We start from the raw sequence: 72,089 nt of genomic DNA, 5'->3' as shown, positions 1-72,089 counted from the left end.
GTTTCACCTTCACTGGCACCATGGCAAGTATGCTGTCGTTACCAGCCCCGATTCCTTCACCTTCTCCTACTGAAACAAGAGCACTGCTGATGGATGTCTCTTCAGGCCTTGCTCGTCCACTCTTCTGCTCTGCCTTATGATGTTTAAAGTTCTCAGTTTCAGGCTTTAAAGATCTTTTAATGTGCAGAATAGTTGGATGTTTAGCATGACAGATTTGACAAGTCATTCTACTGTTACAGTTCCTAATCAAGTGCCCCACCTTCAGGCAGCCAAAGCATAGTCCCTTCTCTTTCAGAAACTCAATTTTAGCTTCATGAGATATTGAATGTATTTTATGGCATTCAGCTAAAGGATGTTTACTTGTACAAAAAGTACATGAGGTGTCATTGTTAGTGGAGGAAATGTAGCTTTTAACAGGATATTTGTCTTCTTTGGGTTTCTCTGCACGGCTGTCTGACACTATAGCCACTGTGGTTGCAAAACTGCTCCCTTTGCTCTTATTTCGATATGAATCAACAAGAGTCTTGGTCTTGAAAGCCGCCTTTGTACTGTTAAGTAGATCCGGAATGTCACCAAAGAGAGGGTCTTGAAGTATTCTAGCTTGTCTTTCAATAAATACAACAAGGTCATGTAATCTTGCTCTTTGATGGCTCCGCTCCAGAATTTCACAAGCTGCTGTTCTCCACTTCTCCCTTAGTTTATAAGGTAGCTTTGAAAGAATGAGCTGTAGGTTGGATGGCAGGTCTAGCTCCTTCATGTCCTGCAGATCCCTCATTGCATTACAGCAGCCTTTCAGAAAAAGTGCATAACAGTTCAGTGACTTGCATCCTCCAGCTCCTTATGGTCTACTTTAAGGAGCCTACGGAGAAACTGATGCTCGAAGTTGATGTACGTTTTTTTTAATTTATTTAAAATGCTAAACGAGTGATTACATTAGGGGCGACTGAAGCTCAGTTGGTAGAGCTGGTCTTTCATCGACCACCGGTTGGTGGTTCGAATCCTGGCTCTGACTGTCCGCATGTCGGAAGTATCCTTGAGCAAGACACTTAACCCCCAAGTTGCTCCAAATGGGCCGAGCTGATCTGTGTTGAGCTGTAGTGCGCGGATTAGCTGTTGCCTTAGCATCACTCAGGCGGGGGCTACACATTGGTTTGCGGACGTCCATTTGTAAGCGCTTTGGGTGTCTTGAAAAGCGCTATATAAATGCAAGTAATTATTATTATTAGACCATTTATTATGTTCTGATTTACCTCTGACCAATGAACAATCTTCATCCTTGCATAATGTTAAATCTATGCTATTGTGTGTTACTTTGTTCCAGACCTGTGCCACTGCTGCTGATGTAGTGAATACTGCAGCACTCCCAAGCACCCCCTGCTTGATCATTCAAGGTAATGTAATGTTCAGGGATGGGATTTTTCCTGTTCATACAGGATTTCCTGCTTTTCTGACCTGAATGGCTAGACTTCACTGCTGCTTTTATTCTTGTTATTTAATTTCTCTTAGGACATCCCTGTTCTTCTCCACCATCGATGAGGGATAGGATACTGAATGGTTACTCTAAAGAGCTTAAGTGTTCCTTTGCATCGAGGGGAGAATCTGACTGAAGGCCTTCCATCTCTCCTGCACTCCATTCAAGTCAAGTCTGTGAAACGACACTTACGATACTCTGACGCCACATGTTTCAGCGATTCGCGTTAGTTAAAATCTCTAGCCTGTTTAAATGAGTCAGGGGTCTGACGAGTTGACATTTTCTCGTTCCAGCTGGGCTCGTAACCATCTACCCATAGAGGAATGAGGTTAAACCGTCTAGCCATAAAGGCAGAGGGAGGAGGGCTAGGGAGTTGCTTTGTCGTTCAGCCAGATTCTCCTATCTGCACAGGGACCTTTGATGCTTTTACAGTGACTGTTAAGTAGCCTACCTCACTGATGGTGGAGTAGAAAAGTGCTGTCCACCTGAAGTGGAGGGTTCTGTGTAATGTCCTTGCATGCTCTGTACTGTGTATTTTCCTGCTTTTTGGTCCTTGGCCAATCATGAATGTTACTCGGATCTGGTATTGACATCTCTAGCTCAAGTATTATTTTTGTTTTGATTGATTCTAGGAATGTACCTATCCACAATAACACATGACGGGGTATCTGTTCATTTCAGGTGACACAATGAAGCCTGCTGGGTGGATGCTATCCATCGAGGGACAAGTGGTAATGGGCCCACACCCATTTTTTTTGCATGGGGTAGCTGCTTTATTCAGCAGCTACTATGTCTTCAACCTCGAATATCCCCTTGGATCATGCACACTGGAGTTCATCCAAAGGTATTGTAACACTCAAACACATGATCAATGTCATCAGTAAGACTTATCATGCAAAGTTGTGTTTCACTATCTGGCTATTAAGTCCATGGCTTTCTACAGAGTGCATAAAGTAGATTAAATGCTTTGAGTATGGAGCCGGGAACCAACTATGCGAATTAAGACCACACCATCACTTGATGTTGCTGGGCTATCTTGTTAAAAAATTGACATAATGGTTTAATTCACATTTATAGTATGGCTTCTTAATTCGGATAAGCAAGTAAAGCTTATGTTAGAGGTACCTGAGGCACTCTGCTAGGCTACAAATAATGTTATTGTGAGAGGATGATCCAATAGGTTTGGACTAGTAACAGTCGGTGTGGGAAAAGACACAGGTGAACACCTTGATAACTGCTGCCTGCAATACATGAGTCTAATTAAAACTGAAACTTATCTTTGCTTATTAACAGGTGCTTCTTGGGCATCAACCTGGAGAAAGGCTCCAAGGCAAAGAAGCAAAGCTCCATTAACCCTCACGTGAGCACCCTTCACCGGAAGCTGATAGACTTAAAATGGTCTGCATAGACTGCATGGTGTGCGGGGACAAGTCCAGTGGGAAGCATTACGGTCAGTTCACCTGCGAGGGATTATTTGTTTAAAGGATCCGTTAAGGGTTCATCTGTTTTTTATGGATAGTTGAGGTGAACTAGTTCATGTTCCTGTTTGTTTACTCTGTTTTTTACTCTGTTGTTTATTTTGTCAATAAATATGCCAGTGGGCTTCCATTGATTTGACCTCATTTGTGCGTTTGGTGTTGTTTTTACTTTTACAATAAGATTACGTGCATTTTTGTAGTGCAGCTTCAGTACTTCCAGGAGGAAGCTCACACTTTGGTTTCCTGTTAAACTTGGACAGGGAACCATTGTATGAGCTTCCTCCAGGAAATACTGGAGTTGGGGATTACAGTTATGCACACGTATCATTGTAAATTCACAGTAAATTACTGGCTACTCCTGCATTACTTTCACAGTACACATTGTAAATTCAGAGTAAATTACTGGCTACTCCTGCATTACTTTCACAGTACACATTGTACATTTGCAGTAAATTACTGGCTACTCCTGTATTACTTTCACAATAGAAATGTAAAAGTACAGGCCCTTGTTGTAATGCATGTAGAACAAAATGATGTAATTCCCCATTAGTATACTGTAATATCACAGTAATTGAAGCTGTGAAGTTACAGTATACAGTTGTACCTTTACAACAATGCATTGTAATATCATGGATGTGAAATTACAATACATTGCTGTGAAGACATTCACAGTAAATTGCTGTGAACCTTACCGTGAAAGTCATGCAACAAGTTGCCAGGTAATTATTGTGAATTCACAGTGGATATTTTTACAGTGTAGGGCTATGAAATGAGTAACACTAATGACAGACTTGAAAGACGCACGTAAAATGTGAAAATAAAATTACACCATTAACAAACAAAGTAAGAAGTATCTGACTTTCCTTATGTCTTTGTCCACTGCACTGCCTCAAATGATCTCTTGTTACAGGAGGCACTTCAGACAGACAGTACATTACTTCAAAATAAAAGTGTTTTGTGTAGCAGTAACACCAATGAAGTAATTTTGGGTGACTGACATTTATTGGATATTATTAATAATAATTTGCATTTTTTTTTGTACCATTTCAGTGTTATATTTAATGATTGTAATGGTATGTAAATATGAATGAGATTTATTTATTGAAAAAAAAATATTTTAAATGAAAACTATAGGCTCCTCTTCCATGTATGATCAAAGTGACAAGGTAGTTCCTTGGACTTGGCAATTTATGTATAAAACAATTTTTTTCATTTTTTTATTTAGTACCATTGCAAAGACAATTTCTATTTATTCAACATATATAATGAATGTGAGTATTAGGTCAACGTCATGTATTTTGGTGTCTGCAAAAGTAAGTGACAGTACTTCCACCTTTTCTGTAGAATGACCCATCTAGCAGCATCCCTAGCAACCACCTTGGTAACAATGAAAACGTTGAATGGACACAACATCCTGAAGTAATCTTTGTAATAACTAGCAAACTAAAGATCATGTACATCCACTGCACACATAATCTGAAATAATAACTCATATTTCTCGCATCAAATGACATCAAAACGCATTTTTATTAACTAACCTTAAAATAGGCATTTTCCACAGAGAATAAAACGAATGTCAGCCATGTTTTTTATTTCTGCAGGGAGAAATTTGAAGATCACGTGACATAGATGCCAGCCATTGGAAATAAATGTTGAAAAAAAACGTAGTGATCTTACAATTTCAGAGGCGTTTTTGTAGAAATACTACGTCCCAAGTAGTGGACCAACGTAGTTATTACACATTTTTTTGTGAGACTGGGTTGGCACTACTCATCAACTCAAAAACACCAGATTATCCTTGTTGATTACACAACATTTATTGGTTTAAATCAGGGGTGGGGAACCTCCGGCCTCCGGGGCGTATACGGCCCGCGAGACCATTTGATAAGGCCCTTGAGGTCATTTAGAAATAAATGCAAAAAAAAAAAAAATCAACTGCAAAAAAAAAATTAAAGAAATCTAGACCGGAATATAATTAAACAAGCAACTGCTTGTTTTTCCCTATACATCCATGTTTTTCCTGGTGAAGTTCAGGTTCCTTGAACACAACACGAGCGACGTGGCATGTCACGTCTTCGAGACTTCAGTGTCACTATCATTAATAGCAGCGGACTTAATATGGCGAGTATTAAAAAGAGAAAGGTGGATGCGGAATGTCGGATTTTCCAGGGAAAATGGACGAATGACTATTTCTTCGTCGAAGTAAAAGGTAAGCCAGTGTGCCTCGCTTGCAGGGACGCGCTTGCTGTAATGAAAAAGGCTAATATCGAGCGGCATTACAGCACGAAACATGCACAAATGGATGATCTGAAAGGGCAAGCTCGTTTGGATAAGCTCAACGCTCTTTGGCGGAGTTTGGTGTCCCAACAAGAGGTTTTCGCAAGACCACAGGCTAACCAAGACAACGTCACGCACGTTAGTTTTGTTTTAAGTGAGTTAATCGCCAAAAAGATGAAGCCTCATGCAGATGGTGAATTTGTAAAGGAGTGCCTTTTTGCCCCCGCGGAGGTTCTCGCACCAGACAAATTAAAAGTGTTCCAAAGTATTAGTTTGTCCCGAAGAACTGTGTCGGATCGGATTACTGACATGGCACAAGACATTGAAAAAACTCTGAAGGACACCGCAAGAGATTTCGAGTTTTTCTCAATTGCCTGTGACGAGACAACGGACATATCTAATACCGCCCAATTAGCCATTTTTGTGCGAGGGATTACAACTGCTTTTGATACTCGGGAGGAAATGCTGTCTCCGCAAGCCATGCATGGCACTACCAGAGGTGAAGATTTGTTCAAACAAGTTGTTTTGGCCATGAACAAATTTGACCTGCAGTTTGACAAGTTAAGTGGCCTGGCGACAGACGGCGCTCCCGCCATGGTGGGCGTGCAGAAAGGACTAACTGCATTGGTCAGAAAGGAAATGAGTCGTCTCAGTCTCGATCCAAATGAGTTGGTTGTATGTCACTGTATCATACATCAAGAGAACCTGTGTGCACATTCCCTGAAGCTCAACAATGTTATGCATACCGTTGTTTCCACCATAAACTTCATTAAAAGCAGAGGACTAAACAGTCGCCAGTTTAAGGAGCTACTGAGAGAGCTCGAGTCGGAGTACGGAGATCTGATTTATCATTGTGAGGTGCGCTGGCTACTTGCGCGGTTTTACGAGTTGAGGGAAGAGGTAAAACAGTTCACTGAAATGAAGGGGAAACCAGTCATGGAACTCAGTGATAGCAAGTGGCTCTGTGATTTGGGCTTCATGGTGGACATTACCAAGTACCTCGCAGAGCTGAACGTCAAACTCTAAGGTCCTAACCAGCTTTTCAGCTCTCTGCTTTCAAATGTGAAATCATTTGAAGCTAAACTAAAGCTTCATCTTCATCACTTCCATCTGACATTAGACGCCTCGCAAAAGAGAAGCAGTTCCAGCCTTCGCATTAGGTGAGATAATAATAATTGTAATGGCATTTATGTGCTCTCTCTACCTGAGCCCTTCCCCTTTCCGGTCACCTATGACCCCATTTATACACCCCTGTACAGCTAATCACTGCCACCAAGTGTCCAAAAAGAATATTGACTTATGAATAGGGATGCACCGAATATTCGGCCGCCGAAAATTATCGGCCGAAAATGGATAAAAAGGCTGTTTCGGCTTTCGGCCGAAAGGGTTCTAGCACCGAAAAAATATCACCGAATGTCAGAGAACAGGGTTACGTTGGTAAGCTAACGTGTTGTTGTGATGACGTAATCAAAACGCGGCGACAAGCACGGCGCGCGACCATGCTCGCGGCTGGCTCACAGCCAACATGTCTGCCGCTTGGAGATATTTAAAAGTATCAGAGAAAGAGGCGCAGATTGCGATTTGTAAAACGTGTTCAGCTGACATTTCTCGAGGGGGTGTAACTGCAAAGACTTTCACCACTTCAGGATTACTCCACCACTTGAAATCAAAACACCCGGACAAATATGCGGAGTAAGATCAAATCACAAGCACTGACAGCGAGAGACTGTTCAGCGCTGCCTCTCATGTGCTTGATGAGAAGAGGAACAGACTTATGGCTCATAAAGCAGAGAAGCTAATGTTCATTAAAAAGAACCTCCCACTTTTCCTTAATAAGTAGACAAGGCTGGCTTATCATAAGCTTATCTAGTTCTACATGTCTACTCTATACCCACTTTCCTGAACAATTTTCATTGTGAGTTATAATTCACCATCTCAGGTTATCATTAGGGGGAAATGACAGCAGCACAGTGTTCAATATATTGTACTTTCGGTATCTAAATGATACAATGTTGTTTACATTGCTCATGAGGACAGACCACCTTATTTAGGGATTCTTGAAATTGTAATTTAATTTGTAATTGATTGTGGATTTTGTATCCAGTTTTCACTTTATGTATCTTTATACAATGTTTACTACTTTTCTTATGAGGACAGACATCCTTATTTACAGATTCTTGAAATTCAATTGTAATTTCATTTGTAAATAGTTACATTCATGTGGATGTATCCAGTTTTCACATTTGTATGCATGCACTTATAGGTGCATTTGTTGTTGTTGAAGGCCTGGCTGTTACAGTCTTTATTTACACTAGTTTGTTGTAGGCCTACTGGCCTAGATGTTTATGCAGTTTTAAAGCACCTTGGCTTTGTTCTGAATGCACTTTGTTGTAGTTATCCTACAGAGAAAAATAAAATACACTTGACTTGTAATTAATGTACTGTATGCATTCAAAAGTGCTGAATAAATGTTTTATGGACCCATAATAGTGATTATTATTTAAGTTGAGTTTTGCCATAATCATGTATTTTTCCATAATCAGGCAGCTGAACAACATTGGTAAAAAATGTATACATTATATATATATATTTCTATTAATCATTTTCGGCCTTTCGGCATTCGGTTTTCGGCCAACTGTTTCCTATTTTCGGTATCGGTTTCGGCCAAGAATTTCCCATTCGGTGCACCCCTAATTATGAAGCTAAACATAATAATATAATAAATAAACTTAAACTGGCTCCTACAATAATAATATGTTTATTTATATTGCACCTCTCGTTTTGTGTCAGACTTCAACGTGCTTTATATCAGTGAATCTAAAAACAGCAGGAATATAATTATTTAAAATAGAGAGCATGAAAACAATAACATCATGTAACACAGTTTAATTGGCTAAAATGTTATGATCCTGTTTATTTGTTTATTGGTGTTGTCTTTTCATGTTTCCTGTATTTATTTTGTGTTTTTAACTTTACGTCACTTTATGTCAGATTCGTCTGTGATATTCACCTGGTTTTGCGTTGTTAGTTTCCGTTGTGTTCACTCATTCTGCAGTTTAGTATCCAGTGTTCCTGAATTTGTTGCATTGAAGCGTTCATTACATTCCTGGAATTCAAGGTACTTGCATGTCTCTGCATTTTTGGCCTTACGCCTCTTACACACTCTCTCCAAAGCATAACATAAAAACATTGAAAATAAAAGAGAAAGACATCTGGATTAACAGGTTGCTTTTTCTTTGCACAGCATGAAAGAAAGGCGAAATGATTGCGCTGATTATATTTTTTTTTAAGCAGATGTTGAGTTCAAATGTGTACGGCCCTCGGAGGATTTTGTAAAAATTGAAATGGCCCTTGAGAGGAAAAAGGTTCCCCACCCCTGGTTTAAATTGTGTACAATGCTTTTTGTTGTGTCTCGGCAGATTTGTTAATATTAGTTCCATGTTTAGTTTATATTGTCAAGTCCGCGTCTGCTAACAATTTTTATTGTCTGCCATTTCCTGTTTTACTTTGTCATTTCCTTTCTCTTTTCAGGTAGTTCGACTCCTACCTTGTCAATATTCTCACTGACCTGATTACCTGCCCCACCCTTATTGTTTGCACCTGTAGAGTCCCTTGTTTGTGTATATATTCTGTGTGTTCCCTGTGCTCAGTGCCAGATCGTTTTTGAACCTTGTGAATGGATTACCTTGTTTATCACCGCAGTAAAAAACTTTTTTGAATCGTCTTTTGTCTGGAGTCGTGCATTTGGGTCCTATCAGTTTTTGTGTGCTCCAGTCGTAAAACTTTTTTTTTTTAATCAAATGTTTTTATTCACGCACATTTAGTAAATTACAAAGTACAATCACAACACAAATTACAAAAAATACAGAAAAACAAACAATAACAACAATCTGACTGCTTTGTAATTTTCCCCTTGCACTGAATGAGAGCGTACATTTGGCCTGATAGTTTGATCAACCAATCATATATTGATTTGTAGCCAATGGGCGTATTCTTTCAGAGTTTCCCTCGGTTAGGGTACTCTACAAGGCCTGCTAGTTAACTGGCTCGAGGCAGAGGATCTAGATTCTAGATGAATGCGACGAAGCAATTCATGCCGTTTTATTGTTTTTAATGTTGAAATGACAAGTGCAACAGGTGAAGATGAAGTTGTTGCGGAATTGTTGTGAATACCCTTTTGAAGACGACAATTCAGTGAAAAGACGGACATTATAATGCCGTGGCGGGGGTGTGTGTGTCTACAGAAGATCCAGTTGTGATAGACACGGTTCGCCACTGCATTTTAGTAAGACATTTTCTACAGACAAAGGATTGTGTTTAAGAGAATACATCTTTAATTGTCACTGTTGGAGCTCAGAAGTGTGTGTGTGTTGTTCACACTGCAGACTGTTGGGAGCTTTGGGTGTGGCTGACACACAGAACGGTGCAGAGACACATTGAACAAAATAAAGAGAGGACACAAGTAAAGAGTAGAGAGAGAAAGGGCCAAAGAGGCCACATTGCAGTGGACGCTGTCCTGCCCTACTGTAAACGGGTGTGGTTTGGTTTTAATTATAGACTGGTTTAAAAATGAAAGCATGCTATCATGGGTGCGGGAAGGGGGGTGCTGAGGGCGCTGCAGCACCCCCAGCTCCCGCTGTGCATAATCTGTGTAATATGTAGCCAATAAATTCCACATTGTTGGTAAAATAATATTTTACATGTTTGTAGTGTGTGTGCTCACCAGTGGCGTCGCCTGGCCTGCCCCGATTTTTTTTTATGTAGCTCCGGACAATTGTACCTCAATAATATAATAGGCCTACATTAACCGTGCTTTACGTGAACCTTATCATGACACTAGAGAGGACGGCAGGACTGTAATTTCCCGTGTTCAGTGAATGCAACAGAGGCAAAACACCAGACCAATCAGAGAGTTGCATAGAAAGGGTTTAGATAGTTAACTTTTGTCTAAGTTATTGAGTGGGTCTCAAACGGTTTGGTCACAAATTATTCAAAAGAATATTTCCGCGGCACACCTTCATATGATCATTATAGTTATAAAAAAAATAAGAGAATAAAGGAAAAACAGTTATGAAATACTATATGGCAGTAAAACAAGAATACAGTTTGAAAGGGGAGTGATTTGTAAAATATCCATAAAGAAAAAGAACATCTGATTACAGTTGTGTTTCATATGGATGTTGAGAGATGTATCCATATCTCTTAATGTTACTCTCAAAGTGCACCAGATTGATGCTTTTAACTTCAATATTAAAAAACATCTTCCGGGGGGAGCAATGCATCCCCCCGGACCCCCCTAGAGAAGGTGAGGTCCACTCCCCACTCGTAACAAATAGCACTTTACCCCTGCCTATATGCCGTGAGCTGATTATCGAGCCTTCATTGTAACAGTCACGGGTGTACTGTGTGTTTGCGTGTGGGGAGTGATGCAGTAGAACATTCCATTGTAGCGCCCCTGGTACTCGCGCTTTTGTGCGTGCTCTATAGTGCCCGTAATAGTGTTCACTGGAGTCCAGCACCTCAGCACCCCCACTCAAAATACCTTCCCGCGCCTCTGCATGCTATCATCAACTGCTGCTACTGGGCTGGGCCACCACACAGCAGTCATACACACATACACATGAGGAAACACAGCCACACACACTTCCTGACATATAGGCTACCATTCATCATAGTAATTAAAGAGAACTGGAAGTCTAAGTAAGAGATGAGACAAACTTTCCTCTAGTTACTGTGTGGGGAGAGTAGGAGTCCCACCAGACCATCACATAATACTATCACCTCTTTTTGTCCCCCTCTATATTTATACACACACACACACACACACACACACACACACACACACACACACACACACACACACACACACACACACACACACACACACACACACACACACACTAGACGAGTTGTTCTTTTGAACAGAGTTACTCTGCCCTTTTCAAAATTATGTTCAACGCCTCGGGCTCCGATTAGTATTCAGCTTAACACTGGCTCTCTTTGTTTCAAGGAGAAATTACCATCTTTTTTCCTACATTTTGTTGTAAGACCCTGGCAAATGGAGTACAGCTCAGACACAAATTACCTGATTCACCTGGGTTCCTCTCTCTTTGAATTTTTCATGTCCTGATATTCCTCCACCTGTTGTGGACTGACTGAGTCCGAAAAAGAAAAAAAAAATACCAAACTCAGTTTAGTTTTGGGGTGTGTGTGTGTGTGTGTGTGTGTGTGTGTGTGTGTGTGTGTGTGTGTGTGTGTGTGTGTGTGTGTGTGTGTGTGTGTGTGTGTGTGTGTGTGTGTGTGTGTGTGTGTGTGTGTGTGTGTGTGTGTGTGTGTGTGTGTGTGTGTGTGTGTGTGTGTGTGTGTGTGTGTGTGTGTGTGTGTGTGTGTGTGTGTGTGTGCGTGTGTGTGCGTGTGTGTGTGTGTGTGTGTGTGCGTTTGCTTTTAATTTTTCTTCTCCTTTTCATTTTTCTTTTTCTTTTTCTTTTTCTTCGGTTTTCTTTACTTTTGCTTTTCTTATCTTGGTGAGTGGTATGAGATATATTGTTTCTATAGAGGTTATCTATAATACCATCTTTTAAAGAAAGATATTCTTCATATGTCATGTTATCATAGTCCTCTTTTGTCCCAAAGACCTTACATGGATATGATATAGAGGAGAGCTCTTCTTCGGGAACATCCTCTCCCCTACTTTGTAACATCCATTCATTAAGCCCATATCCGTTATCCTGGTGATAATAAGGGTAGGCTACATCAGACTTGGTTTTTCTCAGATCCATGGCTAGTTTTCAAACTGTCGTCTTAGTGGGGGTCCTTAGTTTTAGGTGATTTGCTGAGTGGGGTGGGACTTATTGCGTTGAGTGGGGGGAGTCATCTGTAGAATTGAGAGTTTTTTTCACCAGTATAATGTCCCTCTCTGTTTGACTCTTTTTAAAAAGTTATTTTTCATCTATTATTTTCAACCAAGCAGCAAGAGGTCAAATTTAAGAATAAGTAATAGTTTGTCACGATTTTACGGGGAATAGTCGGAGCGCGATGTCACATCTTAAAGACAGCTTGAACTTGTTTGTAAAACGGACAGCACGTCAGTTTCAAGAAAAGATGACACCGTGTTTATGCATGACATGCAAAATATCTTGAAGCCCTACAACCACAAAAAAAAAGGTACAAGTATATTGTGTTAAAAATATGGCAAAAAGTTGTAATATTGTATAATGTATTGTTTCATCAAAACAGGGTTAAAATCACAAACTTGCCTTTTAGAGTCTTTTACAAAAATTCTGTTTTGTTAAGAGCTACCAAAACATAGTAAACATCGCAATTATTCCCAAAACAAACGGGGAATCGGGACATCGATAACATATTTGAATGTTTAATTTTCTTCAGGGCTACCGTAGTGCACATTGATGAACACTTTAAAACAAAAATAATGCTTACAAGTGTAAATGAGCCGGATTTTAGCTTTGAGCTAATTTCCATCTGTAGTCCCGTCACTTACAGCATATAAGAACATGACATTTATATATATATATACAGCAAAAATAAATACATGATATGCAGGAAGAGCATGAGCAGCATACAAGCATTTACCACATGGCAGTACAATGTAGCAGCTATGATAAAGTGCAAGATAAGATAAAAGCGCTACATAAAAGTGCAAGAGGAGATACCCCTGTGTTAAAGTGCATTTATTTAGCGGTGATTACACGTCTGTTTGTTGCTCAACCATTCTTTAAGTTGACCTTTAAAACTATTGAGAGTGGGACAATCCCATATCTCAGTTGGGGGGCTATTCCACAATGAGCTGCCTTTAATGGAGAGGACATTTTGTCCAAAGGTGGTCCGTCTGTGGTGGACTTCACAGTCTCCTCTGGTTTCTGACCTAGTGCTGCGTCCAGTGTGTTTTCTGTGGATGAATTCCCCCAAGGGGAGGGGGGCCAGCCCATGTAAATATTATTTTAAAAAAACCACATACTTTTAAAAGACTTAAAATTGTCAAAAACTCAAGAAATTGTGATTTTCAAGGATGGTACAGTGGTGGTATGACTGTGGCTTTCTGTCAAACACCTGGATAGCTCTCTTGAACAGCTGTTCTATGGGTTTCAGGTGTGTGGCAAAAGCAAACGACCAGTTTGTAAAACAGTATTCAATGTGGGATAGAATCATACAGTGGAGGTATGACTTTGCAGCATTGACAGTTAAGAAAAGGTCTAATTTGTTTAAAATGTTGCAAGTTGAATTTAATGGTATTGGATACTTTCTGGATATGTTTCTTAAAAGTCAAGCGTGAGTCCAATATGACACTCCCTGTTCAAGATACTTGAACTGGGAGACTAGTTCTATTTCTGCTCCATTTAAAAATACATTGGATCCTTCTATTTTGATTGATCGTTTACTGAACATCGTCGTTTGCATCAACATGCATACTGTTTTTGTTGTACTCATACTGTCAATATGTAGATTGTGTTATATAGCTTTAGATAGAATGTTTTTTCTTCCTCTTTGCATAATTTTCATCCACAATCCTTTGCCAGTAGGTGTTTCCATAGTCCTTGCGGTGTTCCAATTGTTCAACTAAATGGGAGCTACTGTAAGCTATTTGTATTTGCATTTTAGCACATTACTTCCTGCAGTGATTCAGAAAGTATTGTGTTTGGGCTTTTATTGTGAAAGGGAGAACACTACTCAGAGCCAGACATAATTTCATAGAGAAAGCGAGTCTTATAGGGAGCCAATTTAAATGCTAATGTCGTCTTTATTCTACATCCATTACAAATTTGTGCAATCAACTACTTTATTATGATAAGTTGTCTACAGCCACTTTAAATGCAAAAAACTTAAAAAATCTTTACGTACAAATGACTGTATATTGAATATATTTCTGTACCCAGTGTTGGACAGGATCCAAACCTTTGAGAGATGAAAACGGACAAATCTGCTTTAATCAACTGCCAAGTAGTTAAGTCTGCATTTGTGTCTGTTCATTTGTAAAACGTGGAATTCGGTTTCTTTTTAATGGCCTAGGGGAATTTTGGCTTTTTTTTTTTCTCTTGCCAAGATACTTTTAGACACACTTTGAGGTATGCAAAACCTTAAAACTAGAACACTGATGGCTGGCTTACGCTGCAAACTTCATCATCTTTTTAACAAGAGAGTAAGTATATAAAACGTTATTTTGTATATTTTACACATCAGCAGAAACAGAGAGAGATGGCAGGAAGGGGGAGACAGTCTCCCCCACCTTTACAGACATTGTGTTTTAGAGAGAACAAATACAAGTGTAAGGTAAGTGTTTTTAAATGACATCCCCCCTCTGTCTAGTGATAAGATGGCAGGAAGGGGGGAGGAGGGGGCAGGGCCAGGCTCACACACACACACACACACACACACACACACACACACACACACACACACACACACACACACACACACACACACACACACACACACACACACACACACATTTTTATTACACACCATAAAGCGCAACAGTGGGGGCTTTTCACACCTGTGAATACACATCACCCCCATCCTATCGACGGATCTCACACTTACTTGGGATATCACATCTACTTGAGATCTCACACCTCGATCAAAGGGGAGGCGGGACTTAGCTCATTTGCGTAATGGGGGGAGGTGTGACCTGTCACTTTGTTATGCATACTAATGAGACGAAAGCGGGATGAATATAACTACTCAACTTGTATTTAGAAATACTCTGTTGTAATTATTGATGCATAAATGTGTTCATCCATTCAATGTGGCATATGCTATAATGGGGTTAATGTATGATATTACTTAATAATACAATACATTATAATATATGATATGATAATTATATTTTAGTTTTATTCATTTCATAGTTTCTCTTTATTATTATTTTTATCGCTCATCTTATTTTTGATTTTATTAATCTGTGTGAATCTGTGCTATCCTGTTTTTCACTCTTACCCTGTTGCTGTTTGAACTACTGAATTTCCCCACAGGGATTAATGAAGGTCCATCTTATCTTATCTTAATGTATAAATTGATTTACTTGAATCTACTGTGTAAAAACACCCCAACAATATTACAAAAAATATACTGCATAAAGCAAACTATATACTTTATTTGATCTAAAATATTGATGTTTTTTCATTATAGTAGCCTGTGAAAACCATAACAAATAAGTGATTAAATGCTACAGTATTCAGCAAACACAACTGCAGAGCTGCAAACATTGCAAACAGAATAAGTTCTACAACACCCAGTTGTCTTTGTGTATTTGTGAATGAAGCGCCATCTCATGGTTAAATCCTGTAATTGAACAAATGGGGAAATTTGGCAACGCCCTCTAGCTATTTGGCAATACCCCCGGCCACTGGGATCTGCTGGGCTTTTGACTGGGACACACCCATGTGAGTCCTATCTGGAGTGCTAAATCTGTAGGATAACGTTCTTTAAAAACATTCTTGAAATGTTTGGTGATAACCTTCTTAAGATGTTTTTGATAACATTGTTAGAACATTATGCCCTACTGTTCTTCAAACGTTTTCAGCAGGACATTTTAGTTTGGCTCCCAGAATGTTCTTCTGAAAGGTAGGATAACGTTCTTTAAAAACATTATGGAAATGTTTGGTGATAACCTTCTTAAGATGCTTTTGATAACCTTCTTAAGAAGTTTTTGATAACATTGTTAGAACATTGTGCCCTACTGTTCTTAAAACGTTTTCAGCGGGATGTTTTATTTTGGTTCCCAGAATGTTCTTCTGAAAGGTAGGATAACGTTCTCTAAAAACATTCTTAAAATGTTTTTGATAACATTGAACATTATGCCCTACTGTTCTTTAAATGTTTTCAGCTGCAAGTTTGATTTATTTATGTTGCCAGAATGTTATTATTTTCGAGAACGATAAAATGCTTTATGTTTAAAACATCATGCAAATGTTCTGTGGCAACAATTTACTAAAATATTTTGACACGTTCTCTAAAAACATTCTTAACATTTTTGGTGATGACTTTCTTAAGATGTATGAGCGCATTGAGACAATGAATAGGACGTATGAAAACGAATTTATGCCTGCCAATATTCACTCACATGCACTTATATAATCACACTAAGGTATGTAGGCCCACAGTATTCATAATATCATATGTGTAAAATATCCGAAAATAATCACACTTTTTTCTGACTATAAAGGTTGTGTCTCGTATGAAGGTTCTAACTGTTGGATAAGCAACTGTATCTGGCCGTGTGTGGTTTGTGAGGGCTGCGTATAAACAGTGTCCGCTGTTTATGCATATTGTATACAAATCGTTATTGCACCCTTTAGATTTGAGACCGACAGACATATAGAGGAACGGACCGACTGTCACTGCCCGTCCCTGAAAACCCTGTTAGTGTTTGTATGTGTTGGTTTCTACTGTGTGTCTCTCTCGCTGCCTGCTGGTCTGCTCAACACGGCTGGGAGCAATCTCCAATCAACCACACCTGCGACCTGCTCATCAGCCACACTATGAAAGCCTGCAGCCTGCAGGTTGCACTCATTCTCTGCCGGATTGTTCCCGTGAACGGTTTGTTCCCGTGAACGGTTTGTTGCGTGCCGCTCTAGCTTTTTACCAGCATATTCTTTGACAACTTTGCCTGCTTTTGCCTCACACTCATTTGTATGTCTCTCCCAGGAGGAATCCAAGGCCTTCCACACTCACAAGACCAGCCATGCCTCTCCATCCTGGAACAACTATTTCCCACTGCTGCCATAACCAACCTCCACTTCCAGCTCCCCTTTTCTAATAAACAAATGTTACTTTCACCAGGGGGGTATACTACGAAGCAGGATTTTCGCTTAGCCGGCTAACTTCAGGTAAAACTCTGGGTTTCCGGTCATACGAAGCTGGCTCTCTTTTTAGCAGGCTAGATCCCATGGTAACTTATGCTGTGCGGCTAACCTGCCCCGGAGCAGGTTAGGTTGCAGGCTAAGAGCTCAACTCAGTGAAAGCACTGCCTGCTGACCAATCAGAGCTCAGTGTGCGGAGTTTAAAGCGACCAAGTCATATTACAGGAGAAAGGAAATACAGAAAAGCTGCCGTTGCAGGAAAGACGGCCGGCAAAAATCACCGACTGTGTGAACGTGAACATTAATAGAATATCACCTCCCATCTTCAGAGCAATCTGACTATCATAACATTAGCGTTAAGAAAGCTTACTTAAATATCTGCCACAACATAAGTAACCGGATCAAAGTAACATTAAGTACAGTCCGCGGCATATCACATCATAATGTATCATATTTCCTTATCTGAGTCAGCTGAGCCGTATCTGGCCGTGCAACACTCAGAGTGTCACATATTGTATGCAGAAGTATTATTTTAAGCAACACATTAAGTTGACGAAACACTCGAGAGACATATGTAATTAAAGTCAGATCCACTCGTGTCTTAGACGGGCAGTGATATCATAAACCTGTTAATGTACGCATGCAAACACTTTTTTTTTTACCAGCTGTGTTCACCTTGCAGGTGCAACTATGTGGCTTTGATCCTGGATAAAGTGTTTAAGCAGTGGTGGGCCGTCAGGGCCAGCAAGGCCTTCTCTGCTGGCCTAAACATCATCAGAATATAAATTAAATTTTGATATATTTTTTCCACAAATATGTATTAAATTATTCCCTGTAGTCTATTCTCTTCATTTCATAGCTTTCCTCTTGGTTGCGCTGCTTCCAGCCTCAGAACGAGATTTGGAGGGTTGGCCTTTATGTTAGAGCTTTTATCCAATCATATTTCAGCCATAATGTGTTGCCAGGGTCCAAGAAATCTGCCCTTAGGCCTTCAGAATCAACAGTGCGGGCGCCTGTAGATTAAAGTGAACGGAAGCAAAACTGTGGCGTTAACCAATCAGATTTTGAGTTGGCGACAACGGGCCAGCTAGCAGGCGTACGATGACGTTAGCACGTGCACGTCTTTTGATTGGATACGCACTATTGAGAGGCAGAGCTATGTAGAGCTAGCAAACTGAACTTGAATTTGAACGAGCTAATTTGTGTAGATTTCTACAAGCTGGTTTTTTTCAACCCACAATGGCTGAAGGAGGAGAAGAGATCGATTTGGTCGCAGATATAATTACAACGCCATTTTCAAGACGAACTTTTCAAGAAAAGCTAGACATCGTGAGAAGAGAACGGCCAACCCCGACGCTAGCGAGCCTATCACAGCGAGGGAAAGGGTTTGTCCGCCACTTTCAAATCACTAACTACGAGCGGTACCCCTGGCTCACAGCCTCCGAGAGGCACTGCAAATTGTACTGCTGGGAATGCCTGCTATTTGCAACTGATCGATTTGGTGTTTGGAGCCACACTGGATTTGCAAACTTGAGTTGTCTAACCAAGGCAGCAACGAGACACCAAAGCACGGCTGGGCACTTACAAGCAATGGTGCTTTTGAAAACCTTTGGGGACACCCGAGTGGATCTACAGCTCAACGAACAAGTGCGCCGGGAAACGGAGCTCCACAACGAAAGGGTGAACAAAAATAGGGAAATATTGAAAAGACTGATTGATTGTGTCCTGTTTTTGGGTAAACAGGAACTTTCATTTAGGGGACACGATGAAAGCGCCGAGTCCAGAAACAGAGGAAACTACGTGGAGCTTCTTTCTCTGCTTGCTGAGAACAACACAGACTTGCATTACCACCTATCCACAAACAAAGTGTTTACTGGGACGTCAGGCAAAATACAAAACGACCTGATTTATGCTATTGCTGAAGTGATGGGAGAAGAGATCAAAATGGAGATTAAAAAAGCACCCTTTGTCGCTGTTATGGTGGACGAAACGACAGACGTGGGTAATGTAGCACAACTGGCACTTGTCCTGCGTTATGTGACGGACACAGGTGTCAAGGAGCGGTTTGTCAGATTTGAAGATGTTACAAGCGGCAAGCGAGCTGATGACATTGCCGCTCTTATTTTCCGTTTCATGGAGGAATATGAATGTAGTCTGGATAAAGTTGTGGCACAGTGTTATGATGGCGCAGCGGTCATGGCATCTGGACTAAACGGGGTGCAGGCTAAAGTTAAGGAGAGGGCACCTATGGCCTTATTCATTCACTGCTATGCACATCGACTAAATTTAGTACTGACTCAAGGGGCCTCAAAGCTTAAAGAATGCAAGGTCTTTTTTGCCAGCCTCAATGGCCTTGCAGCATTTTTCTCCAGATCCCCTAAGCGCACGCAACTGCTGGATGACATTTGCAAGCGTCGTCTTCCTAATGTTGCACCAACGCGGTGGCAATATACATCGAGATTGGTCAATGCAGTCTTTGAGAAGAGAGTTTCCCTAAAGGAGGTGTTTGACCACATACTGGAACATCATGAGGAGTATGATGGGGATACTATGCTTAGCGCTGATGGATTTAATGCACGTCTGGATGATTTTGAGTTTTGTTTTTTGCTTGAAACATTCAATGGGATTTTTAAGCATTCAGATGTGCTCTTTGGAATACTACAGAAACAAACATTGGATGTACAATTCTGTCTGACAAGGGTGAACGAGTTTTGTGACACAATTGAGCGAGAGAGGTGCCAGTTTCGTCAGATCTACGAGGACACAGCGCGCATCTCAAGTGGTCCGAGCGCACGCAGAGGCCCACGTACAGCACAAGGAGACCTTCGCGCATACTACCAACAACTCCACAGCAATATTCTGGACAACATTCTTTGCCAGATACGGAGTAGGTTTGAAGACCACGAAAAATTAATGTTTCTCTCCCTCCTGGACCCCCAGCACTTTCAGACCTACCGGAAAAAATTCCCGCATACAGCCTTAGCCAAATTAACACAGAGTCACGGAACACTGTTCGATCTATCCCGGCTAAAAACAGAACTGACTGTAATGTATGCCATGACTGATTTTGAAGGGAAAAGTCCCATTGATCTCCTTGATTTCCTTAAGCAGAAAAATCTGAGTGAGAGCATGGGGCAGCTTTACACATTGGCATGTGTGGCAGTGACTATCCCTGTGTCCACTGCTTCTGTCGAGCGGTCATTCTCGGCCTTAAAGCGAATTAAAACTTATGCCAGAAATTCTACTGGACAGACTAGGCTTTCATCATTAGCCTTCATGTCTATAGAAAATGACTTATTGGTGGAACTGAAACGCACAGATAAACTGTACAACAGAGTCATTGAAGTCTTCTTGAGGAAAGAAAGGAGGATGGATTTTGTATTCAAATAATCAGTTGTTTTGGTGAGTACAAAGCATTTTATTTTTTATTTTATTTTAATATATTTTTGTCATTTTATGTCGTTAATATTAAATCAATATTAACGAATTAATATATATGTAATTAAAATGACAAATATATAAAAAATAAATGTTTGATGCTTCTGCAAGAGATATAGAGATGTGTGTGGCGCACTGGCTCAGCTGTGCAGTAAAAGTACTCAAGGAGACTTGTTGAATTGTTTTGGTTTAACCTTTATCAAAGTGGACATTCAGTGCTAGGAATACACTTTCACCACTGTCGCAAATATATCCTCATGAACAAATGCAAATTATTTGTTTGTTTTCTTTTATTTTCAGTGAATAGTTTGTGTCTTTATCGTCACGTTTCTTAAATGAAACTGCTTTGGGTGCGACAATGCGCTGTTTAGTGAACAAACTTGGTTTGGTGGACTTAATAAAACTTTGTAGACTAATGCCTTAAAAGCCCCTTTTATTTTTAAGTTTTGACCGTATCCAAGCGATCTTAAAGCTGGTAGTTTAACACTCTTAATTGTAAATGCGGATATATTGATTATAAATGCTTCGGAAATATTAATATAACTCTGTTGTACTTGACTATGTTAAGGTGATGCAACGCCCGGTTATACTGCGTTTCTGTCTAAATGTATAGTTTCTAGAGCCGTGGCGTCATAATGATGGTATTAAGAGGTGGAATAATTCAGGTAGGACTGTGTAGGACATCACTGAAGGCCTAGGTGTGAAATGCACGGCCCGCCACTGTGTTTAAGTCATGGATGTTTAAAGTTTAACTTCTTCACATTTGTCTAATATTATAGTTGACTTTTCATTCAGGAAGTATGACGCTGCGCTGTCAGTACGCTTCTCCATGTTTGTGATTGGTCGAATGCTCCAAATATCACCCCTTTCATGTGAACGCGCACCTAACTAGATAGGGCACGGCTGTCTTGAGCGATCCACTTGATAACCCGCGTCGTAGTACCGTTTAGCGAGAGCGCGTATGTTTTGGATTAGGCCAACCGGCTAACTCAAACATATCCAGGTTAGGTTGAACCAGCTTCGTAGTACAGGCCTCAGCTGATTCCGATTCATCCTTTTGCATGTGTTAATAGTGAAATTCGAATAGTTAAGTAAACTATCAAAATCGTCCTAATGACCACAGTGGTCAGTCCACTTACCCAGGAATTTTGAGTTGAACAATTACGTCTTTATGTTCTAATAATGTACAAATATTTTAGTAAATTGTTACCAGAGAACATTTGCATAATGTTTTAAACATAAAGTATGTTATCCTTCTCTAAAATAATAACATTCTGGCAACATAAATAAATCTAACATGCAGCTGAAAACATTGAAAGAACAGTAGGGCATAATGTTCAATGTTATCAAAAACATTTTAAGAATGTTTTTAGAGAACGTTATCATACCTTTCAGAATAACATTCTGGGAACCAAAATAAAAGCTTCTGCTGAAAACGTTTTAAGAATAGTAAGCATAATGTTCTACTAATGTTATCAAAAACATTTTAAGAAGGTTATCACCAAATATTTTAAGAATGTTTTTAGAGAACGTTATCCTACCTTTCAGAAGAACATTCTGGGAACCAAACAAAAACTTCCCGCTGAAAACGTTTTAAGAATAGGAGGGAATAATGTTCTAACAATGTTATCACCAAACATTTTAAGAATGTTTTTAGAGAATGTTATCCTACATTTCAGAAGAACGTTCTGGGAACCAAAATAAAACTTCCCGCTGAAAACATTCCTAGAACAATGAATGTAATATTCTCAGAATGTTTTTAGAACCAAACATTTCTAGTTGGCTCTGCCCTTGAGCAAGCACGTTGCCAACCGCTTGTATTTCTAAACCTAAGTTGATTTATTTTCCTTAACCTAACCAAGGTACTTTAGTAGTTCTGACCAAGTCTCTTTATGGCCCAAGCCTAACCAAGTTGTTCTGTTGCCTAAACCTTAGTAATAACCCCTCCACAACGTTACATAGAACAGTCAAGTGTTTAAAACTGCCACTGTGCACCAGTTTCACAATGGTGAATAGATCAGTCATAAATGTGGTTTTAGGAGTCTTTGCTGTCGTCATGGTAAAAGGGCTTGTTTTGCAGTACACTGTTTACACTGTTTATCTGCTTGTCTAGTAATAGACCAGGGGTCGGCAACTGGCGGACCGTGGTCCGGATCTGGACGCCGACCTATACGGACCCGTAGCTATAATCAATACATTAATAGGGGATTTTTCGGCGCCTCCCGCTTTTTTAGCTGATTTGGGTGACTTGTGTAATTCGTGGAGAACCGGAGAGTTTTCGTTTTGGGGTTGGGGGGGCGGGGACCAGGTGGAAGAGAACTCTCTCCTGAGAGGCTCAAATAACCTCGGCTCAGTGAGGGTCAGGCACACCTTGATATGATCATTATAGTTATTAATGAGACTAAATACAAAACAGGTATAAAATAATATATGACAGTAACAAAAAAGTTATTAAAAATAACAAGAATAGAGTTTAAAAGGCAGTGATTTGTAAAATATCCAAAAAGAAAAATCTGCTTACAGTTCTGTTTCATATGGGTGTTGAAATATAATCCATAAATCTCTTAATTTTGCTCTCAAAGTGCACCAGATTGATGCTTTCAACTTCAATATTTAAAAAATATCTTACCGGGGGAGCATGCCCCCACCCACTTAAATCATGTTCACATGGATAGGATACTAAATGCATTTGCGTATGCAAATCTTGTGTCCATATCTTTTTTTTCTTGGTGGTTATGCCACAACCGTGCACGTGCATGCATACGTGAGTCATGGTGAGATCTCTAGATTAAGAGGTTGCTTTTTCTTTGCACAACATGAAAGAAAGGCGAAATGAATGGGCTCTGATTTTAGTTTTTTTAAACTGAGGTTGAGTTCAATAATTTGTACGACCCTCGGAGGATGTTGTAAAAATTGAAAGGAAAAAGGTTCCCCACCCCTGCTGTAAATAATAATAAAAACCCTTGATTTATAACTTAACATCTCTGTCTCCTATTGATCTGAGTATATTATAAAGAATAGCCAGTTAATTGAAGCATTATAGCACAGGCCTTTGTCATATGGTATATTACGCTGTTTTTTTCTGTTTCTAATAGTTCTCTCTTTTTTCACCATACCTGTGTTTGCATCACTGTAACCAATGAGCACCTGCATGTGTATGAGAATGGCCCTGACACAATTTCAGCCCAGATTTACTTAAATATATATCACACTAATTAATGAAACAAGTAAGACATTTTGATGTTCCGGACCTTTGCATGGGGAGATTTTCTCTAACTGGACCTCGTTGCATTTTAGTTGAACACCCCTGTAATAGACTAATATGATTCTTGAATGAGAGGTCTAGGGAAATGATTAGTGAATGCTACTTATCCACTGAAGTGTGGAACTATTCCTGCAGACTGAGAGGAAGACCTGCTGCCAGGGCTGGAAAATACTGCAAACTGATCTGCCTGTTTTTATTAATCCTGGTCATCTACATGACCATCCGAAGCTGTGTGCACTACTTGCTGGTCGAAACTGTCAGACCTTTTAATCTGTGTTTTAATATGTCTGTTTTTAAAGCACTCACTGGAGCAGTGACTATAAATCTCGTTGTATTCTGTACAATGACAATAAAAGCTTTTGAATTTGAATAAACACAAATGAAATCTTACAGATATATTTGTTTGGATGTTGCACCTATCACTTGGTAGAGCTGTCAGCTGACAGTTGTATCCAGACAACCTGAATGCAATGTACTGCTTGCTTTTACTTTTGTTGCAGTTCATGTGGCATATTACTCTGAATTAATATAAGAAAGCACTATGTAAAGCGAGAGCAGCCTACTACTCTTCATTAATAGATGAGATTAGAATAATGCAAGATTTCTTTTCAGCACTGTAGCCAGGCTGACAGAGAGCCATAGCTTGATTGAGCCTTCTATTCCCATAGCACTCAGTAGTAATGATTGTATGTGCTTTTTTAACAAAAAAATTGTTACTCTAAGAAACAAAATTAATGACCTCTTGCCTTTGAACAGTATAGTCAGGGGTGCACATAACTGGTACGCAGGTACGCATGTGCGGCAACAATCTGAAATACGTACCGTCACTTGTGTCACAAAGCGCATTTGCGTACCGACGTACTTGTGAAGCTTTTCCAGAAGGCGGTTAGATCACCAGACAGACGGGCTGCTGTTAACGTCGGTCTGTACAACGGAATTGTGCCAAAATACGCCAACCGGCTGCGGAGGGAGATTCCCCCCCTTCACTGGAGAGCTATGCTAAAACAGCTGATCACAACGTTCACGCTCTGTGGTCACGAAGTGCTCCACTAGCACCCCCCCCCTCCCCCCGTTGACGTTCGCGATACAGAGGGCTTCATCAAATAACTTTGAGTGGAGCCAGAAGTTGGAGTACCAAACACTGACTCCAGGTACTCATCTGAGTACCTCACTGAGAAAGTTATCTGCAACCCTGAGTATAGTGTTATCAACAGCTCCCGGAAACGCAAGCTCTAATATTACACTAGATAGTAAACTAGAATGCTTTTCAGCCATAAACCTTGAAAAATTAAATTCAATGATTCTCTCTTCCAAACTATCAACATGTATCTTAGACCTAATTCCAACTAAGCCGTTGAAGGAAGTTTTTCCATTAATTAGCACTTCTTTATTAAATATTATGAATATGTCTTTATCAGGCTATGTTCCACAATCATTCAAAGTAACAGTGATAAAACCGCTTCTTAAAAAGCACAACCTCCATCCAGAGGTTCCTCTCAAAAATTCTTGAGAAAGCAGTCGCAAAACAGTTGTGTGATTACTTAAAAAACAATGATTTATTTGAAGATTTTCGGTCTGGCTGTAGAACACATCATAGCACAGAGACAGCTCTGGTTAAAGTCACAAATGACATTCTAATAGCCTCAGACAAGGGACTTGTCTCTATTCTTGTCTTGCTCGATCTCAGTGTTGCATTTGACACTATTGACCATTATATCCTATTGCAAAGACTAGAGCACTTAGTTGGCATACAAGGAACTGCTTTAGGCTGGTTTAGGTCCTATCTATCTGAACGCTCTCAGTTTGTACATGTCAACAATGAATCTTCCACGCAAACCAAAGTTAGCCATGGAGTGCCACAGGGCTCAGTGCTCGGACCTATTTTGTTCACATTATATATGCTTCCGTTAGGCAATATTATAAGGAATCACTCTGTAAATTGTCATTGTTATGCGGATGTACTCAACTATATTTATCAATCAAGCCTGACAAAATTAATCATCTAAATAAAATTCAAGACTGCCTCAAGGACTTAAAAACGTGGATGACCTTAAACACGTCCAAAACTGAAGTTATTGTACTTGGCCCGAAGAACCTACGAAACAAATTATCTAAAGACATACTAACTATGGATGGCATTCATTTAGCCTCCAGTGAGACTGTAAGGAATCTTGGTGTTATATTTGATCAGGATTTATCCTTTAACGCCCACATAAAATCTATTTCAAGGACCGCCTACTTCCATCTACGTAACATTGCAAAAATCTGTCATATCTTGCCTCAAAACAATGCAGAGAAACTAGTCCATGCATTTGTTACTTCAAGGCTGGATTATTGTAACTCCTTATTATCAGGGTGTACCAAGAAGTCAGTTAAATCACTTCAGCTGATTCAAAATGCTGCAGCTCGTGTACTAACCAGAGTTAGGAAAAGGGACCACATTACTCCTGTTTGGCTGCCTTACACTGGCTCCCTATAGAACACAGGATATAATTTTTTTAATTCTTCTTCTCGCCTACAAAGCCCTTAATGGGCAGGCGCCATTTTACCTTAAAGAACTCATTATACCCTACTGTCCTACTAGGGCATTAGTTTGATAATCCGCCCCCCACAGCACTCCAGAACCTAATTGTTTCTGTTAATCTACCAAAGAAGGGAATGTTACTTGCTCTCTTGAATGTGTGTTGTTTGAGGAATAAGGTGCATGAACTCTGCCATTTGGTAGAATCAAATAATATACACATACTGGCTATCTCAGAATCACACCTGGACTCATCTGTTGAAGATTCAGAGGTTGCAATGCATGGTTACAATCTGTTCAGAAAGGATAGAGATAAGAATGGTGGCGGAGTTTTGATCTATGTACAAAATCATATTCCAGCTAAAGTACGATATGACCTAATGAAAAATGAAATAGAAGCTTTATGGTTACAAATACAATTGCCAAATTTAAAACCCATATTAATTGGATGCTGTTATAGGCCACCAAGTGCCAATTCAAACTATCTAGATGGTATTTGTGAAATGGTAGATAATACAGCTGAGTGTAATAGCGAAATATATTTCATGGGAGACCTGAATATCAATGCCTTTAATGAGAAATGCCCCATGTGGAACAAGATTGCATCAGCTGCCAAAATGTGTAATATGACTCAGGTAATAACATCACAAACCAGAAGGACTACAAATAAACATGGGGCTATTACAACGACCTGCATTGACCACATCTATACTAACAGGCCAGAGCACTGCACTAAAGTGTTGTCACTCACAGTTGGCTTTAGTGATCATAATCTAGTTGCTATAGTATGCAAGACCAAAATACCTAAGGCTGGCTCCAAGATAAATTCTAGAAGGTCTTATAAAGGGTTTAATCAGGATTTTTTTTTAGAGGAGGTAAAGAATGTGCAATGGTTTGATGTTTGCCATGAGGAAAACCCAGAAAAAGCACTGGGAGTATTTATGAAGTCTTTCATGGGGATTGCCGATCAGCATGTTCCTATGAGAAAATGGTCTGCCCGGTCAAAGTGTGCACCTTGGTTGAATGACGAGATGAGAAGTTTAATGGTCCAACAAGATGATGCTAAAAAAACTGTAGACAGAACAGGTTCTCTATGTGACAAACAACATTACTGTAAACTAAGAAATACGGTAACCGAATTGAATAAATGTAGAAAGAGGGAATACTACATGGAGGAGATCAGTGATTCTACGAATGATGGAAAGAAATTATGGAAAATATTGAATAACATTATGGGGAGGCACTCAAACATGCATCCTTCCTTTATAGAAACCGAGGGTAAATTCATTACCAAACCAGCAGATATTGCAAATCATTTTAATGATTATTTTACAAATAAAGTAGATAAGCTGAGGAATGCCATGGGTGCAGTCGAGGACACAGTGTCACATCACATCATTAAAGATCGCATCATGAGGGAAAAGCACTGCATGTTTGAATTCCACAATGTTAAAGAAGAATGTGTTGAAAATATGCTTTTATATCTGTCCGATGATAAATCTCCTGGGATTGACAACTTGGATGGTAAACTGCTCAAAATGACGGCCAAATACATATCCAAGCCATTGAGTCACATTTTTAATAAAAGTTTAGAACAAGGCGTGTGCCCCAAGATCTGGAAGGAAGCCAAGGTTATCCCATTACCCAAGGATAAAAGAAAATCCTTTAATGGTTCCAATAGTCGACCTATAAGTCTCCTCCCAGTGTTAAGTAAATTAATAGAAAAAATTAGGGGTGAACCGAATGGGAAATTCTTGGCCGAAACCGATACCGAAAATAGGAAACAGTTGGCCGAAAACCGAATGCCGAAAGGCCGAAAATGATTAATAGAAATATATATATATATATATATATATATATATATATATATATATATATATATATATATATATATATATATAAATATAAATAATGTATACATTTTTTTACCAATGTTGTTCAGCTACCTGATTTTGGAAAAAGACATGATTATGACAAAACTTTACTTAAATAATAATCACTATTATGGGTCCATAAAACATTTATTCAGCACTTTTGAATGCATACAGTACATTAATTCCAATTCAAGTGCATTTTCTTTTCTCTGTAGGATAACTACAACAAAGTGCATTCAGAACAAAGCCAAGGTGCTTTAAAACTGCATAAACATCTAGGCCAGTAGGCCTACAACAAAATAGTGTAAATAAAGACTGTAACAGCCAGGCCTTCAACAACAACAAATACACCTATAAGTGCATGCATACAAATGTGCAAACTGGATAAATCCACATGAATTTAACTATTTACAAATGAAATTACAATTGAATTTCAAGAATCTGTAAATAAGGCTGTCCTCATAAGCAAAGTAGTAAACATTGTATAAAGATACATAAAGTGAAAACTGGATACAAAATCCACAATCAATTACAAATTAAATTACAATTTCAAGAATCTGCAAATAAGGTGGTCTGTCCTCATGAGCAATGTAAACAACATTGTATCATTTAGATACCGAAAGTACAATATATTGAACACTGTGCTGCTGTCATTTCCCCCTAATGATAACCTGAGATGGTGAATTATAACTCACAACGAAAATTGTTCAGGAAAGTGGGTATAGAGTAGACATGTAGAACTAGATAAACTTATGATAAGCCAGCCTTGTCTACTTATTAAGGAAAAGTGGGAGGTTCTTTTGAATGAACAGTAGTTTCTCTGATTTATCAACCATAAATCTGTTCCTCTTCTCATCAAGCACATGAGAGGCAGCGCTGAACAGTCTCCCGCTGTCAGTGCTTGTGATTTGATCTTACTCCGCATATTTGTCCGGGTGTTTAGTGGTGAAAGTCTTTGCAGTTACACCCCCTCGAGAAATGTCAGCTGAACACGTTTTACAAATCGCAATCCGCGCCTCTTCCTCTGATATTTTTAAATATCTCCTAACGGCAGATAAGTTGGCTGTGAGCCAGCCGCGAGCATGGTCGCGCGCCGTGCTTGTCGCCGCGTTTTGATTACGTCATCACAACAACACGTTAGCTTACCAACGTAACCCTGTTCTCTGACATTCGGTGATATTTTTTCGGTGCCCCAACCCTTTCGGCCGAAAGCCGAAACAGCCTTTTTAACCATTTTCGGCCGATAATTTTCGGCGGCCGAATATTCGGTGCATCCCTAGAAAAAATAGTATACACCCAAATTCAATACTTCTTTTCAAGTAATAATCTGACAACGAACTACCAACATGCCTATAGAGATGGTCACTGTACAGCACTTGCACAAATGACCGATGACTGGTTAAAGAGCCTGGATGATAGGAGGCTTGTAGGAGCTGTGATGTTAGACTTTAGCGCAGCTTTCGATGTAATCGATCATAGTCTGCTGCTGAACAAACTCAAATGCCATGGCTTTGGTTCTGTTGCTATGTGTTGGATGGAGAGCTACCTGACTAGGAGAAGGCAGCAAGTATTTTTCAATGGGAGCTTTTCTGAAAGTAAGGTGTTGCAGTGTGGGGTCCCACAGGGGAGTTCGCTTGGGCCTTTGTTGTATTCTATATTCACAAATTACCTTCCTTACATATTAAATAAGTCCAGTGTAATAATATGATGATTCCACAATGTACAGTACAGCATCAACATGCAGTGAGTTAAACTATCTACTTAAAATAGAGATTAAAGCCATAGCAGACTGGGTCAACAATAACAAACTGGTACTTAACATTGCAAAAACAAAAGCAATGGTCTTCGGATCCAGACATATGTTAAGCAGCAATCCTCAATTAAGCCTGACACTGGCTGGTCAGCCAGTGGAAAAGGTAAACGAGACTAAATTGCTTGGCATTGTTCTTGATTCTGGTTTACGGTGGACAAAGCAAATTGACAGTATCAGAACTAAAATGGGAAGGAGCATAGCTGTGGCGAGAAAATGTACAAAGTATGTAACACCAACCACTTTGAAACAAGTCATTCAGTCTCTGGTTTTGTCCCATCTTGAGTACTGTCCGGTCATATGGTCATCAGCAGCAAAAACACATTTACAGAAATTACAAATAGCTCAAAACAAGGCTGCCAGACTAGCTCTCCACTGTTCGAAGCGCACTCATATTGGAGTTATGCATAGAAACCTATCATGGCTTCCAGTTGAGAAATGTCTGCAATCTCGTGTTATCACTTTTCTAAAAAATGTCCAATTTCACAAAAAAACACTATTTTTATGATCAAATAGTTTACACAAGAGACGAGCATGACCATAAGACTAGACAAGCTACATCAGGCCATCTACTGGCACCTAAACCCAGGACAAATCTTCTGAAATCTTCTGTGTCTTATAGAGCTATAAAGGAATGGAACTGATTGCCGAACTACCTTGCTGAAATAGATTCCAGAGCCTCTTTCAAGAAGAGATTGAAGGGCCATCTACTAATGACCAACGACTAGGGTGGCCATCCGTCCGGTTTTAGGTCGGACAGTCCGGTTTTCAATGTCTGTGTCCGTCTGCCGGCGCAGCCTTGAGCCGGACGCTCATTTGTCCTCCTTTTGAGGTGATCCCCATTTTATACTTTTAGGGTATAAAAAAAAAATAGACAATTATACAAAGAAATACAAAAAATAAGTTATGTGTAAGTATATATCCCTAAATGATTGGCTGAATGTGATGTCAAATAAATATCTTGTATTTCATTGGTTAATAAACGTAAACAATTAGCCATGTGCTTCTTGACGTCACGTTCACGGCATGGCACTGTGGCACAGAGTGACGTTAGCGCTAGCAGACTAGCTCATGAGCCAACTCCGCCTAGTTAGCGGTAGGTTAAACCGCAGAAATGCCGAAACGAAAGACTTCATTTAATCCTGAATGGTCGAAAGAGCATGGATTCCTCACAAAAAGCCGAAAGGACGACTTCCATGCTTTTTGCACGTTGTGTCGTTGCAATGTGGAGGTAAGTAGCAAAGGAAAAGGTGCTGTCGACAGACATGCTAACACAGATAAGCACAAAAGCAACGATCAAAGCGCAGGTGCCTCTTCACTTTTATCGTTTTTCCGTGAAGCTTCATCGCCTCAAGATGACAAAATCTCCGCAGCAGAACTTTGTAAAGTTTATCATGCCGTCAAGCATCACCAGTCATACAGGAGTGTAGACTGTGGAATAAAAGTTGATCGCACAATCTACAACGACTCATCAATAGCAAAAGGGATGACCTGTGGAAAAACAAAAGCCAAAGCTTTGTGCGAAAATATCCTAGCACCCTACTCTGTCCAGACGCATGTGGATTACATAAAAGAAAATGAACTGCATTATTCAGTGGCAAGTGATGCATCAAACAAAGGTACGATCAAGTGTTTCCCCATTGTACTGAGATATTTTCACTTTGAGGAGGGCGTGCAACATGCACTGTTGGATTTTTACAGTGATAGCAACGAAAAGTCGGAAGCTATAACAAATCAGCTGCTATCTAAACTGGAGATGTCTGGACTAGATGTGAAAAAAATGTCAGCATATGCAGCAGACAACGCCAGCGTTAACTATGGAAAACACAACAGTGTTTATCAGAAACTGAAACAGGCTCAAAAAGACGTGCTCGCTGCAAACTGTTTAGCCCATATTCTGCACAATGCAACAAGATATGCAGCAAGCAACTTGGATATTGACATTGAAAATGTTGTGCTTAAGGTGTATAGCCATTTTAGCATCTCAGCTAGCAGAACGGCGCAGTTGAAGGAATTCTGCGAGTTTGTGGAAGTTGAGGAATGCAATCTGCTGCGGCACGTTGTCACGCGATGGTTGTCTCTGCTGCCATCTATTGACAGAATCCTGAAGTGTTGGAGACCCCTGACCAGCTACTTTCAGAGTCTAGGTGAGGAGGAATGCTCCAAGATTTTGTGGAAATGCTTTGGAGAGGATGGCAACGAAGTATCTGAGATGTATTTTCTCTTCCTCAGTCACATTCTGAAAGTGTTTTCAGACTGCATTGAAGCACTTGAGGCCAAATCATTCAGCATAACCTCTGTGTTTAAGGTAATGAGTCATTACCTTAAACACAGAGGTTATGCTGAATGATTTGGCCTCAAGTGCTTCAATGCACGGATGTAACGATACCAAAAACTCACGGTACGATAATATCGCGATAACAAGTCCACGGTACGGTATTTATCGCGATATTGAATAATAAAGGGAAAAAAAAAATCATAATTTTTTTTTTTTCAATAACACATTTTTTTATTCGGAAAATGTTTCTTTATTACATAATAAATCTGATTTTTACAGCCTTTTTGTAGGATAGCAGTATTTTAAAGTGTCAAAAACAAAGTGACAGTAACAGACTGGAACAAGAAAACCAGTGTTTTTGTACCTACTGGTACTACCAAACAAAGTAAGCATTTTCTTTATGCCACTGCATCTCACAAATAAACAAGGACATTTAATAATCAGACCCTGCAATAAAATAAATCAAGTTTCACTTTAGTTTTTCAAGTAACTCAACTCAAACTCACTAGTCACTCACTCAGCATCATCAGACAGGTTTTTAGGAATATGAGAATGTCCACATTTCCAGGTATTTATAAGCTGGGGTGTTTGGGCATTTACAATATCCCCTGCTCTGGAAACAACTCTCTCGCTTGGTGCTGATGTTGCTGGGACACCAGTGGTCGCGTTAACCGAATATTTTAATGACGGAAAAATCTGAAAGCAGTCTGTCATTTTGACAGATTAGAACAAATTCGGAACAGCGCCAACGTTTCCCCGCAGCGAGGCTCTGGTGTTATGCCGTGTTATGCATGCCCTCCAAAAGGAAATGATATAGTTCCCAAACCGTACTTTGCCGTACAGATCAATACATGTCTGGGAGGTTTTGCTTCACGCTGTGCGCGTCCCGCGAGGTGCATGCACACACGGCATAACACCGCCCCCCCCCCTCCCCCCCGTTGACAGTTCAACTGTTCATACCCGACGGGTAATAAGGGATTATGACGGATATTTTACGATCCTGTCTGTCAAAATGACGGACAGCGAAAAAGTCTAACGCCAGGCTTATTGACATGGCGAGATATAACTATATGGTTGGTACTTGTCAATGTCTCTAGGTGTGTAAATGTAGCCCTGTAAATACGATGTCCTTTTGTGTTATCTGTTGTTTTATTTTCATGTTGTAACCTACTTGCTGCCATGTTGGACAGGTCTCTCTTGAAAAAGAGATCGAGGATCTCAATGGGACCACCTGGTTGAATAAAGGTTTAAAAAAAAAAAAGTGTTTTAAAAAAAAAAAAATTTTTTTTAAAAATTATTTTTTTTTTTAAATCGCGGTAGATTTTGTCAGTCTCACGACGGTATTAGGAAATTTATTTACCGCGATACCGCGATATTCGGTATATCGTTACATCCCAAGTAATGACTGAACTGAAAGGGAAACTTGAGAGAAGGTTAAAGGACACATTTTTTGGCTTTGCTGTGAACAACAAACTCAAGCAGCTAACCCCTGATCTGGCTAAGAAATGTGAGGCTGATTTTCTTGTTTTCTATGAAAGAGCCAAGAAATACGTGAGTGAAAGGTATGACTTCTCTGAGAACAGCTTTCATAGTAAAGTGTCAAAGCTTGGCCTCACAACTGCTGTGTCCTATGGAGAATACAGTGATGCAGTCCAAGCCTGCAGCCTGAAAGACATTGACATGGATGGACTCTATGAGGAATATGGCATGGTGTAAGCTATTCTCAGCTCTTCAGAAATAGAAGGATGCCACAGTGAGGAGCGGTATCTGAAACTGTTTTCCAAAGCAGAAGTCTCACTTGTGAATCTGAGGAAGATCAGCGCCTACATCTTCTCCATCCCATGTAGCAATGCACATACAGAACGTGTGTTCTCAATGATGACCTCAGCATGGAGAAATGAGAGAAATCGTCTGGATGTGGACAGTGTCAAGGCAGAGCTGCAAATTTGTGTCAACTTCACATTTGAGTGCACAGACATGTACCAGAGACTCCTTACAAACAAAAAACTCTTGGAAGCAGCCAGGAAAGGGCAAAAGTATCGTAAATAGACATTCAACTTGTGGTTAGTACACTAGAGTCTTATTGTGTTTTGAGTGTGAAGGATTCAGTGAAGCCAGGATAAAAACTAAAAGATAATCCCAAAGTGTCCTCCTTTTTGGTGTTATGGAAATGGCCACCCTACCAACGACCCTTGTGAGCTGTGAACCCTAATTTAATTTGATCGCATGTTGTTGATGATATGGTGATGTTTTTAATGTTGTTAATGATGTCAGGACTTATGTCCTAAATGTTGCTGTATTATTGTTGTATTGTTTTAGGTGTCGGACCCCAGGAAGAGTAGCTTTTGTCAAGAGCAAAAGCTAATGGGGATCCTTAATAAACAAATATAAACATAGGGCATTGCGTTCCAAGAATGCAGGGTTGTTGGTTGTTCCTAGAGTCTCTAAAAGTACAATGGGAGCCAGAGCCTTTTCTTATCAAACTCTACATTTGTGGAATCAGCTTCCAGTTTGTGTTCGGGCAGCAGACACCCTATCCATTTTTAAGAGTGCACTTAAGACCTTCCTTTTTGATAAAGATTATAGTTAGGGCTGATTAGATTCAGCTCCTAGTTTTGCTGATATGCTTGGTTTGTCGGGGGACATCTTACTTCTTCCTTCTCTCTGTCTATTCTCATGTTCCGAATAACCCAGCTTCCCCAAATTTCTTTCTTTTTGGTGTCTATATACACCGGGATCCGGAGTCATGGAAGATCCTGTTGCTGTGTCCTGGATCGCGAGCCCTGGATCTTGCTAGTGGAGTACTTTGTGACCACAGAGCGTGAACGTTGTGATCAGCTGTTTTAGCGCAGTTCTCCAGTGAAGTCGGGGAGTCTCCCTCCGCAGCCGGTTGGCATAGTTTTGGCACAATTCCGTTGTACAGACCGACGTTAACAGCAGCCCCGTCTGTGTACACGGAGACCGACTCTGTTGTGCATTCTGGAAAAGCTTCGCAAGTGCGTCGGTACGCAAATGCGCTTCGTGACACAAGTGACAGTACGCATTTCAGATTGTTGCAGCGCATGCCTACCTGCGTACCAGTTACCATGTGCACCCCTGTATATAAATAAACATTGATAAACACTGATTTATATATTAGGGACTGGATTATGTATTATAATTTTAATTTATTTTTAGGATTTCTTTGGCCCAAAGACATTATTTTCAAATGACTTGTTCTGTCTGACAAACATTCCAAGAGCAAAGATATTTGATTGACTGATTCCAATATGAACAAAACAGCAAATTCTCACATTCAAGCTAGCTTTTAGTTTTTAGCCATTTTAGCAGCAGTTCACTACTTTAGTATTGTTTAGTATCGTTTGTGATAAATTATCTTTAGTACCCAATCTATTGCTGTGGTTTTATGAGAAATTACTCAGCTGTACTTTGTTTTAATGCTTATTAGCAAAGGTTAGCAAGCTAACGCTGTAAGCTTAGTTTGTAAACATGGTAAAGATTATACCTGGTGAACACAGACATATTTGTAGTGTCATTGTGAGCAGGCCTGGTTGAGACCAACGTAAGCCGTGCTTGTGAAAATAAACCCCCTTATTCTTTTGAATGGAGCCACCTGAATGTGGGGTGCTAACACGGAGCGCAGGACAACATTTGAACCAGGCTTCCTGCTGATATGCAGCGTGACTTTATCCACGCCCTGGGGGACATGCCCACCCATTCAGGATTTTAGCCCTCCCAGGAGAAATCTGTAATTGTTGATGTGTAGGCCATGGAGGTACTGTATATCAATAGAACATGTAAGGACCAATCTTTAGACTATGAACCCATTTTTCAATAAAGGAAATTATCCAAATGATTGTTGATTAATTTCCACTTGATTGACTTATTGATTAATCTACTTAAAACAACGACTTTTTTCAAAACTACAAGGTCACTAATTAATTTGGGACATTGACATATTGTAATCTGTCTTTTTTGCCATAAATCTGTCAGGGTTTGAGGTTGTTGTGTCTAGTTGTGGGGTTATTTTGCTGTTCTGTTCGTCCTGTCATGTTTTCCTCATTGTTTCTTGTCTGGTCCTTCTCCCTGTGTTTTCCTCCCTGTTGTTAGTTTCCCTGGTGTGTCTAATTATCAGATTGTATTCACCTGTTGCCCTTGTGTTTCTCCTTCCCTGCCCGGCGGTTTCTCGTCTCGTGATTACCCCTCCCTGTATTTAGTCTTGTCTCTTCCTGTGTTCGGTGTCGGTTCATTGTTTGTTTTTTCCTGTCTCCCTCCATGTTGGTCACGACCGTGTTTTTGGTATTGTATTTTCCTCGTGTTACCTCTGTGCTATCCATGCCATGCTATTTTGCTGATCGGCTTTGAAATAAAGCTTGCTTTTGTTTGTAGACCTTAGCCTTTTTTTTTTGTAATCTGCTTTTGGGTCCTACCTTTCCCAAACCGTAACAGAATGAACCGACCAGCTTTGGACTCAGCAGATTCAGCTTTTTTGATGCTAAAGGCGGAACGTCTTGGATACTCTCTGGAGTACATTTTTTATACGTGGTATGACGCCTCATCTATACGGGGTAGAGTGGCTGCTTTGAAGGAGGCACGCCAGGAGGTTGCTTGCAAGCCCTTGCTCAGGAGTTTGTTGCCTGAGTGGCTACAACTTTTTACCAGTAGTCCTGGAAACTTTTCTCAAGCCTCGAACCCTTTCCTGGTATCCGACTACTATCCTGGTAGAGGTCCACGGGTCTCCAAAGGGCCTCTAGGAGACGCAGGGCCAGGATTCTAGCCCGTGCCCCTGCAGCCATGGTTCTGGCCCCAGCAGCCATGGTTTCCGGCCCCAGTTCTGGCCCCAGCAGCCATGGTTCCAGCCTTAGTCCTGGTCCCAGTAGCCATGGTTCCGGCCCCAGCAGCCATGTTTCTGGCTCCATTACTGGCTCCCCGGCCGACGCCAGCTCCCTGTGTTCTGTCAGTGTACAGTGTCTCAAGTCTCCTCTCAAGTCTCCTCTCGAGTCTCCTCTCGAGTCCCCTCTCAAGTTCCTTCTCAGGTCCCCTCTCGAGTCTCTTCTCGTGTCCCCTCTCGAGTCTCTTCTCGAGTCCCCTCTCAAGTTCCTTCTCAGTTCCCCTCTCGAGTTTCTTCTCAAGTCACCTCTCAAGTTCCCTCTCGAGTCCCCTTTCAAGTCATCTCTCGAGTCCCCTCTCAAGTCACCTCTCATGTCTCCTCTCGAGTTCCCTCTCGAGTCTCCTCTCGAGTCCCTACCCAATGTCCTGGTCCGTTGGAGGTTCCGCTGGGGGTCCTGCCAACTCCATGTCCTGTCCTGTTGGGGGTCCCGCCGACTACTGTTCTGCCGGGGGTCCTGCCAACCCTATGTCCTGTTCCGTTGGGGGTCCCGCCGAATACTCTTCTGCCGGGGGTCCTGCCAACCCTATGCCCTGTCACGTTGGAGGCCCCGCCGACTACTCTTCTGCCGGGGGTCCTGCCAACCCTATGTCCTGTGCCGTTGGAGATCCCGCCGACTACTCTTCTATCGGGGGTCCTGCCAGCCCTATGTTCTGTGCCGTTGGAGGCCCCGCCGACTACTGTCTCGCCGGGGGTCCTGCCAACCCAATTTCCTGTGCCGTTGGGGGTCCAGCCGACACCTGTTTCGTCGAGGGTCCTTCCAACTCTACGTCCAGTGTCGTTGGGGGTTCCGCTGAGGGTCCTGCCAACTCCATGTCCTGTTTTGTTGGGGGTTCCACTGGATTTCCTGCCAACACCTGATCCTGTCCTGTTGGGGTTTCCGCCGACACCTGCTCCACCGGATTTCCTGCCAACACCAGATCCTGTCATGTTGGGGATCCCGCCGACACGTGCTACGCCGAGGGTCCTGCCGACACCAGCCCTTGCTCCCTCAGGGGTCCCACTGACGCCGGGCCATGTTCCGTCCAGGGTCCCGTCTACGCCTGACCCACCAGGGGTTCCACCAGCTCCTGCCCGTCCTTGTGCCGGCCCCCTGAGTTCCCCAGCCGCGGCCTTCGCCCATGGGCAGCGGCCCCCTGACTCTTCCAGCCGCTGCCTTCGCCCCCTGAGTTCGCCCGCTGTGGCCTTCGCCCCTTTATGAACTCTGCCTTGCCCTCGGGCCGTCCGCCTGAGACCTCCTCCTCAAACTCTGCCTTGCCCCGGGCCGTCCGCCTGAGACCTCCTCTTCAAACTCTGCCTTGCCCCCGGCCGTCCGCCCGAGAACCCCTAATTGAACTATGCCTTTCCTCGGCTGTCGATCCAGACCCGTCCTCCGGACCCTCTCCACCCACCCAGTTGGAAATGTTTGACTTTGTGTAGGGACGTCTGGAATCCGTCCCATGAGGAGGGGGGGTTATGTCAGGGTTTGAGTTTTGTTGTTTCTAGTTGTGAGGTTATTTTGCTGTTCTGTTCTCCCTGTCATGCTTTTCCTCCTTGTTTCTTGTCTGGTCCTTCTCCCTGTGTTTTACTCCCTGTCAGTTTCCCTGGTGTGTCTAATTGTCTGATTGTGTTCACCTGTTGCCCTTGTGTTTCTTCTTCCCTGCCCGGTTGTTTCTCGTCTCGTGATTACCCCTCCCTGTATTTAGTCTTGTCTCTTCCTGTGTTTGGTGTTGGTTCATTGTTTGTTTTTTCCTGTCTCCCTCCATGTTGGTCACGACCGTGTTTTGGGTATTGTATTTTCCTCGTGTTACCTCTGTGCTATCCATGCCATGCTATTTTGCTGATCGGCTTTGAAATAAAGCTTGCTTTTGTTTGTTGACCTTAGCTTTTTTTTTTGTAATCTGCTTTTGGGTCCTACCTTTCCCAAACCGTAACAAAATCACCCTGAAGATTAGCTTGTTTTATGAGGACTCGAAATATTGACCTATCTAGATTTTCCGCCAATGGCGGTTTTAGATTAGCATAATGAAAAACAGTAACATTATCTCAGTAGGGGGAAATAGTCCACTTAAGGCGTTCCTCTTGAGACTGCGTTAAAGATACAAAATATTTGTATCTATACCAATAAGAAAGTCTCAAAATATGATCATGCTTACTGCTGTTTGCTAGCTCTACTTTGATCAGGATAACAAGTCACACAGGGAAAATATCATTTCGTAGAGCATGTGCTTACTGCTGTAATGAGCATAAATGTCGCCTTTCAACTATCAGTCATGTTCCAATTGAGTTATACCGCTACCAAATCCACTGTAATCACAGAATATTGGATTATCAGAGCTGCATCTCTGCATCTCTGTCATCAATGGGGGAGCACAAAAGACTGCACGATCACTCACTGGAAACAAAGTTTGAGTTTTTTGGTGTGTGGACCAGTTGAATGCGTGTCTTCCATCTAAGTGCCTTTTATTCAGCCCACCAAATGCATATTAGGAAAATTGCAGCCTAGCCTGCTTATGTGCCTCAAGTGCTGTTATTTAGAGATACTCTAATAGCAAAATGAAAGAAAATGGCCCGAGCTTGTGGTTTGAAATAATGCTGGAAAAAGGAGGGAGAAAAGTCTTGCAATATTTCTCTCTGAATACAGTTTGACATTATTGTGAAATACATTGAAGTAGAACACAAGAGGAGGAAGAGTTTGAAACCCAGAGAGCAGAGGAGGGGAAGGGATAAGGGAGAGATAAGGGCTAGAGGCTTAGAGACAGGAAGAGAGCAGAATGAGGAGGAAGCATGGAGGCAGAGAAAGTAGCGGGGGAAGGCTGAATCAGAGAGGGAGATGCTGCGATAAGTACTGCAGAGAGGAAGTGGGGCTGTCGAGATAAAGACAAACTCAGACAGAGGGGGGAGATTAGAGACAGGCTCGACATTTTGAAGAACGACGGAGGAGAGGAGGAGAACAACTGAAAGAAAAGCGATGAAGAGAAAGGCAGACAGACAGAGAGAGAGGGCAAGAAGTGTGTTCAGGATACCAGCAGGAAGTGCCACTGGCCATAACCACTGCAGCAGCACTGGTCACTATGGGAACCAACATGGCCGAGAAAACTGAGTCCGGTCAACAAGGCCAAACTGACTCTGGTGTTCCTTTTCTCAGCAAAGACAACATGAAGAGTAATTTTCTGTATTATTCACTATTTGTGACCTTTTGGTAATTTACCCGGAGTCACATGACCTGTTTTTCCACTTTGAATCCCACTTGTGAGAGAGATGCATTAGTAGTGTGAGAGAAAATAGCATGTAGGACATACAACCTGCAGCACATGTCCACACTTATGGGATGATTGCTGTTACATTTTAAGGACAGATGGCAGAAGCTGCTGCTGAAACTTTAGGTCAACGCCTGGATAGTTAGAGTGTCAGCTCACTCTCACACTTACTCAAACTGCAGCACTTACGGCCCCTACACACGGCGGCGTGCGTTGCCGCTTTGCGGTGGGCGTGTCTTGAGCTTGGGGAGTTTATGCGAGCAACGCGACCAACAACCAATCACATGAATCTCTCCTGTCAATTGCATAAAAGGTTTTACATTTCACACATATGATGAACATTTATGACATTAATGTCTATGGTGCTGTTTTACACAACATTCCATGCTGGCTAAATACTGTCTCTGTCTGCTAGCTGTCAATTCAAATGAAGTACACTATATAAACTCCCCAAACAGGCGAAAACCTACCAGTTTCACCCACTGTCTCTGCCACCTCCCGTTTGTATCCCGGTAGGTGAACAGGGACTGATCATAAAAAGCACCGGGTGATTCCCTACCGCTATGATTATTTTCTCCTCTATTTTTTGGCATATGAGGAAATTACTCTCCCAGCATACACGCAGTTCGATTGGCTAGCGCTTCTACTGTCAGATTTGCATAAACAGGATTTAATTGGCTGACGCTTCCATCAAGGCGGCAAAAGTAGAACATTTCTCTACTTTTGCAGCGAGCACCGCGAGAGAAGCTACGCTTTGCTCCCACAATGCAGTTCGGTGAATCGTGACGTCACCCCATTCAAAGTGAATGGGCAGAAGCGTTGAAGCGGCAACGCAAGCCGCCGTGTGTAGGGGCCGTAAGGATCCATTGTAACCCCCAGGCCGCATGTCTCAGACTGTTGCGCTCTCGAGTAATTCCTTGTAGAAGTGGTTTTGGATAAGAATGCTTTGTGTACAAAATTATGTTTTTTTATCGACAGACAAATGTGTTAACTATTCCTAACTCACCAAAGCTGTTGAGGAGATCTGGGAATGCAACACCATCATACATCACATCGAGACCGTTGAAAAACATAAATGGTCAGAAGCAACAACCACCAAATCAGCCACAATCATCAGACTTTTAAGTATGAAATTTTTTTTTTACTCGAGCTATCTGAAATAATTTCTATCCTGGAGGGGCTAATGAAAGGACTAGACATAATTACATAACATTTTACTTTTTAGAAGCTTTTATCCAAAGCAATTTACATACTCAATACTGTGGGCAATCACCACAGGAGCAGTTTGGGGGGAAGTGTCTTGCCCAGGGACACAACGACATGCTGACTGCAGTGGGGTTTGAACCTGTGCTCCCCTGATCCGAACACCAACGCACTAGCCCACTGTATCACACGCCTCCCTACCCATAATTTCACAGTTAGTAAAGTTAGTTCTTGTGAAGGAAACCAGTGAGCAGTTGGACATTATTGACTCATGGAGATAACCTCACCAAAATATGGGTCAATCCTATACAGACAGGAGAAAACTGTTTCATATCTTAATGGCTTATCAGCAGGGGTTCCCAAAATGTGGGAAGGTGAGCCTCCCCTCAGAGAACATAATCACAGCCGCGCCCCCCCTCCCAATTATTATTGTCATTATTATTATTATTAGTGTTGTTGTTGCTATAATGCAGGGGTATTCAATTGCATTTCAAAGAGGTCCAGTAAGAGAAAATGTCATAAAATGCTCTGTTTTTGCTACCTTTCTCTTTTTTGATTGGCTGAGCGTCACCTCCTTAAAACAATAACCTCTTAAGCCCTGAGCCTGTTTTTCAGGCTCGAAAATGCCACTAACACAGCAAAGACTTTATCTTCACTTCTAAAAGGGGTCAATTAATAATATTTTCTCTCAAAGCAAGGATACATCTGTGAGTTGGATTTAGAACTGTCAGAATCAATATAGATGTTTTTATTTTTAAAGTAAATTCAGATGGAACATATTAAAAACATGTAAATTCTAATGTCCGCCTAAAAGAAAACCATTACTTATAGTGAAAACCACCCTTGAATGATGGGTTAGAAGACTAAAAGCTTTAGGAATCCAAACTATAACATATAATAAGTACCCTGTATCAAGAATGATGCAAAACAAGTGAAATTTGACCTTTTTAGAGAGGTTTAGAAAAATAAAGTCCAGGCGGAATCACTTCTGGGTAATTTGGGAACCATCAGTTCCATTTGACCTTTTTCACTGTCAAAATCATTTTATTACTTTGAATTATCACTATACAGATGTAGCACCTCATTTCAGACTCCAGCTTACAGCTTCCTGCCTACGACCTGCCTAAGACCAGTATCGAGGAATGTTAAGCCCTCCCACTATTTTCCAAGAGGGCGTTGCCAGATTTTCAATTTCAGGTTTTAACCAGGAGATGGTGCTTTATTCACAAATACAGAAAGACAAGTTTCATGGACTTGCAGTTGTGTTTTGAAGAGCATTTGAACACATCAATATTTTAGATCAACTGAAGTATATCTAATCTTGTAATTCAATAAAATATAGTCTTAAATAAGTATAATAATAATGTAAATGTTTACATTACACTTCTTTATTTGTTATGCTCATACTTTTACCTTTACAATCGTTTGCTTTAATATGCAGTATATTTGTTGTATATTTTTGTGTTTGCTTCCTCCTGCTCCCTTTTGGACACATACTGTATGATTTATTATTAATATGAAGATATTATTAAGATAAGATAAGATGTTACTTTATTGATTGAACATTTTAGTTTAGAATGTGCTGTCCCACGGTAATTCAGAAGGCTCACAGGTCACATTCCGACCATTATTTAAAACAATAGGTGCTTTCACACCGTCTACAGTTTGATTTGTATAGAGGGAGCTCTGTGGCTGAATGGCCAGCGATTAGGTGTAGCACATTTATCATAGGTGATCAGAGCTAACTGCCTGCCGTCAGATTTAATTTAAAAAACAGATCTGATTTTAAGACGATTTCCTGCGCCCATAAACAATGATAAGAATAATAAGAATGCATATTGAACTGGTTTTGAACCGCCAATCGGGTCAATTTGTGTGATGTGTGTTGTGTGTGTGCAATGTAACTTTTTTTCAATAAAAATATTAAAGTCTCCCAGTCCGTGACTTTTCCTGAAAGTGTGTTATGTAACACCCTATGTTGTTAAAAATTGCATTCTAATAGCGGGATTTGACAGTTTTTGGTAGGCCTATACAAAAACCTCTGGCGGTTCTAGTGTTAAGTTAATTAGGTACAGTATAAGCCCTTTTTTATCAGTAACCAATTTAGCAGTTGAACATAAAAGTCAACGAACTGAGGGTCACTTGCAATGACAGTGTTGTGTCTAACTGTAAGCTTGTCACTCAGAGTAACCTACCGTTAATTTAGCTGCTGTAGAAAAAATATCAGGGGGGAAGGGGGAGAGAGAGCTGTGGTTGATGGGCCATTAGTTGTGTAAATACTAGGCTGAGAGCTGCCGTTTCATTCAGACTGCTTAAAAAACGGTAACAACGGACTATTTTTCTTAGCGGATGCATGTCAATTTAGATCAATACATACAACTATTTTTTAAATCAATAAAAAAAAAATCAAAATCCATAAAAGCATTTCCATTAATATTGGGAGTCATGTCGTTACTTTGTTGAGAATGTGGCCATGTAATAAGCGTGATAATTTGCAGCGACTTGTTCCTTATTGGGAAAATAACACCTTTCATGCAGATCAAGATCCCTCCGCCACGCGTTGGGATCCTGATCTGCCGACGAGGCTCCATTAAAATATAAATATTTGTAGTGAATTACTGAGTTTAGGCACGTTAATAACATTTTAATGAAGTTGAATACAGTATATTCATATTTGTCAGTGATTTGGGTATTTGTGTGCGTGTGCGTGTGTGTGTGTGTGTGTGTGTGTGTGTGTGTTGTGATATATTCATTTTAATGTCACCTTATATATTCATGTTCTGGGTACTGAATTGCTACAACATTGTGGAGAAATTAGCTTAAACATGTTTTATTACTCTGTATGAAAAAGGAGCAGTGGTGGATGACAGGAGACATTCTCCCTTAGATACAGCATGTCAAATATCAGGGAAATCTACATATCTTAAAATATATGTTTGTGTTTAATTACTTTGTATCAATAATAAGCAGTCTGTGTAAAAAGAAGCTGGAAATATGCAAAGTGAAACCTTTTATTTCAAGTAAAGATGTGAGCGAGGGAATATTCTTGAACACAGCCTAAATCTCTGGAATGCGGAAGGACAAAATGAGTGTCTGTTCTCTATAATGGGCCTGTGTAAAGTTTTACTATTTGTGAAGCACTAGTAGGACTGCTTGAGAGCAAAAGTAATGTTTTCCTCGTTATTATTTGATATTGAGGTAACTCACATGTGATATTTGTATAATCCAACTTGTGTGTGGTAACCTGAGGGGGGAAGGTGGCCACAGACAGAGAACCATATAGGGGAATGTGTGTGTGCTGGCTGCAAGATGTGACATAAGATAAACAAACTTGTTATTTGGAGTCGGTCCGTGCCGAACACCGAAGGTCTCTGTTTTTCATCAAACTGAAGAGACTTTTTGTTTTCCGGGTCTCCTGGCTGGCTCGCGCTGATTGGGTACGACAGGCCATCGTGTTTGCATCTCCCAATGAGATGACCTATAGGGAGGGGCTTCCACACAATTCCTCCTGTCTGTTTTTGTATGTAAGCCTGTGTTTTCTTCGGCCCAGGCTCTCTCTTCCTCCGGCTCCCAAGATGGTAACTCTTTCCAGCTGGAGGAACCTGAGCCCGGAGTACTCTGCATTTTAAAGCTGCTGTTGCAGAGTGCTTGGTGATTGATGTTGTACTGTTGTATTGTATATCTTACCATTAAAACAGCATATTTGTTATAACCTTACCCTGGTTGCTTTGAATTCTTCCTCTGTTAATTTGACCCATTCATAAAGGAACGCGCGGAGCAGAGGTTCTGCTCCAACAAAATGGTGACCCCGACGTCATGACGTCATGACGTGGCGACGTGAGGAGGGTTTTTTCGAGGAAAATCAGCAGCCAGCGGACGAATGGTCCGGGGAAGAGGCCAAGAATAATCTCTGACAACTAAAACGGGGATCCTACAATTGAAAGCTGAGCAGACGAGCCTGTTTCTATCGAAGGTCTGTAATTGGCTAAACTAAATTTTAGAGTTGTCAGAGACATATTCCGGTGTCATAGCTGTTACGGTGGAATATACAATACATATTTTAGATAGATAGGAAAGTTATATAAAATAAAAGTGAATCAACGAGGTGTATAAGATGATGTTGAAAGGCCCCGTAATTTTTTTTTTTTTTAATTAGACGGCTAGGACTTGTTGGGGATGTTCAATGGTTTTTTCAGGACTCCATCCGGTAACAAATCAGAATAACAATTTTTAAGTTCATAGGAACCAAAGTTACGTTATAAGTGAATCCAAGAGGAGAAACGCAAACTTCAAAAAGCCATTTGAAACTAAACGGATCTCGCTATCTCTTGTTCTGTTGGGATTAACTCCCATTCTGTTGATAGAAATATCGCATCTTAAAAGCTGCACAGACAGTGAGGAGGATATATTTATGTGCTTGTGAATAAATAGAATATATTATTGAACATAAAACAGCCTTAGTCAGATAAATAGATACGGAGTCATAATAGAGGGAGAATTTGGACGAGAGGAGCGTGAGTTAAGAGCTTACGAGAACAGTGGGTTCAAGCAGAAAAATTGAATAAAATTACAGCAGAAGTGTTAATTGTTGAAAGAAGCCCCCCTTCTCTTGAAAAGGATGAGAGATCCAGAGGGGGATGTTTCTGTCTTTGTCTGTGAGAGTCCCTCCCCCCTTTTTCCTCTCGAGAGCAGCAGCCCAGAGTGTGTCTGCTTGCTTTTTTCTCTAATGCCTGAAGTTGGAAGGAAATACATTGAAAATGAACAGATCAAGGTGTGATTTGAAGTGGTGGATATATTGAAATAAATAAAAAACAATGATTTGTTGCTATTTAAACATAGTCTTTCAGAACTGATTGCTACCGTTGCATTGTGAATTTCATGGTAGTTGTCATTAACTAAGACTTGTACTTAATTATATTCCAAGGGAAAAATTATATTAAATACAGGAACGTAAGGGGAAAGTGAAAAGAGGTTTACTGAGTATATGAAGTACATTAAAATTAAGGCTTTATTCAAATTAAATATAATAGTGGATTTTTCCACCTAGTATAAAGACATTGAAAGAGGAGAATTTGTTAAACATTAAATAACAAACTCACTGGAAGAAATAGATACAGTAATGTTATTTAGGAGTTGTTATCATATAAAGTTACTCTCAGTTGGTGCTTGTTTAAAGTAGACAGGTAACTGAAAACATCAACAATTCACCAGAATTGTGTTTTTAAGTTTATGAAGAAACAGTAGAAAGTAAAAAGAAGGTTGTATAAGTTTGTCAGAGGGAATCTGTTAATGTTTAAGCATGACAGAGGTCCTGCACAAGGTTTTTCTCCAGCCATCTCACACGGTTACACAAAGGGTTGATTTATGAGAAACTTGTGGACAGGAGCAGGCAGCTGCAGGGCGGAGAGAGGAAAGAGTGAGAGGAGAGAAATAAGATGTTTTGAGAAGTAGAGAGAGAGTAAATGTTATATAAAGTTAACTACTATTTGGGAGAATGTTAATTTTTATTGAACGAAGTCTCCAAGCAGTGTGGTTTTTATCTGCACATGTTGGGTGTTCCCCTCCCCTTCCCCCAGTCACATGAGGTTAGTGCTGTACTGCTAAGCTAGTTAGCTAGCCAGTTGGCATTATTAGATGGTGAAATAGTTTGAGTAAGGATACAACCGGTAACTACTGATTAAACACACAGTGATGGTGTACATCAGGGGTCCCCAAACTTTTTTCTCTGGGGGCCACATTATCGTTCCTGACTGTGATGAGGGGCCGGGATCGATCATGTGGGCTGTATACTAGGCCACTGCCTGTTATAGCCAAAATTTCTAGCACAAAATAGTTCATCATTACAAGTGATTTGCAAAAGTAGTGAGTACTTCACATGTTTTTTTAATTTGAAATACCACAGGTATTCCTTTTATTTTCTAATAACAACCATGTAAAAATAGCAAGGAAAGGTTAGAAAAACATGGTGATTGACAGTTTATGAGTGATACAATAGAAATGGTAGGCCTATATTACAGTGAGATGAGAAATCATCAAGACAAGAAACTTGGTGAACAATATATCAACTAACCAACTCTTATTTGTATATTCAGGTGAGATTTTTTTTGTTCAAGGTGAAAATGCAATGAGCACCCAAACACTTTTACAGCACAATTATCATCCCTTTGAAATAGGAGATTGAGATGAGGGGCAGTGCATAAAGAGGAGAAAGAGGAGAGAGAGGAGAGAGAGGAGAGAGAGGAGAGAGAGGGAGAGAGAGAGACAACGATGGAGAGGCAGATGCTGAGAGAAGAGATTGGGAGGAGAGACTGAGCAGTAAACCCTCGGCAGGTTAAACTAGAAGAGAGTAACAGAATGGGAAGTCAGCAATATGTGCAGTAGGTGAACTGAATTGGTACTTGTAGCCAGGGTGGAAGGAAGGATGGATGGGCAGTGATCTTTGAGGTCAGCAGTTGCAGTCCCCTCTCTTGCTGCCTGGAAACCTGGCATAAAGGGATGACATTGGACACATTCAGTAAATTACATAAATATGCTGCCTGTTGTTCCTTGTGATGTGATTTTACAAATACAGTGTAGCATTATTCATTAAAATGCATTAAAAACATTAATCATATTTCATCAAAAAATCATAGTTTATGTTTACAGCCATATAAAATTGTAATAGTTAAAATCAGTATATTTACCATATCAGTGTGAACTGTGTGCTTGCTTCTGGCTGGTGAGAAGTCCGATGTCTGGGTGTAGCCTAGTGGTTGCCAGTCTCAAAGTTTGATGCAAATGTTCATCTGAGAGTCTGTTCCTCGTTGGATTTTTTTATTTGCTTCATGCGGGAAAACGTCTGCTCGCAGGTTAGGGAATGTTCCGGTATTTGGACAACATTAACATGGGATCACTCCGGTCAATGTACGTACTTCGTCTCACTGGAATATTAATGGCCAGATTGAATACAACATCGACCCAAATTCTCCGGTCAATGACAGGAGAGTTTTGAAAGTGACAAAACACTGTTCCACACATTTAAAAACACTTAATCAATGTTTACCCAGGATCCATGCACCTTTCCTGGCTTGTAAAATGTGGTGATGCGCCCTGGAGGTAGCGGGTAGGCTCTGTGCGTGGTGCTGAACCCCAGCCTGTCTATGTGGAATACAAAAACAAACAAAGACAACACCTTTAAGGTCACCAGGGTCGTGAGGTTCTGGTTCTGGCGGTGTGCATGGAGGGGTTTAGTCCGAGTGAGGAGTGCTCGAGCGTGGGAGGATGTGTAAGGCAGAGGAGGGGAACAAAAGGTGTGTGCAGGAGCAGGGAGAAAAGAGAAAATCAAAAGACTCAAAGTGTTCCACCTTCCAGCAGCAGCAGCAGCGGGCCCGCGGTGCTGAACACCTGCCTGTCTATGTGGAGTACAAAAACAAACAAAGACAAACACCTTTAAGGTCACCAGGGTCGTGAGGTTCTGGTTCTGGCGGTGTGCATGGAGGGGTTTGACCTGGCTCCCCGACACAATGCACATAGTCTGGAGCAGCGGAGCAGCGGCTGGGCCGTGTTCCCCCTTCTGTCCATTTGCCTATCAGTTTGTTAACGAAGTGGACAGAGGCTGTTTTTCGCCCCTAAAAGTGACTTTTAATGGTGGGTTTTGCATTTAAATGATGGGTCTTATCATTGTGGAGGGTCCCCAAGACAATGAAACTAGTCTGGAGCTCGCTGGGGTCCCGCAAAATGCTTTAATCACGATTTTGTCCATTTCCCCATCAGTTTGTTAACGAAGTGGACAGAGGCTGTTTTTTGCCCCTAAAAGTGACTTTTAATGGTGTTTTTTGTATTTAAATGATGGGTCTTATCGTTCTCCAGGGTCCCCGACACAATGAAACTAGTCTGGAGCTCGCTGGGGTCCCGCAAAATGCTTTAATCACGATTTTGTCCATTTCCCCATCAGTTTGTTAACGAAGTGGACAGAGGCTGTTTTTTGCCCTTAAAAGTGACTTTTAATGGTGTTTTTTGTATTTAAATGATGGGTCTTATCCTTGTGGAGGGTCCCCAAGACAATGCAACTAGTCTGGAGCTCGCGGGGGTCCCGCAAATGCTTTAATCACACTTTTGTCCATTTGCCCATCAGTTTGTTAACGAAGTGGACAGAGGCTGTTTTTTGCCCCTAAAAGTGACTTTTAATGGTGTTTTTTGTATTTAAATGATGGGTCTTATCGTTCTCCAGGGTCCCCGACACAATGAAACTAGTCTGGAGCTCGCTGGGGTCCCGCAAAATGCTTTAATCACGATTTTGTCCATTTCCCCATCAGTTTGTTAACGAAGTGGACAGAGGCTGTTTTTTGCCCTTAAAAGTGACTTTTAATGGTGTTTTTTGTATTTAAATGATTGGTCTTATCATTGCGGAGGGTCCCCGACACAATGCAACTAGTCTGGAGCTCGCTGGGGTCCCGCAAAATGCTTTAATCACGATTTTGTCCATTTCCCCATCAGTTTGTTAACGAAGTGGACAGAGGCTGTTTGTTGCCCTTAAAAGTGACTTTTAATGGTGTTTTTTGTATTTAAATGATTGGTCTTATCATTGCGGAGGGTCCCCGACACAATGCAACTAGTCTGGAGCTCGCTGGGGTCCCGCAAATGCTTTATTCACACTTTTGTCCATTTGCCCATCAGTTTGTTAACGAAGTGGACAGAGGCTGTTTTTTGCCCCTAAAAGTGACTTTTAATGGTGTTTTTTGTATTTAAATGATGGGTCTTATCGTTCTCCAGGGTCCCCGACACAATGAAACTAGTCTGGAGCTCGCTGGGGTCCCGCAAAATGCTTTAATCACGATTTTGTCCATTTCCCCATCAGTTTGTTAACGAAGTGGACAGAGGCTGTTTTTTGCCCTTAAAAGTGACTTTTAATGGTGTTTTTTGTATTTAAATGATTGGTCTTATCATTGCGGAGGGTCCCCGACACAATGCAACTAGTCTGGAGCTCGCTGGGGTCCCGCAAAATGCTTTAACCACGATTTTGTCCATTTCCCCATCAGTTTGTTAACGAAGTGGACAGAGGCTGTTTTTTGCCCTTAAAAGTGACTTTTAATGGTGTTTTTTGTATTTAAATGATTGGTCTTATCATTGCGGAGGGTCCCCGACACAATGCAACTAGTCTGGAGCTCGCTGGGGTCCCGCAAATGCTTTATTCACACTTTTGTCCATTTGCCTATCAGTTTGTTAACGAAGTGGACAGAGGCTGTTTTTTGCCCCTAAAAGTGACTTTTAATGATGTTTTTGGCATTTAAATGATGGGTCTTATCATAACCAGGGTCCCCGACACAATGCAACTAGTCTGGAGATCGCTGGGGTCCCGCAAATGCTTTAATCAGGCGTTTTAACACTTTTCCCCACGAAAATGATTTTTAATCATTTTTTGGGGGCTATATAAATCAAATTCCGGTTAATGCCGAGCACAATCGTACCTTTTACTATTTTAATGTATTTGCATGATATATCTTTGGGCGATAAAAGCGACATATTTGGATGACTTTGTCAGTTTATGGAGCTTATCCCACAAATCCCGGATGATCCGGGCCAAATTTGGGAGCTCATAGGCAGCCTGCCATAGGCCCCCACCCGTGGAATGAAAAAAAAATGAAAGAAAACGGTCAATTATATGTTAAAATAATCAAAAAATGAACTTTTAAAATTACATGGGAGAGGGGATCTGAAAAATTGGAGAAGGGGAAAAGTGTTCGGCGCTTCGGGACGAAGCGCCGAACACTTTTCCCCTCCCCCGTTGCAAGGTACAACGGAGAGGGGAATCCAGACTTCCCCTCCTCCGTTGTAAAAAACCGTTCATGTTTTACAAGCTACCTTCTGCACGAAATCGGAAACCCGGTTTTTGAGAGGACTCAGAAAAAAAACGGCTGTGTAACTTCATGGAGGAATTCATCCGCTGTATGTGCACTTTGGCTCGGATACATTTTGTTGCCTGGAGACCCCCCAGCATGGTTCTTACCAAACTTAAAGTTTTTGAACTGGGCTCTGGAGGAAGGTGAGGGGAGTTGACAGGGGACTTTATCCGCCTTATGGGGCACTATTCTCGGATACATTTCAACACTTTTAGCCCTTTTTGATGGTTCTCCAAAAAATAACTCTGACTTTTTCAGAGTGTGGAGGAAGGTAAGGGGAGTTGACAGGGGACTCAATCCGCCTTATGGGGCACTATTCTCGGATACATTTCAACACTTTTAGCCCTTTTTGATGGTTCTCCAAAAAATAACTCTGACTTTTTCAGAGTGTGGAGGAAGGTGAGGGGAGTTGACAGGGGACTTTACCCGCCTTATGGGGCACTATTCTCGGATACATTTTTTCATTTTCACCCATTTTTGATGGTTCTCCAAAAAATAACTCTGACTTTTTCAGAGTGTGGAGGAAGGTGAGGGGAGTTGACAGGGGACTTTACCCGCCTTATGGGGCACTATTCTCGGATACATTTTTTCATTTTCACCCATTTTTGATGGTTCTCCAAAAAATAACTCTGACTTTTTCAGAGTGTGGAGGAAGGTGAGGGGAGTTGACAGGGGACTTTACCCGCCTTATGGGGCACTATTCTCGGATACATTTTTTCATTTTCACCCATTTTTGATGGTTCTCCAAAAAATAACTGACTTTTTCAGAGTGTGGATGAAGGTGAGGGGAGTTGACAGGGGACTTTACCCGCCTTATGGGGCACTATTCTCGGATAAATTTTTTCATTTTCACCCATTTTTGATGGAACTCCAAAAAATAACTCTGACTTTTTCAGAGTGTGGAGGAAGGTGAGGGGAGTTGACAGGGGACTTTACCCGCCTTATGGGGCACTATTCTCGGATACATTTTTTCATTTTCACCCATTTTTGATGGTTCTCCAAAAAATAACTCTGACTTTTTCAGAGTGTGGAGGAAGGTGAGGGGAGTTGACAGGGGACTTTACCCGCCTTATGGGGCACTATTCTCGGATACATTTTTTCATTTTCACCCATTTTTGATGGTTCTCCAAAAAATAACTCTGACTTTTTCAGAGTGTGGAGGAAGGTGAGGGGAGTTGACAGGGGACTTTACCCGCCTTATGGGGCACTATTCTCGGATACATTTTTTCATTTTCACCCATTTTTGATGGTTCTCCAAAAAATAACTCTGACTTTTTCAGAGTGTGGAGGAAGGTGAGGGGAGTTGACAGGGGACTTTACCCGCCTTATGGGGCACTATTCTCGGATACATTTTTTCATTTTCACCCATTTTTGATGGTTCTCCAAAAAATAACTCTGACTTTTTCAGAGTGTGGAGGAAGGTGAGGGGAGTTGACAGGGGACTTTACCCGCCTTATGGGGCACTATTCTCGGATACATTTTTTCATTTTCACCCATTTTTGATGGTTCTCCAAAAAATAACTCTGACTTTTTCAGAGTGTGGAGGAAGGTGAGGGGAGTTGACAGGGGACTTTACCCGCCTTATGGGGCACTATTCTCGGATACATTTTTTCATTTTCACCCATTTTTGATGGTTCTCCAAAAAATAACTGACTTTTTCAGAGTGTGGATGAAGGTGAGGGGAGTTGACAGGGGACTTTACCCGCCTTATGGGGCACTATTCTCGGATACATTTTTTCATTTTCACCCATTTTTGATGGTTCTCCAAAAAATAACTCTGACTTTTTCAGAGTGTGGAGGAAGGTGAGGGGAGTTGACAGGGGACTTTACCCGCCTTATGGGGCACTATTCTCGGATACATTTTTTCATTTTCACCCATTTTTGATGGTTCTCCAAAAAATAACTCTGACTTTTTCAGAGTGTGGAGGAAGGTGAGGGGAGTTGACAGGGGACTTTACCCGCCTTATGGGGCACTATTCTCGGATACATTTTTTCATTTTCACCCATTTTTGATGGTTCTCCAAAAAGACAAGTTAGTCTTTTTTCTTCCCCCTTCCTCTTCTGATTTCTCACTGATCGAATGGCAAACGCGACCCGCCATCGGAGGGCCTCCGCCGGCCCGGCCTCGTGCCGGTGCTCTGGCGGTCGGTTCCTCCGAACTGCGGGTTCGACTCTGATGGCCGGGAGGGACGAGGGAAACGTCGGGGGGGTCTGCTGGAGGCTCCTGCTGGAGTCTTGCGTTCACTGGGACCTGGCTCGAAAAACTCGAAACCCTGACTCCAGTGCGGTGTTGCGGCCATGCGCCTCCGGGTACCAGACTCCCCTGCCTCCTCCGTGTTGCGTGGGCTGCGTGGGGGTAACCCTGCGTGTCCGTTACCCTGCGTGTCTCTTACCTCCCAGGCCGACCGATATGAAGCGTTTCCAAGACGAACCGTCTGACTCAGGGGTCCCACCACAGGTTCCGTAGCGGGGTGGAAGTTCCACCTCCCCTCTTTGCCGCGGAATGCAAAACAAACACCTGTTTCTCTCATCCTCCACTGTGGCATAGCGGCCTTAGTCGGCTGCGGCATTCAGCAATTGGCCTTGCTCCGGGCACAGGACCCTACTTCATCAAACTACCTATTTGATCCTGCGTAACAACCACATATATGCTTGTCTGCAAAGACATTGATCGAATGGCAAACGTGACCCGCCATCGGAAGGCCTCCGCCGGCCCGGCTTCGTGCCGGTGCTCTGGCGGTTGGTTCTTCCAAACTGCGGGTTTGACTCTGCTCCTGGGAGCACATATGCTTGTCTGCAAAGAGGGACATGCCTGGTCCCGCCCAGGTGTTCTTCTACGGCTAGTGTCCAGCCAGCTGCGGTATCATCAAATTTGACCCGCCATCGGAGGGCCTCCTCCCCGGGTCCAGCTTCCGGTGCTTGGCGGTCGGTTCCTCCAAACTGTGGGATTGACTCTGCTCCTGGGAGCGCATATGCTTGTCTGCAAAGAGGGACATGCCTGGTCCCGCCCAGGTGTTCTTCTACGGCTAGTGTCCAGCCAGCTGCGGTATCATCAAATTTGACCCGCCATCGGAGGGCCTCCTCCCCGGGTCCAGCTTCCGGTGCTTGGCGGTCGGTTCCTCCAAACTGTGGGATTGACTCTGCTCCTGGGAGCACATATATATGCTTGTCTGCAAAGAGGGACATGCCTGGTCCCGCCCAGGTGTTCTTCTACGGCTAGTGTCCAGCCAGCTGCGGTATCATCAAATTTGACCCGCCATCGGAGGGCCTCCTCCCCCGGGTCCAGCTTCCGGTGCTTGGCGGTCGGTTCCTCCAAACTGTGGGATTGACTCTGCGCCTGGGAGCGCATATGCTTGTCTGCAAAGAGGGACATGCCTGGTCCCGCCCAGGTGTTCTTCTACGGCTAGTGTCCAGCCAGCTGCGGTATCATCAACTTTGACCCGTCATCGGAGGGCCTCCTCCCCCGGGTCCAGCTTCCGGTGCTTGGCGGTCGGTTCATTCAAACTACGGGTAATCCTGGAGCGGACATAAACCAATAATGATATTTTACAGGACATGATGGATATGTGTTTTTTCCAGGCTTTTTGGAAATAAACCAAATGTGATTTTGCAGTGCATGATATAGCTCATTTTACCCATGTGATGTTGTGCAGTACATTACTGAGCTCATTTAACGATATGGTCTACCAGGTGAAGTGGGATGCTGCCATTTCCCAACTGGTCTCCGGAGGAATATAAGGAGAGTTGACAGGGGACTCTGCCCAGTGCTCATGAACCAAATGAGGGGTGTGTTAGAGGGGAAAGGCTCTGGCTGTTTCTGCAGCCTCTGCATCTACCTTCTCTCCCCACCCCGATACCAGCGCGTGCCTGCTGTAAAAGGCAGGTGCACGGGCTCTCACTTCCACTAACTCTGAGCCTGGCTCCCGAGCAGCACGTTCTCCCCGGCAGTCCGCCAGCAGATGAAAAACACCCACCTCTCCGCCTCTTCCGAGGGAACCGCGCGGGGGGGTCTGCTGGAGGTTCCTGCCGGGTGCTCCGTACTGCGTTTCACCGGGACCTGGCTCGAAAAACTCGGAACTCTGACTCCAGTGCGGTGTGGCGGTCTCGCCCTGGCCGTCCACCGTGCGCCTCCGGGTACCTGACTCCCCTGCCTCCTCCGGGGGCAGGTGCGAGGGGTTCAATGCCTCCTCCCCCCGCTGCGGCGAAAGCCGGAGCGGGACGGAGCGCCCGGAGGTACTGTTACCCCCACGTTTTGTACCCAAAACTGTCTTGTGAGTTCGTGGCAGAACCATGAAACAAAAAACAATCAATGTATCGGACCCATCGCCAGTCGCGTTGGTGCGGAGGTGGGACCATTTTAACCAGGTGGTAACCCAAGTCCTCCCCTTGGTCCGTGTTCCCTGCATTGAAGCATCGGACCCATGGTTGCAATCAGCAGTTGGCTAACGCATATAAACGGAGAAACAGAAAACCATTTAAATAGAATTCATTGTGTGTGTTTTTGGAAGGATGTTGACCGAATGCCCGGTGTGCAGCCTCCGCTATCTGGCTTTGAATAAGCACCTTAAGCACAAACATGCAGTGCGGAACCTGGATGAAAGAGGCATCATTCTTAAAATGGCCAGTGGTAGAATAAATGTTCGGACCAAACCCTGTCCCATCACAGGGTGTTCGTATGCTGGGAGGAAACTACACCGTCATGTAACTCATGACCACCCTGAGTTCTCCCGAGATGAGGCACATCAGGTCATGGCAAGGCTGAAGCATAGTGTGGCCCTGCAGTTGCTCCATGACCTCCGAGAGACTAATCCCATCATTGGAATGGCTACATCATTGGATATAGACAATGAGGAGGAATACCCGGTGCACCCTCCACCCTTCTCCCCACATACCGAGTGTGACGAAGAGGACTGCATGCAGGTGAGGCTGGACAATGTGGCATTGAGGGCTCAGAAGGATGCCCTCATTGATGAGGTGAAGACCCTGCGCTCCAGGCTAAAACAGGGTCTAAAACCCAGGAAGCAGAATACCACTGCTGCTCTGCTTGAGGAAGACGAAGAATGTATACGATTTAAGGGCGTAGCAATCCCAAGTACCCCCGACATGAACTCAGTAGCCTCCGGCAGCAATACCCCTCTCAAGACCCCGGTGAAGACTGTCATGCGGTCCATAGAAGCCTCTGCGAGTGAGACCCCCCTCAAGTCTGTGATGCGGTCCCCAGAAGCCTCCGGAAGCAAGACCCCGGTGAAGACTGTCATGCGGTCCGACAAAGCCTCCGGTAGTGAGACCCCGGTGAAGACTGTCATGCGGTCCCCAGAAGCCTCCGGAAGCAAGACCCCGGTGAAGACTGTCATGCGGTCCGACAAAGCCTCCGGTAGAGAGACCCCTCTCAAGTCTGTGATGCGGTCCCCAGAAGCCTCCGGAAGCAAGACCCCAGTGAAGACTGTCATGTGGTCCCCAGAAGCCTCCGGTAGTGAGACCCCAGTGAAGACTGTCATGCGGTCCATAGAAGCCTCTGCGAGTGAGATCCCTCTCAAGTCTGTGATGCGGTCCCCAGAAGCCTCCGGAAGCAAGACCCCAGTGAAGACTGTCATGTGGTCCCCAGAAGCCTCCGGTAGTGAGACCCCAGTGAAGACTGTCATGCGGTCCATAGAAGCCTCTGCGAGTGAGATCCCTCTCAAGTCTGTGATGCGGTCCCCAGAAGCCTCCGGAAGCAAGACCCCGATGCAGACTGTCATGCGGTCCGTAGAAGCCTCCTGTAGTGAGACCCCTGTATGCCAGAAGACCCGTGCGTCTGTCTCCAATAAGCTGAAAGCTAATCTGGCTAAGGACTGGCCCTCTTCCCAAAATCAATGGTGCACTGGGAAGGGACTGCGGAATACCATGCGTGAAATCACGTTGCCTAAAAGCATGGAGACGTACATTCAGACATACAGAGGTCATTGTGAGGGTCTTGCACCGACAGTAAAACGGAAAGAGAATTGTATGTCCAATGTCAGCCGGATAAAGAACTTCATAGTATTCATGGCCCATGGTGTTGACCGGCTGTCAGACTGGCTGTTTCTAAAAGACACAAAGAGGGTCCGTGGCTGGAGCAAGTATATTTCAGAGTCGGGCCGGACAGTCACAACATCGCTGTTGTTCCTGAAGACTGTGAACCATTTCCTGAGGTACTTGTCTGCATCAAAGCTCCGGGGGTGCAGGCTCACCCAGTCTGATATGACCAACATCATCAGAGAGGTGAAAGCCAACATTAACGATTTGAAAAAGTCTGTCACTCTCCACCAGTTTAAGGTGAAGAGGGACAAGCTGGATCGTCTGCCGAGCCAGGCGGAGCTTCTCGCCGCCATGGCGGCCGCTGAGAAGCGCATCCCTGATCTCCTTGACCTGATGGCTAGCAATCCGACCTCAATCACCTAGTACCTGCTATATGGCTATCTAACCCTCCATTGGAGCCTCCTGTATGGCCACCGTCCGGGTGTGTATGCAAACATGACCAACACGGAGGTCTTTGAGGCGGACAGAAGGGGCACTGCTGAGGGCTACATCATCCACGTGCAGGATCACAAGACTGCCAAGACATTTGGTGAAGCACAGCTGGTGCTTACAATAAAGGAGTTTAGCTGGGTCATGCGGTGGATGGGGATAAAAGAGGGCTTGTCGGGTCCTCAGAATGAATTCTTCCTTTTCACATCGGGGAAGCAGGCTTCCAAGAACCTGAACGCTCACTTGAAGAGGGCTTGGGCTGATGCTGGGCTAGAAACAGCCGTCACCTTCACCATCTTGCGCACTGCCCTGGCTGACAATATCAAGCATCACCAAGATCCAGAAAGCAGGTCGATTCTGGCTAGGTTTATGTGCCACGACGTAAGCACTGCAGACCGGTTCTACGCGAATACGCCTGGAATAAAGGAGGCATTGAAGACCCGCTCCATGTTCAGGGCGGCGGCAGCAGCTGCAGCAGCATCATCATCAGAAGGAGGTCTACCACCGTCAGCTACCTCCGAAGAGGATTCAGGGGCGGAGAGCAGCGATACCTCTTCTTCAGGACCGATTGGTACTCCTGATGAGGGGAAAGGGGCCGTGGACTCAACCTTTTTTCCCCGGTGCACTGTACAAGTTAGACGGCTAATATGGCCCCCAGGCCCCTGTTAATCATGTTGTTATTATGTTTATTTTGTATACTGTTTTTGTAAAAGTGGTGTGATAATTAAATAAAAAATAAATAAAAAACATTAGTATAACCTTGAAGGTTCCCAGGGGCAAATACAGTGCCTGTCATTTTGCAGGATATAATTTAACATGTAACCTCTCCTGGAAATGGACATACTCTGTGCATTTCCAGGAGAGGTTCCATGTTAAATTATATACTGCAATATCCTCCAAAGAAGGGGTGGTAGTGTCATGAATAAGGCCGAATATGTATGCCGATGTGCGGACGGTAAAGCACCGCAAAATCCACCCCTTTAGGGTAACCAGGGGCATGAAGTTCTGTAGGGTGTGAACATCTGGGTTTAGTCCGAGTGAGGAGTGCTCGAGCGTGGGAGGATGTGTAATGCAGAGGAGGGTAACAAAAGGTGTGTGCAGGAGCAGGGAGAAAAGAGAAAATAAAAAGACTCAAAGTGTTCCACCTTCCAGCAGCAGCAGCAGCGGGCCCGCTCTGTCCGTGGTGCTGAACACCTGCCTGTCTATGTGGAGTACAAAAACAAACAAAGACAAACACCTTTAAGGTCACCAGGGGCGTGAGGTTCTGGTTCTGGCGGTGTGCATGGAGGGGTTTAGTCCGAGTGAGGAGTGCTCGAGCGTGGGAGGATGTGTAAGGCAGAGGAGGGGAACAAAAAAAAACGAATACAAATAAGTTAAAGTGTGAACCTCCAGCAGGGCAGGTGCTGCTGCTGCTGCTGCTGCTGCTGCTGCTGCTGCTGCTGCTGCTGCTGCTGCTGTGAAGGAGGACGAATATTGATGCTTGTGTTCGGACGGTAAAGCACCGCAAAATCCACCCCCCCTTAAAGGTGACCAGGGGCATGAGATTCTGCAGGGTGTGAACATCTGGGTTTAGTCCGTGGGGGAGTGCTTAAGTCCGGGGGCCCGGGGTCTCACGGTGCACGAGGTTATGGAAGTGCAGCAGGGCAGGTGCTGCTGCTGCTGCTGCTGCTGCTGCTGCTGCTGCTGCTGTGAAGGAGGACGAATATTGATGCTTGTGTTCGGACGGTAAAGCACCGCAAAATCCACCCCCCCTTAAAGGTGACCAGGGGCATGAGATTCTGCAGGGTGTGAACATCTGGGTTTAGTCCGTGGGGGAGTGCTTAAGTCCGGGGGCCCGGGGTCTCACGGTGCACGAGGTTATGGAAGTGCCACTGTTGCCGGAGGTCCTTAGTCCGTCCTTTGGGGCTCTGTCAGGGGCTACAGAGAGGTGGTTTTCCCGGTCCCTCTCCTGGAGGTATGAAATAACCTGAGCTCCATGTGAGGGAGCCGTGCTGGAGCTGCTTAGTCCGTCCTTTGGTGGTCTGTGAGGGGCTAATGAGAGGTGTTTTCCCCGGTCTATTTGATGGAAGTCTGACACGAGCAGAGTGTGCATGCTTTGAAACTAATCCACCCACACTTAGCATGCTATTTTAGGGTATAAATCGTACCTTGTCACCATGCACTGTGCTCCCTGGGACGACGCGCCCTCCTGTGGGGACACATGAGAACTGCACTCAAATCACTTTGTGCTTTTTAAACAGTTTAACATATTTTTTTCCACATTTAAAAAACGCTTTCTGCCCTGGAAATCATTTCTAATCATTATTACCGTTATGGAGGGGCTGCAGGAACACTTTCCCTGCCTTGCAAACATTTATTCCTGGTTCAAATAATCAATTTGTTCCGCCTGCTTTGCGTCAGCACCTCTGCGGCTGTCGGATTAACACAGATGAATGCACTTTTAACACTCACGCAGCCAGAATTCCTGCTCTTTTCCTGGGTTACAAAGTGAGGTGACGCAGCCTGTCCTCTGAGTCTCCCCGCCTCTCATAGACTTATTTCTGGGTAAAAAAAGCCATGTGCTCCGCCCCCTGGATCTCTGCATGTGTGTGTGTGCCTGTGAGTCTGTGGCTACTGTCCACATGCCCGCATTAGGAGGCACTATTTTCGGATACATTTTCTCATTTTCACCACTTTTCATGTTTTTATTATGTATATTGTTATATTATTATTATTATTATTATTGTATATATGTATACTGTGTATACTGTTTTTGTAAAAATCATGTGATTATTAAATAAATAATAAAACATGAATATAACCTTGAAGTTTCCCAGGGGCAAATACAGTGCCAGGTGTCAGACTATTTAAACAATGTTTACCCAGGATTCCGACACCTTCCCTGGCTTGTAAAATGCGGTGATGCGCCCTGGAGGTATCAGACTATTTTAAACAACTTTCCCCCGCCTTTCAAACACTTGTTCCTGGCTTATAGCCTGTCATTTTGCAGGATATAATTTAACATGGAACCTCTCCCAGGGGCAAATACAGTGCCAGGTGTCAGACTATTTAAACAATGTTTACCCAGGATTCCGACACCTTCCCTGGCTTGTAAAATGCGGTGATGCGCCCTGGAGGTATCAGACTATTTTAAACAACTTTTCCCCGCCTTTCAAACACTTGTTCCTGGCTTATAGCCTGTCATTTTGCAGGATATAATTTAACATGGAACCTCTCCTGGAAATGGACATACTCTGCGCATTTCCAGGAGAGGTTCCATGTTAAATTATATCCTGCAAAATGACAGGCAACAACTCTCTTCCAGACGTTTAAAAACACTTTTCCGACTATTTTAAACAACTTTTCCCCGCCTTTCAAACACTTGTTCCTGGCTTATAGCCTGTCATTTTGCAGGATATAATTTAACATGGAACCTCTCCTGGAAATGGACATACTCTGCGCATTTCCAGGAGAGGTTCCATGTTAAATTATATCCTGCAAAATGACAGGCAACAACTCTCTTCCAGACGTTTAAAAACACTTTTCCGACTATTTTAAACAACTTTTCCCCGCCTTTCAAACACTTGTTCCTGGCTTATAGCCTGTCATTTTGCAGGATATAATTTAACATGGAACCTCTCCTGGAAATGGACATACTCTGCGCATTTCCAGGAGAGGTTCCATGTTAAATTATATCCTGCAAAATGACAGGCAACAACTCTCTTCCAGACGTTTAAAAACACTTTTCCGACTATTTTAAACAACTTTTCCCCGCCTTTCAAACACTTGTTCCTGGCTTATAGCCTGTCATTTTGCAGGATATAATTTAACATGGAACCTCTCCTGGAAATGGACATACTCTGCGCATTTCCAGGAGAGGTTCCATGTTAAATTATATCCTGCAAAATGACAGGCAACAACTCTCTTCCAGACGTTTAAAAACACTTTTCCGACTATTTTAAACAACTTTTCCCCGCCTTTCAAACACTTGTTCCTGGCTTATAGCCTGTCATTTTGCAGGATATAATTTAACATGGAACCTCTCCTGGAAATGGACATACTCTGCGCATTTCCAGGAGAGGTTCCATGTTAAATTATATCCTGCAAAATGACAGGCAACAACTCTCTTCCAGACGTTTAAAAACACTTTTCCGACTATTTTAAACAACTTTTCCCCGCCTTTCAAACACTTGTTCCTGGCTTATAGCCTGTCATTTTGCAGGATATAATTTAACATGGAACCTCTCCTGGAAATGGACATACTCTGCGCATTTCCAGGAGAGGTTCCATGTTAAATTATATCCTGCAAAATGACAGGCAACAACTCTCTTCCAGACGTTTAAAAACACTTTTCCGACTATTTTAAACAACTTTTCCCCGCCTTTCAAACACTTGTTCCTGGCTTATAGCCTGTCATTTTGCAGGATATAATTTAACATGGAACCTCTCCTGGAAATGGACATACTCTGCGCATTTCCAGGAGAGGTTCCATGTTAAATTATATCCTGCAAAATGACAGGCAACAACTCTCTTCCAGACGTTTAAAAACACTTTTCCGACTATTTTAAACAACTTTTCCCCGCCTTTCAAACACTTGTTCCTGGCTTATAGCCTGTCATTTTGCAGGATATAATTTAACATGGAACCTCTCCTGGAAATGGACATACTCTGCGCATTTCCAGGAGAGGTTCCATGTTAAATTATATCCTGCAAAATGACAGGCAACAACTCTCTTCCAGACGTTTAAAAACACTTTTCCGACTATTTTAAACAACTTTTCCCCGCCTTTCAAACACTTGTTCCTGGCTTATAGCCTGTCATTTTGCAGGATATAATTTAACATGGAACCTCTCCTGGAAATGGACATACTCTGCGCATTTCCAGGAGAGGTTCCATGTTAAATTATATCCTGCAAAATGACAGGCAACAACTCTCTTCCAGACGTTTAAAAACACTTTTCCGACTATTTTAAACAACTTTTCCCCGCCTTTCAAACACTTGTTCCTGGCTTATAGCCTGTCATTTTGCAGGATATAATTTAACATGGAACCTCTCCTGGAAATGGACATACTCTGCGCATTTCCAGGAGAGGTTCCATGTTAAATTATATCCTGCAAAATGACAGGCAACAACTCTCTTCCAGACGTTTAAAAACACTTTTCCGACTATTTTAAACAACTTTTCCCCGCCTTTCAAACACTTGTTCCTGGCTTATAGCCTGTCATTTTGCAGGATATAATTTAACATGGAACCTCTCCTGGAAATGGACATACTCTGCGCATTTCCAGGAGAGGTTCCATGTTAAATTATATCCTGCAAAATGACAGGCAACAACTCTCTTCCAGACGTTTAAAAACACTTTTCCGACTATTTTAAACAACTTTTCCCCGCCTTTCAAACACTTGTTCCTGGCTTATAGCCTGTCATTTTGCAGGATATAATTTAACATGGAACCTCTCCTGGAAATGGACATACTCTGCGCATTTCCAGGAGAGGTTCCATGTTAAATTATATCCTGCAAAATGACAGGCTACAACTCTCTTCCAGACGTTTAAAAACACTTTCCCCGACCATTTAAACATTATTTATGGCTTGTAAAGTGCGGTGATGAGCCCTGACAGTATCAGACTATTTAAAGGGTTACCAGGAGCATGAGAATATCCTCCACAGAAGGGGTGGTGGTGCCGTGAATAAGGCCGAATATGGATACCGATGTGCGGACGGTAAAGCACCGCAAAATCCACCCCCTTTAGGTTAACCAGGGGCATGGAGTTCTGTAGGGTGTGAACATCTGGGTTTAGTCCGTGGGGGAGTGCTTAAGTCCGGGAGTCCGGGGACTCACGGTGTGCAAGGTTATGGAGGTGCCCATGTCAGGGACACATGCTGGAGGTCTGTGGTCCGTCCTTTGGGGGTCTTGGAGGGGCCACAGAGAGGAGATTTCCCCGGTCTCTGTCCTGGATGAGTGAAATAAACAGAGTCTCCATGTCAGGGACACATGCTGGAGGTCTCTCTCCCGAGAGTGGACGTCCATTGCCTGTAAATTGGTCTAACATTAGGTCTGTCACTTTGGCTAACCGCACCACTGTCTGTCGTCTCCCGCAAGTGGACATCCATTGTCACTTTGGCTAACCGCACCACTGTCTGTCGTCTCCCGCAAGTGGACATCCATTGCCCCTAAATAGGGTTAGGGTAGGGGTCAGCAACCTTTACTATTTTAAGAGCCAATCTGCCCTCACTTCCATCAAATAAATGTTGTCTGGAGCCGCAAAACATATTTGTACTACACTATACTTTATATTATATTTACAGCACTTCCTTTGCTCATGCTTTTTGCTTGATTTGCATGTTTCAGAAATGTGGGTTTGTTGCATAATATAAAATTATAGAACGACTATAAAGAGAAATCTTGACATGTGTGTATTTACCCGTTAAAACAAATCAAATCAACAAACCCTTATGAAGAGAACGTTTGCAATAAATTATACACTTTCCAGAACTTTCTGCATATTTGTGAAATATTAATACAATAGAAATTGATCACTTACAAAAGTATCAAACTTATTTTACTGAGACTTTTCTTATTCTTAGTAAGTAAAGAGAAACATTAATCCAGGGTTAGCTCACTGAGCCGCTCTGGAGACAGATGTGACGTGCACTTCACTCATCGTAGGCCGGATACTCAAACTCTTTTTTCTTTTAGTGTCACAGTATCACCTAGATGTTCCCTTTGAATGTTTGTCCCCTGCTCAAACACATATCAAATAACTAACTGCTACTAATTTCCATGTTATGTATTGTCAAAGCTGCAGGGAGCCACTGTCGATGGGAAAAGAGCCGCATGAGGCTCTGGAGCTGCAGGTTGCAGACACTCGGCTTAGGGTTTGTAGGGACCAGAAGTCTATCCTTGTGAAGGTTCCCTGATGCTAAAAAGATAATTGTTACAATCAGTGTTTTTTTTTAAAAATTATTATTTTGGGCATTGCTGCTTTAGACAGGCTCAGTGGAAAGAGACATATGCAGCAAAGCGCCTGGGCCGGATTCAAACCCAAACCACTGTGGTTAACATGGTACGTGCTATAACATATGTGTAAGCAAACACACAGAGATAATGTAATGTGAATCTCGCAATCTTTGACCCCAGGTCAGTGTGACCATTATTGTTTGGGGGGGGCTTTAATGTGCTTCTAAATGGCAATCTTGTTTTTATTAATATACAGTAGCTCTTGCATATGCTATAGTCAGTTGACTTACTATGTTTTATATTGTGTAAGTGAAGTGTCTGAGTGATTAGGTTCAGACTTGTGAAGTTCACTGTTTTATGGTCTTGATCTTTGAATGTATATTGTAGAATGTAGAAGACAAATGTCTTCTTGGGACAATAAACTGTGCCTTATAATATGGTATCAACGAGCCAAACTGGGTACTAACAGGCCATGTGTGATCGAACTTCTAGATTGCTCCACAAGTGTGGGTTGGAAGTGCCGGCAGCAGGGGATACAAATGCAGTCAGACTGAAGCAGTGCAATGTTTTATTGCAAATTAGCTTACGGCAGATGCAAGTAGGCAAACAGGCAGGCAGGTGAACGGGTAACGGGTAGATAGACAATATGCAGGGAGGTAAGCAGGTTCTGGTCCAGGATCGGGTGACAGAAGTTCAAAAGCAAAAACTCAAGACAGCTACAGTATATAGCAGCTGGAAGGAAATGGCAAAGAAAAAAGGATCTTGACCGGTAAATGTAGTGAGTGGCTGATGAGAGAAGTGAGAAAAGGTGAGCAGGGGAATGATGAAGTCTGGTGAAAAGGTCTGAGGGCATCAGATGGCTCGAGTATGGCAGGTCTAGGAAGAAAGTTCATGGCCTGGGAGGTGAGCACGGGCTTGAGACAGGGACAGATCGTAAAGCAGAGGGCTGGGGATGAGTGTGGCTGGAGGAAGGGACTTGGAGGCAAACTGTGACAATTTTTTTATCCTGAGGGTGACATTATAACACCAATAAATACAAAATAAAACAATGTTTTAATATTAATAATGAATAGCAATACCTTTCTTAAAGAAAACAGTTATTAATATGTTTTTCTGACATTAACTTTTTCATCCCATATTTAAACTATGCTGCATTTGGGGGAACTAGGAAGTCCCAATTTTGAGTTGGAAAAAGCCTATGAATAGCCTTCAAGTTCTTTGTTAGAAATACAGATTTATTTTCTTGTTTTGTTCAAATCAAATATTTTCAATACTACTACTATACTGGCATACTGGCAAACAGGAGCGGAGCGCCCAAGTGCCATCATTCCATGTGCTATGTGGGCCGGATGAAGGTGTTTTGTGTGGACCGAATCTGGGCCAAACCTTTTTTGCTATCTGGCCATTGATCTGTGGGACTGTGACGGAGCGGATCACAGAGTGACTGACTCCGCCACTGACGGTGGCGCGGCGGGCCACACACACACACACACACACACACACACACACACACACACACACACACACACACACACACACACACACACACACACACACACACACTTCCTGCTCTCTTCCGTTCGTCAATAAATAAGGTTAAATCATCACTAAAACTTCCCTTTTTTCCCCTTCCTTTCTGTAGCGCGACCATAAGTGCACGCTTGTGAGTCTACAATTATTTATAGCCTAGGCTACACACATTTAACTATATTACACGATACTTACGTGGGGAGTGGGGAGCGGCGGACGGAGTTTCGCCGCCGTCTCCCCAGCAAAGGGCATACAGTCGGCATTGCGTCACAGTTGGGGGCGGGGCATTTCGAGGGGGAAAACAATTCTTTCCCTCACTGCGGTCAAGCCAGCCGTCTTTCACTTTTGCGCGGTCAAACAAGCCGCCCCTGTATTTCGAGTGCGCGATTAGTCACAGGTTTACGGTAATGCAATAAAACAACCCTGGGAAGCTGGATTTCAAAGTAAAGGATGGCATGTGGTTCATTTCTATTATTTGCCATTGAGGAACAGGGTAATTTATGAGAATAATGTTAGGACTTATTGCTTCATAAACTTGTTGCACAAATACTATTAACTACTTTTACTGTGTACTTTTTGAGAATGGCAAAATTCCCTCCAGAGAACAAGAAGGAGCATTTTCGTCTAAATTTGACGTGGGATAAAAAGCATTTCTTTCATAAGTAGTTTATGAGTCTGCCATTTTTGTACTTAGTACTTCTTAGACTACTTGCACACATAATATTAACTACTTTTACTGTGTACTTTTTGAGTAATTTGAGTTTCAAAGTCCTCTCCAGAGAACAAGAATGAGCATTTTTGTCAACTTTAATGTGGTCTAAAAAACATTTCTTCCATAAGTAGTTTATGAAACTGCCATGTTTGTACTTAGTACTTCTTAGACTACTTGCAAACATAATATGAACTACTTTTACTGTGTACTTTTTCAGTAATTTGAGTTTCGAAGTCCTCTCCAGAGAACAAGATTGAGCATTTTTGTCAATTTTAATGTGGCCTAAAAGACATTTGTTCCATAAGTAGTTTATGAAACTGCCATGTTTGTACTTAGTACTTATTAGACTACTTGCAAACATAATGTGAACATCTTTTACTGTTTTTCAGTAATTTGAGTTTCAAAGTCCCCTCCAGAGAAAAAAGATTGAGCATTTTCGTCTAACTTTGATGTGGGATAAAAAACATTTCTTCCATAAGTAGTTTATGAGTCTGCCATGTTTGTACTTAGTACTTCTTAGACTACTTGCACAAATAATATGAACTACTTTTACTGTGTACTTTTTCAGTTATCCAATGGCAAAGTCACTCCTAGAGAATGTAATATTTCCACCACCATGTTTGACATGCTGGTTTGATTCACTTTTATCATTCTTTCCTTTTCATCTCCTTACACATACCAATCTGTTAATGCCACAAATTAAGAGGTGGAATGTAACTAAGAAAGTTAACTGAAGTTCTGTAATTAAATAATGTTTTGAGGTACTTGTACTTCACAGTCATTTCCATTTTATGCTACTTTATTAATAAATAAATTCTACTCCACTATATTTTCCAGGCAAATATGGTACTTTTTACTCCACTAAATGTATATGTTAACTTTAACTTCTATGTAGTTTGACGATTAATATTATTAATATAAAATAAAAATAAACGAATAATATGATGTATGGTTATAGATTAAGCGACCCAACAGTATATACTACTGTAATTATAATAATTCCCACCTTTACCCGCTGCAACATTAAAGATGAATACATTAAGGCATCAATAATTATAATCCAGTAATATATATTATTCTTAAATGGGCCATTCTGCACTACTGTTTGTCTAAGTACATTTTGATGCCAAGTCTTGACATTTGAAATGAATGCATAACTTTTACTGGTTGAGTTCAAATTGAAGTTTGTGTTTGAAGATGGGACCGGCCATCAAGAGCAAGAGCGTTATGGCTGGTGTGATCCCATGTTATACCCATTTTACATGTTTTAAATAAACTTATGAATACATTTACAATCAACATATGCATCTTTATAAATATACCATGTTATGCAATCATTACTTATGTTTTATCTATGGTTATTTCATTACATGTTAGATGTTTATAATCATTTACTGGTCCATGCCGCTTTTGTGCTTTTTTTTTTAACCTACATAAATCCTCTCCCTCTTCACGTGAGTAGTGTTTGTTATTGTGATAGACACCTATCTTTCCCGCCAATCAGCAAGTGCATTGTCACAGAACCCACCTATTCACCTCACAGCCACGCATTATGACCATGTGATGAGCCATATTGGCAGTGATGACTTCGAAGTTGCGTTCATTTGTTTCCAGCATATAATGTATTTCTTCACTGTGCAATTTGAAATTCATGATGACCCATCGTCAAGGGTAAGTATATTTTTCCCTACCAAAGTTAACGGACTAGCATATGTCATTTGTATGCCTAGGCATACATGTGGCAGGCTAGTAAAAGTAGTTCATATTATTTGTGCAAGTAGTCTAAGAAGTATTAAGTACAAACATGGCAGACTCATAAACTACTTATGGAAGAAATGTTTTTTAGACCACATTAAAGTTGACAAAAAGGCTCATTCTTGTTCTCTGGAGAGGACTTTGAAACTCAAATTACTCAAAAAGTACACAGTAAAAGTAGTTCATATTATTTGTGCAAGTAGTCTAAGAAGTACTAAGTAAAAAAATGGGAGACTCATAAACTACTTATGGAAGAAATGTTTTTTATCCCACATCAAAGTTAGACGAAAATGCTCCTTCTTGTTGTCTGGAGGGGACTTTGAAACTCAAATTATTGAAAAAGTACACAGTAAAAGTAGTTCATATTATTTGTGCAAGTAATCTAAGAAGTACTAAGTACAAACATGGCAGTTTCATAAACTACTTATGGAAGAAATGTTTTTTAGACCACATTAAAGTTGACAAAAATGCTCATTCTTGTTCTCTGGAGAGAACTTTGAAACTCAAATTACTCAAAAAGTACACAATAAAAGTAGCTCATATTATTTTTGCAAGTAGTCTAAGAAGTATTAAGTAGAAACATGGCAGTTTCATAAACTACTTATGGAAGAAATGTTTTTTATCCCACATCAAAGTTAGACGAAAATGCTCAATCTTTTTTCTCTGGAGGGGACTTTGAAACTCAAATTACTGAAAAAGTACACAGTAAAGTAGTTCATATTATTTGTGCAAGTAGTCTAAGAAGTACTAAGTTCAAACATGGCAGTTTCATAAACTACTTATGGAAGAAATGTTTTTTAGACCACATTAAAGTTGACAAAAATGCTCATTCTTGTTCTTTGGAGAGGACTTGGAAATTCAAATTACTCAAAAAGTACACAGTAAAAGTAGTTCATATTATTTGTGCAAGTAGTCTAAGAAGTTATAAGTACAAACATGGCAGACTCATAAACTACTTATGGAAGAAATGTTTTTTATCCCACGTCAAAGTTAGACGAAAATGCTCCTTCTTGTTCTCTGGAGGGAATTTTGCCATTCTCAAAAAGTACACAGTAAAAGTAGTTAATAGTATTTGTGCAACAAGTTTATGAAGCAATAAGTCCTAAAATTATTCTAATAAATTGCCCTGTTCCTCAATCGCAAATAATAGAAATGAACCACATGCCATCCTTTACTTTGAAATCCAGCTTCCCAGGGTTGTTTTATTGCATTACCGTAAACCTGTAACTAATCGCGCAATCGAAATACAGGGGCGGCTGGTTTGACCACGCAAAAGTGAAAGACGGCTGGCTTGACCGCAGTTTTCCCTCGGTACGTTATATCACGCAGGGATTTACACAAACAGCAGCCTAAAGAACTATCGGTCCCTGGAGGCACACAACTTTTTTACAAGTGGCTTTGTTGGAGTTGTGCTCCATCATAAACTACCTTCATCGGATACCTACCTGTTCCGATGTGATGTAAAGCCATCCTGGAGGGTGACAGAGAAGCAGCACCAGACGTGGGTAGCAGTTAAGGGAGAGGGTACCATCGTCGCTGCCCACTGCAACTGCATGGCAGGGTACGTTTGTGAAAGCGTTCATTTGTTTGTGTGTGCCATAAATACGTCCAAATATATCAAAATGTTCCAAAAGAAATGTCACCAGACAGGGCAGTATTATGTAAAATCTTAGGCCCAATATAGTATTTATATATATATAATATTTAGTGATCTAGAGCTAATGGATATTTTTTTGCTTCCTTTTCAGTCTTGGTGAAAGTTGTTCCCATGTGGCTGCTGTTCTTTTTAAATTGGAGGCTTGTGTCCGCATGGGGATCAACAAAGTGCCATGCACAAGCAAAGCCTGTGAGTGGAACAACACATGTTTTAAAAAGATTGAGCCTGCTCTTGTTGCAGAGACAACTTTTTACACAGAGGACAAGACGTCAAAAAAGAGGAAAAGGAAAGCCCCTACCCCAAAAGCCTCTTTATCACAGCAGCAACAGTTCCTCACTATGCTGGCTGACAGATCACCTGACTCTGTGGTATTAAATAGTTTCATGGGTTTTTCAAGGCCTTTTAAGAAGCCATGGGGTTTCAGCCAGCATGAGGTGACCGAGGAGGAGATCGAAAATGTGGAGAGAGCAACCATCCGTCAGGCATCCTGTGTGCAATGGCATCAAGAGCGGGTTGGTCGCATTACAGGCTCCATAGCCCACCGTGTCTTAACAGCTTCAGAACATCCTAGCAAGTCAATGATCAACACCATATGTGAACAAAGGCACAGGCCAATAATGAAGCCCTGGATTCAGTGGGGTAGACACCATGAGCAAGATGCAATTGACACTTATCAATATGCTCTTGGAGCTGGGAGCCCCACAGCCAACCTGTCTTCCACCATTTACATCTGTGACCCAGTAGATGCACCACATCAGAACCTGGTCATCAGAAAGGCTGGCTTCCGCATCTGCCAAACTATGCCATACCTGGGGGTTTCATGTGATGGCTATGTTTCCTCTGACTGCTGTGGTGAGGGTGTTATAGAGGCTAAGTTTCCTTACAGGTGGGGGCAAGACACCTCTACTAGGTACCAACAGTGGCTTGAGGACAAAAGAGAACATCTGGAAAGTCTGACAAGCTTAAAGAGAAGTCATGCATATTTCACTCAGGTATTTCAATATTTCACCTGCATATACCTGAACACCTCTAATAAGTCTACAGCATGTTGTGCAATTATCCAAGATAATTATCCACAGATGGCATACTGTCTATAATGTAAATATTAGTGTTATGATGATTGCATTGGATTGCATTTGACAGGTCCAAATGCAGATGTTTGTTACCCAACGGATGTATGCAGACTTCATCACTTGGACTCCTCAGACCTGTCTGATATTCCGAGTACAAAGAGATGAGGACTTCATCAGTGGTGCCATTAATGTGATGCAAACATTTTGGTCACAACACATACTACACAAACTTCGGGAGCTGAAAGATGCAAAGGTAGGTGGTTGAATTTCCTATCAGTGTAAAAATGGCAACAAATAAGTCACTGTGACAGAGTTACATATTTATTTATACGAATTCATTTTGAAGCATATTATAGCTATTTCATTCAGTATCAACATAGACTACTAGACTATATGTACAAAATAAAATATCACAAAGCCTATACATTTATTTACAACATGAAAACATACATAGGCTACAAATAGAATGAATAATGGGCTGTACAATATTGGAGGAAACT

The 72,089-nt window shown here is 42.0% G+C and overlaps 3 long non-coding RNA genes across 3 annotated transcripts in view; 1 reads left to right on the top strand and 2 right to left on the bottom strand.

Annotated features, from left to right (window-relative positions):
* Positions 1–47,475: 47,475 nt before the first annotated feature.
* On the bottom strand, positions 47,476–66,695 carry LOC307047514. The gene is made up of 3 exons (XR_013810459.1): positions 66,588–66,695; positions 48,242–48,695; positions 47,476–48,040 (listed from the first exon to the last, which is right to left on the bottom strand). It is a non-coding gene; the product is annotated as an uncharacterized lncRNA (long non-coding RNA).
* A 4,635-nt stretch (positions 66,696–71,330) lies between these two features.
* The window catches only part of LOC307012941, a 1,997-nt gene continuing 1,238 nt past the window's right edge, over positions 71,331–72,089 (top strand). Inside the window, exons 1-2 of the long non-coding RNA XR_013800788.1 lie at positions 71,331–71,508; positions 71,660–71,842. This is a non-coding gene — a long non-coding RNA (uncharacterized lncRNA). The remainder of the gene's footprint in view (positions 71,509–71,659; positions 71,843–72,089) is intronic.
* The window catches only part of LOC307012940, an 8,625-nt gene continuing 8,430 nt past the window's right edge, over positions 71,895–72,089 (bottom strand). The window contains exon 7 of the long non-coding RNA XR_013800787.1: positions 71,895–72,089. This exon is cut by the window's right edge and continues 458 nt beyond it. This is a non-coding gene — a long non-coding RNA (uncharacterized lncRNA).

The sequence above is a fragment of the Notothenia rossii genome (assembly GCF_949606895.1).
Source record: "Notothenia rossii genome assembly, chromosome: 7".
NCBI classification, from domain to species: Eukaryota; Metazoa; Chordata; class Actinopteri; order Perciformes; family Nototheniidae; genus Notothenia; species Notothenia rossii.
Note: the sequence above shows the minus strand (reverse complement) of the source record. Positions and strands in the feature narration are given on the sequence as shown.